At 48.5% G+C, this 69,137-nt stretch overlaps 7 protein-coding genes across 7 annotated transcripts; 3 read left to right on the forward strand and 4 right to left on the reverse strand.

The window, feature by feature from the left end:
- Positions 1-7,560: 7,560 nt before the first annotated feature.
- LOC123075164 (uncharacterized) lies at positions 7,561-9,371 on the forward strand. Its single transcript, XM_044497829.1, has 4 exons — positions 7,561-7,815; positions 8,273-8,339; positions 9,000-9,107; positions 9,229-9,371. The coding sequence occupies exons 1-4, from the start codon at positions 7,688-7,690 to the stop codon at positions 9,256-9,258; spliced, it is 333 nt and encodes a 110-aa protein (XP_044353764.1). The 5' UTR covers positions 7,561-7,687; the 3' UTR covers positions 9,259-9,371.
- Positions 9,372-15,653: 6,282 nt separating this feature from the next.
- Positions 15,654-17,940, reverse strand: LOC123080120 (pentatricopeptide repeat-containing protein At2g03880, mitochondrial). The gene has a single exon (XM_044503004.1). It carries the CDS (start codon positions 17,574-17,576, stop codon positions 16,035-16,037), a length of 1,542 nt encoding a protein of 513 aa, XP_044358939.1. The 5' UTR covers positions 17,577-17,940; the 3' UTR covers positions 15,654-16,034.
- A 135-nt stretch (positions 17,941-18,075) lies between these two features.
- Positions 18,076-20,995, reverse strand: LOC123080121 (DNA replication complex GINS protein SLD5). Its single transcript, XM_044503005.1, has 6 exons — positions 20,558-20,995; positions 20,327-20,449; positions 20,136-20,218; positions 19,933-20,042; positions 18,621-18,696; positions 18,076-18,541 (listed from the first exon to the last, which is right to left on the reverse strand). The coding sequence occupies exons 1-6, from the start codon at positions 20,717-20,719 to the stop codon at positions 18,442-18,444; spliced, it is 654 nt and encodes a 217-aa protein (XP_044358940.1). The 5' UTR covers positions 20,720-20,995; the 3' UTR covers positions 18,076-18,441.
- Positions 20,996-22,085: 1,090 nt separating this feature from the next.
- On the forward strand, positions 22,086-31,568 carry LOC123076426 (protein FAR1-RELATED SEQUENCE 5-like). Its single transcript, XM_044498686.1, has 8 exons — positions 22,086-22,352; positions 23,709-24,038; positions 27,424-27,518; positions 28,654-28,918; positions 29,009-29,699; positions 29,820-30,277; positions 30,364-30,651; positions 30,756-31,568. The coding sequence occupies exons 1-8, from the start codon at positions 22,086-22,088 to the stop codon at positions 31,002-31,004; spliced, it is 2,643 nt and encodes an 880-aa protein (XP_044354621.1). The 3' UTR covers positions 31,005-31,568.
- A 7,525-nt stretch (positions 31,569-39,093) lies between these two features.
- LOC123080122 (uncharacterized) lies at positions 39,094-43,247 on the reverse strand. Its single transcript, XM_044503006.1, has 11 exons — positions 42,988-43,247; positions 42,065-42,868; positions 41,786-41,941; positions 41,489-41,677; positions 41,073-41,364; positions 40,563-40,983; positions 40,267-40,462; positions 40,068-40,166; positions 39,733-39,989; positions 39,560-39,635; positions 39,094-39,482 (listed from the first exon to the last, which is right to left on the reverse strand). Exons 2-11 carry the CDS (start codon positions 42,818-42,820, stop codon positions 39,363-39,365), a joined length of 2,562 nt encoding a protein of 853 aa, XP_044358941.1. The 5' UTR covers positions 42,821-42,868; positions 42,988-43,247; the 3' UTR covers positions 39,094-39,362.
- A 2,569-nt stretch (positions 43,248-45,816) lies between these two features.
- On the reverse strand, positions 45,817-46,795 carry LOC123075165 (E3 ubiquitin-protein ligase Topors). Its single transcript, XM_044497831.1, has one exon. The coding sequence runs from the start codon at positions 46,742-46,744 to the stop codon at positions 45,899-45,901; it is 846 nt and encodes a 281-aa protein (XP_044353766.1). The 5' UTR covers positions 46,745-46,795; the 3' UTR covers positions 45,817-45,898.
- A 514-nt stretch (positions 46,796-47,309) lies between these two features.
- LOC123076428 (uncharacterized) lies at positions 47,310-48,295 on the forward strand. Its single transcript, XM_044498687.1, has 2 exons — positions 47,310-47,333; positions 47,427-48,295. The coding sequence occupies exons 1-2, from the start codon at positions 47,310-47,312 to the stop codon at positions 48,177-48,179; spliced, it is 777 nt and encodes a 258-aa protein (XP_044354622.1). The 3' UTR covers positions 48,180-48,295.
- The last annotated feature ends 20,842 nt before the right edge of the window (positions 48,296-69,137 follow it).

Here is a 69,137-nt window from a genome sequence, read left to right on the forward strand (position 1 = left end):
ACGACAATATGACCGGAGGAGTAACTGTGAAGGGGGGCACTGCACATGGCTAAGAGAACAATTGATGTACTTTGGGGTGCCCCCCAGCCCCCGTATATAAAGGAGGAGAGGGAGGATGCCGACCCTAGGGGGCGCGCCATGGGGGGAACGACTTGGACTCCTAGTCCTAGTCGGCCCCCTTCCTTCTTTCGGAGGGGGAAAGGGGGAAGGAGAGGGGGAGGGGGAAGGAAAGGGGGGCCACGCCCCCTCCCCTTGTCCAATTCGAACTGCCCATGGGGGGCGCCACCCCTTGTGGGCTGCCCTCTCTCTCCCCTATGGCCCATAGTGGCCCATTACTTTCCCTGGGGGGTTCCGGTAATCCCTCGGTACTCTGATAAATATCTGAAACGCTCCGAAACCATTCCGGTGTCCGAATACTATCGTCCAATATATCAATCTTTACCTGTCGGCTATTTCGAGACTACTCGTCATGTCCGTGATCTCATCCGGGACTCCGAACAATCTTCGGTCACCAAAACACATAACTCATAATACAAATCGCCATCGAACGTTAAGCGTGCGGACCCTACGGGTTTGAGAACTATGTAGACATGACCGAGACACATCTCCGATCAATAACCAACAGCGGAACCTGGATGCTCATATTGGTTCCTACATATTCTACGAAGATCTTTATCGGTCAAACCGCAATGACAACATACGTCATTCCCTTTGTCATCGGTATGTTACTTGCCCGAGACTCAATCGTCGGTATCCTCATACCTAGTTCAATCTCATTACTGGCAAGTCTCTTTACTCGTTCCGTAATGAACCACCGCGCAACTAACTCATTAGTCACATTTCTTGCAAGGCTTATCATGATGTGCATTACCGAGAGGGCCCAGAGATACCTCTCCGATACTCGGAGTGACAAATCCTAATCTCGATCTATGCCAACCCAACAAACACCTTCAGAGACATCTGTAGAGCATCTTAATAATCACCCAGTTACGTTGTGACGTTTGATAGCACACAAGGTGTTCCTCCGGTATTCGGGAGTTGCATAATCTCATAGTCAAAGGAATATGTATAAGTCATGAAGAAAGCAATACCAATAAAACTTAACGATCATTTATACTAAGCTAACAGATGGGTCTTGTCCATCACATCATTCTCCTAATGATGTGATCCCGTTCATCAAATGACAACACATGTCTATGGTCAGGAAACTTAAGCATCTTTGATTAACGAGCTAGTCAAGTAGAGGCATACTAGGGACACTTTGTTTTGTCTATGTATTCACACATATATCAAGTTTCCGGTTAATACAATTCTAGCATGAATAATAAACATTTATCATGATATAAGGAAATATAAATAACAACTTTATTATTGCCTCTAGGGCATATTTCCTTCATGCTACCAGACAAGTTTGTTGCTGGAGGTATAATCACTAAGCTTCCTCCTTCGTGGAGGAACTTTCCTACCTTACTGAAGCATAAGAGACAGGAGTTTTCCATTCCGGATCTCATTGGTACTCTTTATGTGGAAGAAAAGGCGAGAGCAAAGGACACACGTGCTCAAGGTATTGAGGGAGGATGCTCCTCCTCCGCCGCCCGCCTCGCCACACCACGCCTCTTCACAACGCGCCGCGGGTTGCGGGAATGAGCTGAGCCGATGTCTAAATTTTTGCCACGCACAACGAGTATACGAAAGGTCATGCGAAAGCTGAAACGTTTTCTGTAGTGGACACTGAATCTGAACGGAGTGCCACTTCGGCTAAAGTCTGTTCGCTTCGTCTCCCTCTTTTGCTTCACCTCCCGTCGCTGGCCTCTCGCCTCCTTCTCTTGCGCCTATAAAAGGGAGGTCGCTCCTCCCAGAGAGACGCACCAGAACAACACAACCTCTCTCGCCTCCAAGTTCCTGACCACTGAGCTACTGCTACGATCTTCCCCATCCCGGCTTGCGGCATGCACCGCAGGATGGGACAGTAGGCCTACGAAACTGCACCTCTTTGAGTCCTGTACGGGAGAAGGGTGATAAAGTTTTTGGGGAGCGCTCCGCGCGACTACTGACTTCTTCATCACGGACGCCTTGGACTCCGACGACTACTTCCCCGACGACGACTTCTTCCCGAACGTCAACAACCTCATCGACGACATGGCTGGCGAGGATGTCGACCCCAAGTCCAGTGCTGCTACTGCTGCTGCTGTCCTGTACGTGTTCTTGATCTTTCTCTTAGAAGTCCTGCCACAATTCTTTGTTCTACTGTCTGCCCTACATATGTTAGGTTCTACTTCATATATGCAACTTGCTCTACTGTCTGCTCTAGACATGTTTGGTTACAGTTCATATTTGCAGATGCTATTTACCTTCTCTCTGTCAGATCGCATGACTTGTTTTATATCTGCTATATTGGTCATGCTTTATCTAGTATTTCTGTTAATAAAATCATTCGGTAAATTGCTCACATTTCCAACATTGGAGACACTGACATGAAGGATGTTGGGTATGGTATATTTCCCACTATTCTTTCAGTATGTCATTCTCCTGATTGGTTGATTGACACGGGTGCTAATGTACATGTATGCGGTGATATTTCCATGTTTTCGTCTTATCAGACCGCAGGGACTTCCACCGTCCTGATGGGCAACGATTCAAGTGCTTCTGTTCATGGTGTTGGCACGGTCGATCTGAAGTTTACTTCGGGGAAGATCGTGCGGCTGAAGAACGTGCATTATGTCCCCTCTGTCAATAAAAATCTTGTTAGAGGATCTCTTCTGTGTAGAGATGGCTACAAGCTTGTCTTTGAGTCGAATAAATTTGTAATATCCAAGTATGGAACATTTGTTGGTAAAGGCTATGAGTCAGGAGGCATGTTTCGTATATCCTTATCATACGTTTGCAATAAAGTTGTTAATCATGTTTGCAACAATAGTGAACCAAATGTGTAGCATTCACGTCTTTGTCATGTTAACTTTGGTTGCATGTCGCAACTAGTGAAGTTGAACTTAATCCCTAGTTTCACCACTGTCAAGGGATCTAAGTGTCAAGTGTGTGTGCAAGCTAAGCAACCTCGTAAGTCTCATGTGGCGGCGGAAACGAGAAATCTTGCACCACTAGAGCTCATACATTCAGATCTATGTCAAATGAATGGTGTTTTGACAAAAGGTGGAAAGAAGTATTTTATGACGTTAATTGATGACTCCACTAGACTCTGTCATGTGTATCTTCTGAAATCTAAGGATGAGGCTCTGAACTATTTCAAGATCTACAAAGCTGATGTGGAAAACCAACTTGATCGAAAGATCAAGAGGCTTAGGTCCGATCGTGGTGGAGAGTATTTCTCAAATGAATTTGATTCCTTTTGTGCGGAACATGGTATAATCCATGAGAGGATGCCTCCCTATTCATCTCAGTTAAATGGGGGTGGCCGAAATAAAGAACCATACTCTAACTGATTTGGTTAACGCTATGTTAGACACATCGGGTCTCTCCAAGGCATGGGGGGGAAGCGATATTGACGGCATGTCATGTCCTAAACCGAGTTCCCACAAAGAACAAAGTGATAGCTCCATTCGGGGAATGGGAGAAGAAAAGGTTAAAGCTCTCTTATCTACGAACTTGGGGTTGTTTGGCGAAAGTCAACGTGCCAATTCCAAAGAAGCACAAGCTTGGACCAAAGACTGTGGATTGTGTTTTCTTGGGATATGCTTTTCATAGCATTGGTTATAGATTCTTGGTTGTAAAATTTGAGGTACCTGACATGCATGTCGGTACGATCATGGAGTCGAATGATGCGACTTTCTTTGAAGATATTTTTCCCATGAAGGATATGGCTACCTCGTCTAATCAGGAGATGCCTAGTTCATCGAATCTGGAACCAGTTACAATTACAGAACCTACCATTTTGATGGAACACTTTGAAAATCCTGTGGAGGAGAACAATGAAGTTCCTACTAGGAGCAAGAGACAGAGGACTACAAAGTCTTTTGGTGATGATTTTCTTGTGTATCTCATAGATGACATTCCCAGTTCTATTTCAGAGGCCTATGCATCTGAAGATGCTGACTACTGGAAGGAAGCGGTCCGTAGTGAGATGGATTCCATCTTGGCAAATGAAACTTGGGAGATCACTGATCGTCCTTATGGGTGCAAACCTATATGGTGCAAATGGGTATTCAAGAATAAACTTAGCCCTGATGGTACTATTGAGAAATACAAGGCACATCTCGTGGCCAAGGGTTATACCCAAAAGGAAGGTGAAGACTTCTTTGATACTTACTCACCTGTGGCTCGATTAACCACTATTCGAGTACTACTTTCTCTAGGGGGCTCACAGGGTCTTCTCGTTCATCAAATGGATGTTAAGACTGCTTTCCTAAATGGAGAGTTGGATGAGAAAATTTACATGGAACAACCAGATGGGTTTCTAGTAGATGGTCAGGAAGGAAAAGTGTGCAAGTTGCTGAAGTCTTTGTATGGACTTAAGCAAGCACCCAAGCAGTGGCATGAGAAGTTTGAAAGAACTTTAACAACTGCAGGCTTTGTTGTAAACGAAGCTGATAAATGTGTGTACTATCTCCATGGTGGGGGCGAGGGAGTTATCCTTTGCTTGTATGTTGATGACATACTGATTTTCCGAACAAATCTGAATGTTATTAAGGAGGTCAAGGATTTCCTATATCGTTGTTTTGAGATGAAGGATTTAGGAGTGGCTGATGTCATCCTGAACATCAAGTTGTTGAGAGACGATGATGGTGGGATTACATTGCTTCAATCTCACTATGTGGAAAAGATCTTGAGTCGCTTTGGTTATAGTGACTGCAAGCCCTCTCGAACACCATACGATGCCAGTGTGCTGCTTCGAAAGAATCAAAGAATTGCTAGAGATCAATTGAAATATTCTCAGATTATTGGATCGCTTATGTACTTAGCCAGTGCTACAAGACCTGACATCTCTTTTGTTGCTAGCAAACTGAGTCGGTTTGTCTCAAAACCAGGAGATGTGCATTGCAAAGCTCTAGAGAGAGTTTTGCGTTATTTGAAAGGCACTGCGAATTATGGAATTCACTACACTGGGCACCCAAAGGTGCTTGAAGGGTATAGTGACTCAAACTGGATCTCATATGCTGATGAGATAAAGGCCACGAGCGGATATGTATTCACTCATGGAGGTGGCGCTGTTTCTTGGAAGTCTTGCAAGCAGACCATCTTAACAAGGTCAACAATGGAAGCAGAACTCACAGCACTAGATACAGCTACGGTCGAAGCAGATTGGCTTCGTCGGCTCTTGAATGACTTGCCGGTTGTTGAGAAACCTGTACTGGGTATCCTTATGAACTGCGACAATCAAACTGTGATCACGAAAGTAAGCATCTCAAAGGATAACATGAAGTCATCAAGACACGTTCAGAGAAGGTTAAAGTCTGTCAGAAAAATGAAAAACTCCGGAGTTATTGCATTGGATTATATCCAAACGTCTAAAAATCTGGCAGATCCTTTTACTAAGGGTCTATCACGTAATGTGATAGATAATGCATCGAGGGAGATGGGTATGAGACCCACAATATGGGTTGTTCACAGTGGTAACCTAGTCTATGTGATCGGAGATCCCGTGAATTAGATGCGGAAGACAAGTTGTTGGTCAACTTAGAGGAGAGTATCCTTACTGTTAACAATACCACTCCATGAAGATGCAATACTCTCCTAAATTTGCATGGCAGGTTGATGTATATCTTAATGTGTTCTAAGTGGCTCATTGAAGCAGATATGTTGTCCTGCAGAACATCTTTTGAAGAACGCACCTATATAAGTATGATTGTTAAATGTCGCAATCTATGAGAGTAGGGTTCTCTCTAGTAAACTCATGAAAGGTCTCGGAGTATGACGCATAAGCTCCACCCGCGGGGAAGACCCACGGTAGCCACGTATCGGTTAAGGCTTTGTGTGAAGCTAGATTCGCAGAAAACTTGCAGTTCAAGGCCCAGTCCACTGTTCAAGTTGCTTACTAGTGTAGCATAGAGTTCTAGGTGGAAGTTCAACTTAACAGTCTCCACTACAGTACCGGTATATAAAACAGTGTTTTGGAACCAAAGGCAAATTTTGTGTGCCTCTCGGATCTGGTGGGGGATTGCTGAAATTTTGTCTATTTTGGGCCAGCCCAATAGCAATTTCAGAAATTCCTAATAAATCCTAGAGGCCCACGCAGCCCATTCGTGCAAGGCAAGAGGTGGAACTAAAGTTTAGTCCGACATTGCTAGTTTGGTGGGAGTTGGACCTCCTTATAAGGGAGGATGCTTCCCCACATGTATGAGCATGAGAACAAGAGGGACATTCACGCGCGCTCCTCCTCCGCTGCCCGCCTCGCCATGCCACGCCACACCTCGTCGCGGGTTGCGGGAATGAGCCGAGCCGATGTATAAATTTTTACCACGCACGACTGGTATACGAAAGGTCACACAGAAGTTGAAAAGATTTTTGCTATAGTGGAGACTGAATGCGAACGGCGCATCCCTTCAGCCGCTGGCTGTTCACTTCGCCTCCCTCTCTTCGTTTCACCTCCCGTTGCTGCCCTCTCGCCTCCTTCTCTTGCGCCTATAAAAGGGAGGTCGCTCCTTTCAGAGAGACGCACCAGAACTTCTTCTTCCTCTCGCCACCGGTTCCAATCTCTGAGCTGCTGATGTCTTCCTCATCCCGACTTGCGGCGTGCACCGTGAGTCGGGACAGTAGGCCTCCAAAACCGCACCTCTTTTAGTCATGTACGGGAGAAGAGTGATAAGGTTTTTGGGGAGCGCTCTGCGCGACTACTGACTTTTTGTCACGGACGCCCCGGACTCCAATGACTACTTCCCCTACGACGACTTCTTCCCCGACGTCTGCAACCTCCTTGACGACATGGCTAGCGAGGACACCAACCCCAAGACCGGTGCTTCTGCTCCCGTCCCGTACGTTCTCATACTCTTTCTGTTACAGGTTCTGCCACAACTTCTTGCTCTAGTGTATATTCTAGATGTGTTCGGTTCTAGTTCATATATGCATATGCTATTTACCTTCTCTCTGTCAGATTGCAAGCTATATTAGTCATGCTTTATCTAGTATTTCCGTTAGTAAAATTATTCGGTAAATTGCTCATTTTTCCAACAAAAACAATGTAACTTATGACTTGCATGCAGTACTTGCTCATGTGGCATAGTTACATTTCTAGAAAAAATAGCTAGTGGGTTGTACTCCCTCCGTAAACTAATATAAAAGCATTTAGATTATTATTTTAGTTATCTAAACACTCTTATATTAGTTTACAGAGGGAATACCTATTTAGGATAGTGGGTTGTACCTATTTAGGAATAGAAGATATCACTAGAGACCAGTTCAGCTGGTGCAGGATTTTTGAGCCCAGACCGGGGAAATGTGGGGGCATCTTTTTCAGTTCGATCACAGATTCCGCTGCACCAATCACAGACCACGCGCTCAGGTTTCGGAATCTCAGCAGCTCTGCTGGCTTTCGGCCACCACGGAACGGCAGAGAGCAGGGCAGCGACAGCGGGCCCGCGCCGCAGCCACCGCGCCCACAATCCACATGCCGCTCCGCGTTCACTCTCCAGCGCCTTCCTCCCTCCCCGTTCTCCCCCCCTCTCTCTCTCTTATCGCTTCCGAGCTCTCATGGCCGCACACCCCGCGCGCTAAGCAAGCCTGACAGCCCGACCCCATGAGGCAGCCGCACCTCCTCTCGCCGCAGCGGCTCTCCCCCTCGCCCGTCCTCTCCCCCCACTTCTCCCTTGGGAACTACCTGTACGGTTTGACTTCAGTCAAGTTCTTACCCTACGTGTTGGGCAGGTTAGTTTCTACTCCCACTTCCTTATTTTATTTTGGCATTCTCCGTGAATCTAACAGAAATAATGAAGTACATATTCCTGCACACAGAAAAATTAAGTACATAGCCTTAAACTTCTATTCCACAGAGCAAACTGCATTCATTGAGAAATTTAGCTGTTCTTAACGACCTGTTAACTTACAGTTTCATATGCATGATTCATGATGCAGTGTAGTAATGTTATTACGGACGCATGCGATTAACAAAATCAAAGGAGTAGCAAATACCATATACCTTATTAAGGGACTGACAACTTTTTGATCCAATACAAATTGAGCATTCCTTGGGACTGACAACTTTTTGATCCAATACAAATTGAGCATTCCTTTGTGAAGGAATATTACACTGAAATTTTTTCCATCAGTATATATTTTTCCTAAAGCAATTTTTACCTCAGATATTGCTTTTGTACGTATGCAGTTGGTTGGGTATGCTTCCAGGAACATGGGCTTATGTCAGTGCTGGTGCATTTGGGCGAGCTATAATCGTAAGTTCGTAAACCGTTGATCTTTTCTTAGTTCACCTTTTCTTTGCAAACTTGCTTTTGTTGCTACATCATGGATACTGCTCCACTATACAGTATATACTCTTTCAAGCCATAAAAAATGCTTTACAGACATATGTGTTCTCTACTCTTATATAGAATACTACCCCCTCTGTAAACTAATGTAGGACGTTTTAGAGACTTGACACAAGTCTCTAAAACGTCCTATATTAGTTTACAGAGGGAGTAGCTCATAAGAACCGTCTCCATCCCATGGATATGGGGGTGTCTTGCAGCATGTTGACGTATCTGCTTTCTAGTGAAGTGTCCAGAATGTAATAGCACTTGTATATATCAAAATGCGGACACCTTAATCCAACTCAAGGCACCCCTTAAGTCTATAGTGTGCTTTGCTGTCGCTGGTAGCAGCTCAAATATTTCAGCAAAGTATTAGAACATGGTGTTTCATTTGATACTTTGAAAATTCAGTTGTATCTGTAGTCAGGACGGTTGAACTATAGAGGTACCGTAGTTCATTCAAACCTAATAAAAATAAACTTTCTTGAGTGAAACAATGATGAACTCATAAGGTCGATGAGATCTTTTTTTTTAATCAAGTGGCTTGAATACTTGGAACCATGAGATGGCTCCCTCGTTTTGCAGCAAGATGAGACGGAGATCGGTTTGGGAGGAAACAACCAGCTATTGACACTGGGCATAGGCCTATTAGTTACAGCCGTTGCTGCTACTTATGTAACACGGCTTGCTAAGGTAATTAAGCTTTTGTAGTATATGTATATAGTAACAGTGGGAATCAACTACTGAGATGTGTTATTTCCTTTTTGTCAACCTCGGCTACTATTGCTAACTGCTTCTCCTCTTTGTTTTCCAGGATGCTGTAAAGGATATTGACGACGAATAGAATGGTAGGATTACATAGCAAAAGGGCCATTCAAATAGCAAAGTAGCACGAGAATGTACATCACTGGCATCTTTTGGTGCAATCTAATCTAGAAATACAAGCGATTGTCAGAGGAAAAAACAAAGGTCTCTTCTCAGTGTCCTCATCCAGCTCTCCCATACACATCCCTACGCTGGATCTGTCAAAAATAAAAAATGAGGCGATGGTTGTTCGTTGTTGTACCTGCTCTGCCAACGCCGAACTTACCAGCAGTTGGCGTCCCTCATATGATCTCCTTGCCGTACGCCTTGGTGACCATCTTGATCGCGGCGTGGCAGTCGCCGCACACCCGAAGGTTCTCCTGAGGCTTATAGCTTAAGCATCTTCCCTCAAGAATATTAGTATACCTACTTACATTCAAAAGATTTTGCAAAAATTCAACATGGATAAATCATATCCATCCAAAACACGTATAGTTGCCAGATCCCTGGATATGAATAAAGATCCTTTTAGACATCAGGATGATGACGAAGAGATATTAGGACCTGAGATTTGATGACGAAGAGATATTAGGACCTGAGTTTTCATATTTCAGTGGAGTGCTAATGTACCTTGCAATTCCACTAGGCTTGATATCGCATTTGTGGTAAATTTATTAGCTAGGCACAACGCTGCTCCAACAAAATGTCATTGGACGTGAGTGAAAAATATCTACAGATACATGCATGGCATAAAAGATTTTGGGATTATTTTATAAAAAAAACAAGACATGCTATGATAGATTATACAAATGCTGGCTATTTATCTGATCCATAATGCTTGGTCTGGTGACAGACAAGTTTTGTATTCCTATATGATGGAACTGCCTTTCCATGGAAGTCAACAAAACAGACTTTGGTAGTAACTTTCACTAATCATTCTGAAATAAATCGAATTATATGAAATATCACGAGAATGTGTTTGACTTCGTAGAGTGATTAACCACATTCAAACTTCACGTGGTGTTGGTGTTGGTTCATTAGGATCACCAACTATTATCTGTGAAGATAATGCCACTTGCATTGCTCAGATGAACAAGTGTTATATAAAAGTAATATCAGAAAACATATTGCTCCTAAATTGTTCTTTCTTCATGAATTACAAAAGAATGGAAAAATTGATACTTTGCAAACCAAATCGCGTGACAGTCTAGCATATTTTTTCACAAAGTATTCACCAACATCGAAATGCCTGAAATGTATTCATAGAATTGGTATGAGACGACTTTGACATTTGCATAGTTCAAGGGGGGAGAAATCTCCTGAAGTTAATTATAAACTATTAATTATCATCAGATAATGAATATTGTACTTTTTTTCTTTATTAGTAAGCGTGCACGTGCAACCCACGTCTAAACTAATGTACATTGTATCAACATCAAAAAATTTGAAATTCAGACAAAGTGCACAATACCTAAATTTCACAGACAAGTAATTTGATTTATTTTTTTGAAATATTATTCTTCACGAATCAATATGCCTTTTTTAGAGGTGAATCTGTATGCCTCTTTAATCCAAATATTAGACCTTCTTTCATATATGTTGCATCAATTTTCTTTTGTGGGGTCATCAATTATATATTCTGTTACAACAATACACACTTTTCCAATATATAGTTTCCCAGACACATATAATCTCCTGCAAGTGAATTCTGGTATATGAATGAATTGTGTTCAGGCTGGCTTCGGCCCATCGTATTTCACATATACAATCATTTGAAATTTGCAATTCATATTATTACAATATAATCCAATAGAAGCTCGTATCCCCTTGTTGGGCAATCAACAATTTAAAGGGTTCATTCTCCATTTTTTTTATAACGATTATACCTCGCATCCACACTTGAATTTTAGAGTTGTTGTTGGTGATATTGATTCCATGAATAGAGGTTTCAAGTGCCAAAGTCATATTCTGCTCCCGAGCTCAAATGCTCACTTATGAACAGTAAAAAAATCAATTTTTTATATATTTTTTGGGTCAACTTTGACAAATGTTTTGTGTGCATGCAAATTTTTAGCACGAAATGACATTCTTGGAAGTCGTGGAAAAAAACAAAATCGATGTTCCAAAAATGCTAGTTTCGAAAACATTTTGGAAGCTGATTTTGTTTTTTCTGCCACACCTTCCACGAATGTCATTTCATGCTAAATTTTTGCAAGCATGCAAAATATTTGTCGAAGTTTACCACAAAAAAAAATCAGAACTTTTTGAATATTTTTTTTTTGATTTTACTGCTCATAAGAGCGCATTTGAGCTCGGGAGTAGGTACTCCGCGTCCTTTCAAGTGCAGCCTTGTTGCCGTTCTCACTATTCTGCGGAATCAAAAGATTGGAATCATTTTCTAAGCATGGATTTAAGTGCAAACTTGGCCCTTGTCACTGTTCCACGGATCAAAATTTTGGAATGAAGAAAGATCTTGCAATAGAAATGGAGGGAGCTGGCACAATGAAGAAGTAGGCGCACCTGAATTTCGCCTTGGGCCTAGGGTCCATCTTAAATAAGGACCCGATACATTTACATATCTAAACAAATGGAAAATATGTGATTTGCACAACATTACGGCAACAAGTGTGTAGGGGCCATTTGGCCCCCCCCCCCCCCCCTTACTTTATTCAATAATTGTCTATGATTGAGTACGTGTATCTTATAATCGCATATCCATGATTTATTATGACTTTATTTACTAGTTAAAATTTCTTTTTTTTTGCTTTTATAAGAGCAACTCTAATGGAGAGACCCAAACGGACACGGATTTTGTCCGTTTTTCGTCCGTTTGGGTCGCCCGTCCGCACAGCGGACATGCCGCGGACACGCGCCGACGAGGATGTATCCAACGCGGGACACAAATGCGGACACACACGGACGGAGCCCCTGCTCGACCCGTCTCCTCCAACTAGCGGCGCCGGCGCCGCCATGCCCCTCCTCGCGCCGCCCCTTCATCACTCCCTCTCGCGCCGCCGTTCCTCTCCGCCGCCCACTCGCGAGATCCAGCCGCCGCACGGCGCGAGATCCAGCTGACGCACGACGTGAGATCCAGCCGCCACCGCACGACGCGAGATCCAGTCGCCGCTGGTGCAGGGCGCGAGCTCGAGCCGCGGCCGCACGGCGTGAGCTCTAGCCGCCGCCGCCGCACGACGCGAGCTCTAGCCGCCGCTGCACGATGCGAGATCCAGCCGCCGTTGTCGCACAACACGAGCTCTAGCCCCGCGGGCAACAGAATGACGGCGTGCAGGTGGCGCTGGTGAGCGTCCTGCGTCGGCGGCCTCACCGGTGAGCGCGGTGGTGGGCTGCGCCGGTGGCCTCGCTACTTGTTGCTGCGGTCGTGGAGTTGACCAGCTCATGCCCAGTCACTGGTACGTGGGACTAGGGCGAACACCAGGGCGGACACGAGCGGGCGGTAGCGAGCGACGAGTGCGTACGCTTATGTCCGCTTCATACCCGTTTGTTCTCAGATTTGGATCAGGTTTGGGTCGGGGACGGACAGCGGGCGGACATGCGCGTCCGTTTGGGTCGCCCCGTTGGGCCAAGTTTTATCTCTGGATGACCCAAACGGACAAAATGGGTCACCCCATTGGAGTTGCTCTAATGATTTTTCATGTTGTGATATATAGCGTTGTCCATTGTACCTCATTCGCACTAGGGCCTCGAGAATGCTAGGGTCGGCCCTGCCGGTGAGGCGTGCGGTCGTCCAGGCGGGGGAGCATCGGTGGCGCCCGGTCGTTGGTCTCGTTGTCGGACATGAGGAGTGTTAGACGGTGCGTGGATGGGAAGATAGGGCGTGTTTGGTTGCCCGCACCGAGCCCAACCAGGCCCGCGCGGGGAGGGAGAGGCCTGTTTGGTTGCCTGGTTTTCCTGTTGGGCCTGCATCGCACGCTTCTCAAAGCAGCCCAGAGCCTGGCTCGCTGGAAACCCTCGGATCGGCAGTTTCTCGCGAGCCAGGCTGAGTGCGGCGCGAGGTCACTGGGCGGGAGCGAGGCGCGGGCGAGGGGGGATGGCGGGAGATGGAAATCTGGCGCCATCCCGGCGCCAAATTAGCCTCACCCCCCTTTCACTCGCTCACCCATAGCCACTGCCCCCCTTTCTTCTCCACTGCCTCACCACCAGCGGCGGCCGCGATTTCAGATCTGCGCTATAGGCGGTGGCGGAAGAGGCGGCGACGGCGGCGGCTGCGATTTCAGATCTGCGCTATAGGCGGCGGCGGCGGCTGATCTGGTGCTCCCCTTGCTGCTGGCCACCGTCTGGTCGACCTACTCTGTGCCATGGCTCCCCCTACGCCGTCCTCGTCTCCGATGCCGGTAAGAAGCACCCCCTCCCCCTTTGTTAGCTCAGTGGTTAGGCCTTTAAGCTAGGTGTAGGATCGATTTCCCACTGAACGAACCGTCGATGTCGACTAGGTTATGGACGCACGGATGAGGTTGATAATCCAGGCAGCAGCACTGATTAGTGTGATTCAGGCATAGGTCATGTTCATGCACCAGAGAGCTGTTCGTCATGCTGGGAGACCGTTGATCCGCTATGGTCCATTGTTTCCCCGGGAACAGGAGAGGATCCAAAATCTGAACTACATCTACAACTGCAATGACGTCGAGGCTCTGTGGATGCTTAGAATGAAAAGAGCACCATTTGCCAGGCTTGTCGAGACCTTCAGGAGCAGGAGCCTGTTACAAGATAGCATCAACACCAGTTTCAAAGAGCAAGTGGCCATGTTCCTCCATGTTGTTGGCCATAACCAGAGGTTCAGGGTCATTCACAACACGTTCAGGAGGTCAATGGAGACCATCTCTAGATACTTCAAGCAGGTGCTTTTTGCTGTTGGGGAGCTTAGAGGAGAGATGATCAGGAGACCATCTGGCCAGACTCCACCAAAGATTCGCGGAAGCCCAAGATGGTATCCATACTTCAAGGTGAGCATTGACAATATACACTTTTCGTGGCTTGATATGCTTGTATTGTGCAAGTTCAGCACTAACACAGGCTAGTGATGCCATTTTCAGGACTGCATTGGGGCAATAGATGGTACTCATGTCACTGCCAGAGTTCCTAGGTCACAGTCTGCAGCATACAGGGGGAGGAAGCACTACACAAGTCAGAATGTGCTTGCTGCTGTTGACTTTGATTTGTGGTTCACATATGTGCTGGCTGGCTGGGAGGGGTCAACACATGATGCAAACATTCTCACTGACAGCATGAGTCGACCTGATGGGATCAACATCCCCGACGGCAAGTTCTACCTTGGAGATGCTGGCTATGCATGTCGGCCGGGTATTCTTTCACCCTTCAGGAAAACAAGGTACCATCTCAACGAGTTCTCTGGTAGGAACTTTCCTAGGACTGCACAGGAGCTGTTTAATCTCAGACACTCCAGCCTTAGAGTAACTGTTGAGAGGGCATTTGGAGCTCTAAAGAATAGGTTTAAGATCCTGGATCAGAAGCCATTCCACCCACACTCCACTCAAGTTAAGCTAGTTCTTGCTTGTTGCATTCTGCATAACTGGATCCTCCAGTGGGGCTTTGATGAACACGTGCCTGAGGAGGAAGAGGTCGAGCCTGACGATGTTGTTAGCTCTGGCCATGGTGTGGAGGCATTTGACAATGACGCTTGGAAGAACAAAAGGTTGGAGTGGGCAGAGGCAATGTGGCTTAACAGAGGTCAGTGCAGGATTTGAAGAAAAGGAAGAAGAAACAACAGCTGTAGAAGCACAGAAAAAGAGGAAGAAGAAGCAGCAGCAGCAGCAGAAGCAGAAGAGGAAGAGGAAGCAGCAACACCGATGAACTATCCCCTATTTAGCCAATGGCTCTTAATAATTTGATCTGTCATTTGATTGTAGTTAGGATGAACTGTCATTTGTTTAACTAGCTGGCACTGTGTTCAGATTGTGTGTGGTAAGGTCACCACTAGATAGAAGTGGTGACAACACCTTATGCAGGTTGCAACCAAACACCATGTCATATGTGCACCTAATGCAATGCGGGCAACCAAATGCTGGATCAAAAATGTTTGTCTCATGCAACTAGGAGCATGCAGGCAACCAAACTATGTGCATCTGGAGTTTTTTGGCCTGCATCCCCTCAAACCGGCTCAATAAAGCCAGACTCGCCGGGTCAGGCTGAATCGGCAATGTAACCAAACATGCCCATAGAGACTCGCGTGAGTGCGCACGTATATAGCGGCTGCACGAGGGGAGGAGAAGCCTGGGCACAGAGTGCTTGATGAGCAAAGCGAGCATCGTCCGGTTCTTTGCTTCGATGAATTTACAATCTCCAAAAGAAATTCGTTGGGAGAGTTTTTTTTTTTCTCTTTTATCTGATTATGTCGACCACGATCTAAACAGAAATGGCAATGCGTGTACGTGAGGGATGCAGTTGCATGTTGTTACAATACCCTGCTTTCGGGGCCTCTTTCTCGGGTCTTGATCATGATCGGTACTGTGCTGTTCTTGCCTTACCGGAGATATATTCCCTTCTGGAAACTCCGGTTGCAAGAGGATGGAGGATACACACATGCATGCAATATATATACTACTCCCTCTGTCCTAAAATATAAGAACGTTTTTAACACCGAGGGAGTACAAGCATGGAGTACTTGATTAGTTGCATGCTAAGTTTCATGCTTAGTTCATCATGATGTGTATGTGGTGTGGTGTGGTGTGGTGTGCTGTAAATAATGCAGGTGTCGACGAAAAAGTGGCCGCCACTGCTGCCCATGGCGCGCTAGCTCATGCTCGACTTGAAGCTCATCGGCGGACCGGCTGAACCTACCTACCAGTAGTCGCCGCACGAGCACGCGCCATCCTTCATGTGATGGAAGCAGTTGGCGTCCCTCAGTACGATCTCCCTGCCGTACGCCTGGGCGACCATCTTGATCGCGGCGTGGCAGTCGCCGCACACCCGGAGGTTCTTGAACACGCGGATGGGCGCGCCGGCCGGCACGGCGAGCAGCCCGAACGCCACGGCGAGCCTCTCGCTGTGGTGCGCCAGGCCCTTCTCCCTCCCCTCCGGCCCCTCGTCCTGCAGCGCCCAGGCGGTGTCCGCCACGTACCCTTGGCCGCGGATCCTCTCCGTCATCTCCTCCGCCTTCCGGTAGATCTCGGCGGCACGCGGGTGGCCTCGGTCCTCCACGTAGAACAGGTGCGTCACGCCGTTGGCCACGACCCAGCTGCACCCGGGCTCCTTGGTGATCCCTCTCGCCTTCATCGACGTCCGGACCCTCGCCACGTCGCCCCACCTCCCCGCCCGCGAGTACAGGTTCGACAGCATGACGTACGGCACGGCGTCCGTCGGGTCGAGCCTCCACACCATGCCCGCCGCGTGCTCGGCGAGCTCCGCGTTCCGGTGCGTCCGGCACGCGGCCAGCAGCGCCTTCCAGACCGTGGCGTCCAGCCTCGTCGTGCTCCGGTTCAGCAGGTCCATGGCCTCGTCGAGCCGCCCGGCGCGGCCGAGCAGGTCCACCATGCACGCGTAGTGGTCCGGCCCGGGCGCGATGCCGTGGTCGGCCTGCATGGACCGGAAGTGCGCCCGGCCGGCGTCGACCAGGCCGGCGTGGCTGCACGCGAAGAGCAGCCCGATGAAGGTGATGTAGTCCGGCCGGCACCCGGACCGGACCATCTCGCCGTAGATCTCCAGCGACTCCCTGCCACGGCCGTTCTGCGCGTACCCGACGATCAGCGCCGTCCACGTGATGGGGTCGCACCGGACCCGCATCGCGTCGAAGACCATCTTGGCCTCGCCGAGCGAACCGGTCTTGGCGTACATGGAGACCAGCGAGTTCCCGACGGAGAGGAACGGGTCGAGCGCGAGCCGGACCGCGGCGGCGTGCACCGACCGGCCCAGCTCGAGCGCCGTCGCCCCGGCGCACGAGCTCAGCGCGGCCGCGACGGCGAACTCGTCCGGGCCGACGCCCGCGGCGACCATGTCGCGGAAGACCTGCAGGGCCGAGTCGTGGGACCGGGAGCGCGCGAGCCCGGTGAGGAGGGAGGTCCAGCTGACCACGTCGCGGCGCGGCATTTCGTCGAACACGGCCCGCGCGGCGCCGTGGCGGGACAGCTTGGCGTAGGCGTCGACGAGCGCGTTGGCGACGTGGAGGTGCGCGGCGAGGCCCGCGCGGAGGAGGAGCGAGTGGAGCGCGTCGGCGGGGAGCCGGAGGAGCGCGGCGGAGTTGAGGGCGGACGGGAGGGTGTACTCGTCGGCGTGGAGGCCCCGGGCGCGCATCTCGTGGAGCAGGGCGAGCGCGCGCGGGTGCAGGCCGGCCCGGGAGCAGCGCGAGATGGCCGCGTTGTAGGCCACGCCGGGTGGCACGACCATCGTGCCCGGGGTGCACGATGGGCTGAGCTCGGCGCCGCCCGTTGGGGTGCCAGTGGAAACGCGTCTAGCGTGGCGACTGCCGCGTCATGCGTGCTGCTTATGATTTGCGATTGCTTGAGCCTTGACGGCGTCCGTGAGTTGCCACCCTTCGCCATGGCGATTCATTTCATGGTTATCAATGGCGGCGGGTCAGTCATTTGAGCGCGGTACATATTCAACGCAATTCTTTTGTACACGACCAGCTTTCTAAATCAGCAGCACTGTTCATCCTGTCGACCGTTGGGATCATCATTTTGTGGCGAAACAGCTGAAACCTTTGTCGAAGCAAACATTGAGCTTCAAAAGTTGAGTGGAATTGCACACAACATTGCCAGCAATGGATGGCCAACAAAGGCAGATACATGTTAAAGTACTTCTGTTTGTATGTAGATAGATCACTGCCGAAAGCAAATATTCTGCTGGTTGGTTGATGCTGAACTTAAGTTGATAAGACAATGCAAAAGCTTTTGATCACCACTGGTGATCTGAATGCTTCTTATCAACAACATAACAATCTTGATTCTTGAAGAACATGAGTTGGAGACAATTCAGACAAAGCAAAAAAATTACTGATACATACAAAGATAGTCCAGTCTCATAACTGGTCGTTCTAGAGTACACATATTAGAACCACTTCATTTCTACTCCCTCTGTCCCATAATATAAGACCGTTTTTGACACGACACTAGTGTAAAAAACGCTCCTATATTATGGGACGGAGGGAGTACCTTACAAGGAATTCAGAAGATTCTGGCACCTTTGTCTTCTGTTTAGAATCCAGAAGATTCTGGCACCTTTGTCTTCTGTTTAAGCCTTGTGGCTCACATCAAATAAGGTCAATTCGACCAGCCTCGACAAGGCCCTTGATGGACTTGTACCGAAGGACATACAAGTCATCAGCCACCAGATCCACAACTTCCTCCCCTCTTCATGGAAGCAAGCACCACAGGTTAGCACAGTTCAAGGAAGTGAAATGACAAAAACCATGTGAGCTTGGGCACTTACACGTCGTCTAGCTGGAATGCTCCTACGTCACTCTTGGTCTTGCAGAAGACAAATGTGTCAAGCTGAGGCTCTGGAACTGCACAAGGCATTCGAAAACCAAGTGAGATAGTGTCTCAAAGTTGATTACATGCTACAAACACATTTCTCTCACATCTTCAGCAAATCAGCAACAAAAAGGATAGATAAAAACACGTACATGAACAATAAAAAAGATGTCCCCACATCTGTTGTTAACATTGGACATCATAGCTATTCTATGAACTTTATTTTACCCATGGCACTTGTTGAAAAGTAAGGTTCAGGTTTTCTCGCTAATGCCTATATACAGTACTGAGTACTGACTACTGAATCAGCTCCATAACATCCATGTCAGTTGTTGGTTATTACTGACTGGTAGGTTAAAATGCTAAACTGAATATACAGCAGTAACTGGAGAACTAGGGTTACATTTTGCAACCATTGTACAAAATATAAAATTGTCAGCATGAATCTTTGGCTGACTGAGGGGACTCGTGAAAATCTGGTGACTAATCTTAGAAATGATAGAAAGACACACCATCACAGTCTAAGATTGACTCTCCTAACATGTCATGCTCTATTTGCATGTAATGTATTTTAGTGTCTTACGGCTCTGTAACTACTGCCCCAGACTTCCCTATCATGATGTGCAGTCATGCACTTGCTTTTTCACTTTCAAATTGCATCAGAATATTATTTAAGTACAAGATGAAGCCAAGAGTGATGATTCCAATAAATCAACATTGCATACAGGGATTTCAAGCTCAGGTAGGAGACAAGAAACGAATGGTAAAACCTTCAAGATAAGCTGCTTATAAAGCACATTGCTATGATCAAATGCTTTTATTAAACAAATAACAGTTACATTCCAGTGCGGCAAGCCATTTTATTCTTAGAAAACTGTTTTTACTGCTCCATTACTATTCACTAATGAGCATAGTTTTCAGGAAGGAATATTCCAGACCAACTGAACTATATATCACCAAATGAAACTCCAAGAGGCATGAGTGTACAAGTGAGGCTTTTTTATGAACCTGGTAACTTATTTATGTTACCCAAAATCAACTTGTAGGTGCCTCTTTGTCAGTTATGCCCTGACCAGGACCCAAAAAACCTATTTGTCACAGATTAATTGAATGAAATGTCAACATGTGATACATATCAAGCTGGCTTTAAATGGTGAAGTACTAACCATCATATTGAGTAGCTTATGTAATGGCTGAATCTATAAACAACTGATGTACTAGTAAAGTATGACAAAGAAACATGCTAATTTCAAGATCAAGTGGAATACCCATGTCATCCTCCGTGCTCGATAAGGATTGCCTCGTTACCGAGTCATAACCGTAGGGAAGCTTTGACAGCACCGACTGCTCAAGATGCTTCTCCATGATCTCCTTGCAGCTTCCGACATATCAAACCCAACAAGGGAGCATCACTTCAGCCACAAAACAAGCACAAACAACCACTAGACGGTCCAATTGAGTAGAGAGGTACCTCTTGGCGAATCGCTGCTCCTGCTGCGACAGCCGGCTCAAGAGGTCCTCAGAATTGGCGATGTGGGACATGTACTTCTCAATCTACAGACAGCAGCACGATGAGGTCAGGTAATTGCGAACAATGCAACATTTCGGTCAGCAACTGAACCACTGCGGGGCACAGACTACAGAGGCTGGATTCAGCCTGACCTTCTGCAGGCGGAGGCGTAGGTAGGAGCGGAGCAGGAAGAGCGTGCGGTCGAGGTCCATCTGGTACAGCGAGACCACCAGGTCGTCGACGCCGTTATCCGTGAAGTCGTCGAGCGTCTCCTCCTGGTTTCGCCGCACAGGTCGTCAAGAATCAGAAACATTCAGTGTTGTGAAGAACGGGGGGCAACCAATAGAGGCAGTGAAGCGAGAAGGGGGGGTGGGAGGGCTAACGAGGAGCTGGATCTGCTCGCGGGCGCGGGAGACGAGGGCGGAGTCGAAGTGGAGGATCTCCGGCGCGGCCTTCTCGTTGCGCCAGGCCCGCTTCAGCAGCTCCACGTCCGTGGTCGCCGCGGCCGACGCGGCGGCGGAGTCCTCGTCCTCCCACGAAGACATCGTCGCCACTCCCTTCCTCTGTCGCTAACTGGCGAAGCGAGCGCCGGCGCGGCGAGGAACGAGGCGGTTAGGAAGGGGCGGCACCGGCCTGGCGAGGACTAGCACGGACGGGGAGGGGGGCGGTGGCGCGGGGGCTCGGACTTGTACGGCGGTGGCGGTGGCTACGGCGACGGCGAGACCGGAGGAGGAGGCAAAATCGCAGGGGTTTGTGTTCGGGAGTGAGGCTAGTGCTGGACTGCTGGGCCGTGAGGTGTGAGCGCCCTTCCTCTGTGGGCCGAGAGCGAATAGACGAAATGTGTCCACTCAAAAATCAAGAGAAAAGAGGAGTGTGTGTGGCCGTGTGCTTCCCCTAGGTTTAGGGTTCCACCTCTCCTCTGGCGATTAAGCCAGAGTCCACGTAAAACCCTCGCTAGGGGCCGGATTTCTTCGGCTGCCGGTGAGATCAACCTATCTCTGCCATGCAGATCCGTTTGCATGGCGGAACCAACGCAGCAGGAGACAGGGGGAAAGGAGGAAGGCGGGACGGCGGGGTTAGCATCGGCGGCGGCGGCGGTAGCGCAGATTGGATCGGGAGGTGTGATGGGGGGCGATGAAGATCGGGATGTAGAGAGAATCGGGAGAGCGGGCGGAGTGAGAGGAAGCACAGCGGAGATGGGGGTACATGAGGATGAGATCGAGGATTTAGATGGGAATCTCCATGATTCCGATCTCGGTTTGGAGGACCAGTTGGCTGGGATGAAGCTCCATGGGAAGGAAGAAGAAGACTTAGATTTCTCGGCAGAGGTGGAAGACCTGATCAAGGACGTCCGCTGGTTGGCGCTGTTCCGTGTCCACACGACGAAGCCGTTCAGCCATGCGGCTCTACTGCAGTAGATGCACAATGCGTGGGCGGCGGCGCAAGGGGTTACTTTCAACATCAAGGTGCCAAACCTTTTTTTGGTTCAATACCACTGCTTGGGGGATTGGAGGAAGATCATGGAGGGAGGGCCTTGGCTGTTCAGAAGGGCACCGGTGGTGATCCAAGAGTATGATGGTTTCTTAGATGTGAAGGAGTTTAAACTTGACAAGATTCCGGTGTGGGCTAGGGTGAAGGGTCTGCCAGATGGCCTCACTAGGAAGAGAGAATTGGCAGAAAAAGTGGCAGCAAAAGTAGGTGACCCCCCGTTCAATGTGATCATGAATGAGGGGAGGATTAACCCGGCTAGCACTTTGCGGGCTATGGTTTATGTGGATGTCAACATCCCTCTGATTCGCTTTGTACACATCACTTTGAAGGAACGGAAGAAATATAGTGTGTACTATGAGAAGCTTCCTGATTTTTGCTATGCATGTGGACTGATGGGACACCTTGCTGATGAATGCGGTGATGGAGTTCATGATCCAAGTACCTTTGAGTGGGGCGATTGGCTGTTATGGGAGCCAGAGATGCCTGCTACTCGGCCCTTTGGGGGTGGAGGGAGAGGAGCGGGAGGGGGAAGGGGAAGAGGCCGGACGGCAGGTGGAGAAGATAGAGGAGCGTGGGGAGGTAGAGGACCGGTGGGAGGAAGAGGAAGGAATGAGGGAGGAGAAGGAGTTTTTCACGCCCCGCATCAGATGGATGTGGATGAACGGGGCGCTCTGGTCGAGAGGGGAGGTGAGAAGGGGGCGAGGAAGAGGCTGGTGACTGCGGACGGAACGCTTCACATTGGGGGGCAACAGTTGAAGAACCTGTCGGGCAAGGTTGCGGATACGGTGATGATGATCGAAGGAACTACTCCATCAGCTGGCCCATCTGCGGTGGTTACTACGCCAGAGAAAAATCACACCATAAAGAAGCGTCGTCAAGGAAGGGAAATAGGAGAAAGTTCGGAGCAAAACAGTGAGGCGGCCTCCCTTGAGGAGGGCCGCCGGTCAAGATGAGAACCCTATGCCGGAACTGTCGTGGGATTGGCGACCCCGCGACAGTACGTGAGCTCCGCGTTCTTGTGGAGGCTAGTGCGCCGTCGGTGCTTTGTATAGTGGAGACACAGATAGCAAAGAACCGAGTGGAGGGTTTGGCGGCTTCGTTAGGTTTTGATAGTAGCTTTGCAGTAGCAAGTAGTGGAAGGAGTGGAGGACTATGTATTTTCTGGAAATCAACTATTGATCTTGCAATAAAAAACTTTTCTCAATACCACATTGACTCATGGGTTTCTGAACCAGGCGCCGTGCAATGGCGTTTGACATGTTTCTATGGGGAGGCAAATAGGAGCCTGAGATATAAAACTTGGGACACGATGAGGAGATTGTGAGGAGAGAGTACCCTGCCTTGGGTTTGCATCGGCGACTTTAATGAGATTTTGCGCCAAGAAGAGCAGATGGGCCCAAACACCCGAGACAGCTCGCAGATCGCTGGGTTCCGGGAGGCTGTTGATGTTTTGGCTTGTCGGACCTGGGTTATAAGGGTTTGGATTGGACATTTGAGAAGCGGGTGACGGGTGGACAATATTGTAGGGTCAGGCTGGATAGAGCATTGGAAACATCTAGCTGGTCGAGCTTGTTTCCATTTGCTAGCGTGGAGCACCTGACAGCGGCGAAGATTGATCATAGTCCCATCCGATTGTTGAATGACTTGGAGGTTGGGAATCGGAGAATGAACATAAATAAACCATTTCGCTATGAGTGCGCGTGGGAGACAGATAGCCGCTTTGCAGCAACTGTGGAAGCTGCATGGAATGAAGATGGCCCTGCGGGTTCGGTGTCCGAGCTGGCAAACAAGCTGCATTATGTTTCTTCGGCCATGACGCGATGGAGGCCGCACACTTTTGGTTCTGTTCGTATGGAGCTGCGTTCTCTTCGCCGCCAACTAGCTTTGCTGCGAGAGGAACCGACACGCACGGGTCCCAGCCGGGAAGAGAAAGCTATCGAGGATCGAATGATAGAACTAGCCTATCGGAAGGAGATAATGGCGAGGCAGCGATCCCGCATCACCTGGCTTTCTGAAGGTGATCGGAATACATAATTTTTTCAGCGGAAAGCTAGCGCGAGAAGGTCTAAGAACAGAATAACACAGTTGAACCGGGAGGATGGCTCCGTTTGTACGGACAGGGATGAGCTGGCCAACATGGCAACGGAATTTTATGCAAACCTGTATACATCGGAGGGCACTATTGGCATGGAAGAGGTGCTATCACATATACCAGTGCGGGTGGATGGCACAATGAACTCAAGGTTGAATGAAACTTACAGCAAAGAGGAAGTAAAGGAAGCCCTCTTCCAAATGTTTTCGACCAAAGCACCGGGCCCGGACGGTTTCCCCGCCCACTTCTTTCAGAAGCATTGGGAACTTTGTGGGGATGAGGTAACAAGAATGATCATTCGAGTGCTCGATGGAGTAGATTCACCGGAGGAGATTAACAACACGTTCATTGTTTTAATTCCCAAGATAGCGAGTCCAAAAGTTTTAGGACAGTTTCGGCCGATAAGCCTTTGTAACGTGATCTACAAGATCGCCTCAAACGTCTTAGCAAACCGGCTGAAATCCATTCTCCCCGATATCATCTCTGAAGAGCAGTCGGCTTTCGTTCCTGGACGCCTTATAACGGATAACTTCATAACAGCCTACGAGTGCTTGCATTACATGAAAACCAGGAGGGTCAAAGGTAACAGATATTGTGCTCTAAAATTGGATATGATGAAGGCATACGATCGTTTGGAGTGGCCATATCTCGAGGCAGTGATGACCAAGATGGGATTCAGCCCTAGGTTCATTGCTACTGTGGTGAGGTGTGTGTCCTCGGTCTCTTTCTCTGTTCTCTTTAATGGAGGGAGCTTGGATGTTTTCAGGCCTTCCCGGGGCTTGCGGCAAGGAGACCCTATATCGCCTTACCTGTTCTTGCTAGCGGCCGAGGGTTTATCGTGTTTATTGAAGGCGCAAGGGGCAGTGTGTGGGATAGAGGTTGCTCCAAATGCTCCTATAGTTAACCACTTGCTTTTTGTCGACGACAGTTTGCTATTTTTTGAGGCCTCCGATGAGAGTGCTACAAGAGTCAGAGATATACTAACAACATATTGCAACGCCTCTGGCCAAAGGATAAATCAGGAAAAGTCTTCCATCTTCTTCAGTAAAGGAGTGCCTGTTTTGACAAAAGAGTCGATCAAGCAAACTTTGAATGTTCATAATGAATCTTTATCAGAGAAATACCTAGGCTTACCTTCGGATGTGGGTAGAGCAAAGGAAGGATCCTTTAGATATCTCAAGGACAGAATCTGGAAGCGAGTTCAAGGGTGGATGGAGAAGTGCTTATCAGCGGGGGGTAAAGAAGTGCTCATTAAATCCGTGGCGCAATCCATCCCTACATATTCGATGGCGTGTTTCAAATTACCACGGGGTCTCTGTGAGCATATCAATGGCATAATTCGGAAATTCTGGTGGGGAAGTAAGAATGGAGAGAGGAAAACAGCGTGGGTCTCATGGAGTACAATGACTAAACCGAAATACATGGGAGGTTTAGGCTTTCAAGACATCGAATTGTTCAACCTGGCATTGCTTGCTCGCCAAGCCTGGAGGCTATTACAGGAGCCTGAGACGTTGAGCGCAAGAGTTCTTCGAGCCCGCTATTACCCCAATGCAAATATCCTTGACGCTACCCTGGGTCTGGCCCCGTCTTAGGTTTGGCGATCGATTTTGGAAGGGAGGGATGTGCTGTCTTTAGGGCTGATCAAGAGAATAGGTGATGGTTCGACTACCCGGATTTGGTCTGACAACTGGATACCGAGGGACTATAAACTACGACCGATCTGCGCTTTAACAGCTAACCCACCAACTTCGGTGGTGGAGCTTATCAATCCCGTGACTCGCTCTTGGGATAGGCAAATGCTCTCGGATAATTTCATAGCACCAGACATTGAGGTGATTATCAATATACCCATCGGTAACCGCGTGCAAGATGACTTCTGGGCGTGGCACTATGATCGGCGTGGTGTTTTTTCAGTTCGTTCAGCGTACCGGATGATTACGGCTATCAAAGCTCAACGAGAAGATTGGCTAGAGCACCAATCTGGACACTCAAACGTTGCAGCTGACAGGAGCTCATGGACATAGTTATCGAAGGTGAAAGTGCCATCCAAAATTCGTGTTTTCGTGTGGCGACTCGCTCACACTTCGCTTCCCACGGGTCTGGTCCGGCACCAGAGGAAGATGGCAGACAATCCTATCTGCTCTATATGCAATGCAACGGAGGACTCATGGAGGCATTCACTTTTAAGCTGTACAATGGCCAGGTGCGTGTGGGCGCTGGGAGACGATGAGTTGCTCGAGCATGTGATATCGAACCAAAATGAGGATGCCAGGCTCTGGCTTTTCTGGCTCTTCGAGACCACAAACCAACATGACCTTGCTCGTGTTCTGGTGACCATGTGGGCGATATGGTGGGCTCGGAGAAAGGCTATCCATGACAATGAATTTCAGAGTCCGTTATCAACGATGTGCTTCATCAAGAGATATTTAGATGACCTTGAGATTGCAGATGTCAGGACATCAAGACCATTTTTAGGGAGGGCGGATCGGCCCCGTGCTAAAGCGTGGTTACCACCTACGGGAGAGGCGACAAAACTAAATTGTGACGGAGCTCTTTCCACCTTGGGAGAAAGGGGAGCTGCTGCAGCGGTATATAGGGACAAGGCAGGAATCTATCTGGGAGCATCAGCAGTGGTGTATGATGGCATGATTGACCCAGCGAGCCTGGGGGCGCTAGCTTGTAGCGAAGCCCTCGCCCTTGCTCGGGATTTAAACTTGCAAGACTTGGAGATAGCCTCAGACTGTCAGGAGGTGATATCGCACATCAGAGATGGAGGGGCGCCGATCTATGCTCCTATCCTTAGGGAAATTCAATTTAGTAGGAATGATTTTACTTCTGTTACTTTCCGTTTTGAATATAGGAAGAATGATTTTGAGGCCGACTCGCTAGCTAAAGGAGTTGCGTCTCTTGCGGTGGGTCGCCATGTGTGGCTAGGGGTTTTGCCCGACATTGCTTGTATTCCTCAGATTTTGAGTCCTGAATAAAGCCCCTAGTTTACTCTAAAAAAAGGAGTGTGTGTGGTGTTTTTTTAGCAATGATGTGTGCAAACCATCGAGTAACTAAAAGATAACCCACGCGTTGCAGCGGATGCTAAATTTGGTACGTACATGGATAAAGATGGCTTGAGTGTCCAGCAGCCGGTCGTTGCTCAGAAGGAAGCCCACCTTCCTGTGGGGGTTGTAGACGAGATAACTTACGTTAATCTCGGTGCAGAGGTGATCGAGTCCGCCGACGAATCAAACGTCGAGCGACACTTGGTGCGGCCACAACGCCGACTCCTTGGGCTGGTACACGTTGATAAATATGTGATTTGAGGTGTAATCGGAGAGTGAGGGCTTTTGGTGGCCGGGCTACAGGCAGGCCGCAATCTGGGTCGTTCGTTTGGGCTTTGGGATTGTGTATCAGTCATTTCACAACATGTGTGTGGCAGGCCTAGTCTGGGAAATACGGTCCGTGATACATGTAGGCTCGCATAGGCGTATGCTGTTCGGCCCATTAACCGTTCGTGTTCCCCGGCCCGTGGGGTGACTCCTCGGCCTGGACCGACAATTTGGTACAGGACCGAGATTCCGAAACAGCACATGTTTATGGGCCCAGTCAGGCATGTGGAGCAGGTAGATCCACACGTCTGTGTTTCCTCGTCATTACCCTCTCTTCTACACAAAGCTCGCGTCCAGGGCTGCTCTGTTCTTTCACACGGGCGCGCTGCGGCGGCGATTCCCCACCGGCGAGATGTCGACGGACGGTCTGGAGCTTAACGGGTAGGTTATTGTTCCTTCAAGTTATTTCTCATCCTAGCCAGCCCCGCCCCCCGGTAGGATTTCTCTTTTTTGCAAATCCATTCGCTGACGGCGCTAGGTTTGACTGCAGTAACTTTGGAGCCAACATCGCCGGATTGGAGATGTGTTCCCGGTGGAATCCCAGGATTCCATGAGTGCTCCACCCATAGAGCTCGAGAAGAACGAAGAATCAGGGCTGATCAAAGATGGGCAGAGATTCGAGGTGTGCTCTGAAGCTACAAGCGGCTGGACGAGGAGGTGCGTTCTTTTCCCCCCACAAATCATGCTCCATTTCGCATCTGTTTAGCTTGCCATAGCCTGTGTGTACACCCGGGTGATAGATTTGTTGGTAGTCCAAATGAAGTAGTTATTTTTCTGATTCGTCTTGTTTGATTCATCTCGGTCGTAGTGAGAGGCAAGGTGCAATGGTTTCAGATTGAACATTTATCTGGTTCGTTTGTTGGATTATAGGGATTACTGAGACGAACCTAGGATGCGCACACAATATATGTGCTGATTGGATTATAGGATGGTCTTGTGGGCCTGAGCAGCTATCATCGGATTCTAGGAAATGGGTGTTTTGTGGATTTAGGAGGCTGGAAAAATTGTAGAAAAGGTTATGCTGGACTTGAGCGTGGATTTTTTGAATTGCATATCATGCTTTCTGACGGTGTCGTATAGAATGCAGTTGGGTAGACAGAAGTCAACTATGTGCTTGGTGAGTTTAAACATGGCGTCCTATGATTAGGAAAAAGTGGGACAGGTAGCTATGCGTATGTGGGCAAAACAGTTTTGTTTTTCTTGTTCTATGATGTTCTGCTGAAAAACTATAGAGAAAAATGCTGAATGTGTATGTAAACATGTAAACACCTGCTAGAGCAGATAGGAACCACTTGGACTGATTGTGGTTGTGTGGTTTGGCTTGCGTACGTAGAGCTGGGTTTTGGTGGTGACAGCAAAATTGCTATTGCAGCAGGCAGACGGTGCCCTATTTTGTATGTCATTTCCATTGCGTGGCTTTGTCTCTATGCATGCAGCGGCCCTTGTCGATATATGTTTTTTTAAGTGTCTAATGCTAGTATGTATGCTGACTCTTGTGAATTTTACCGGGTCGCAGAGTGAGGCTAGGGAAGGTACCTGATGAGAGGGGCATGAACCCGGACAGGAAGACGGCACTTGAGCTGTCTATCCGTGCTTTTGCCGAAAAAGGTGAAGGGCATGTCGTGAGTCCAAAAATTGGCACGGAGTTTGACTCGCTGGACGAGGCGTATGAGTTCTACAACGTATATTCATGGGAAATAGGGTTCGGTATACGGCTGGCAAAGAGCAGGCTGAACGTGGAAAGAACAAGATGTATGCAAGAGATTGTCTGTGCGTGTGCGGTACGTCTATGAAAAAAAGCCATTCTTATTATGCATCCAAGTATCGATCATTTCATTGAGGTTGACAAACATCTTCTTTTCATTTTTCAGGGGTCCCCGTTGAAGGAGAACAGCCGTTCTTCGAGGTGTGGTTGCAGTGCAATGATAAGGCTGCTCCGATCAAAGGATGGCGGTTGGTACATATCAGAGCACAAAGCAGGGCACAACCATCCGCTTTCCATTACATGTGGACAGAAAATGCATTGGAAGTCGCATAGGCATATAGATAGATACACCAAGGATCTTGTGAAACAGCTCAGGGATAATAATGTTGGCCTCGGAAAGGTTTTCAGCATTATTGGTAGCTTATTTGGTGTCACGGAGAATGTGCCTTTTACAAAGAGGTCGTTGAAGACATTATGCAAGAAGCTCAACAAGGAGCAGTCGGATTTTGATGCTGTCAAGACTATGAACCTGCTTGGGGAGATGAAAGCTAACGATCCAGATTTCAACTACACCGTGCAGGTCGACGAGGAGAGCCGCATAAAGACACTTATGTGGGTGACTAGTAGGGGGTGCGATCAGTACAGGTGTTTCGGAGATGCAATAACATTTGACACAACCTACAGGACAAACTTGTATGATATGCCATTTGGTCTCTTTGTCGGCGTCAACAACCACTTCCAGAGCATAATTTTCGGGGGAGCGATGATGAGAGACAAGAAAGAGGAAACATTCAAGTGGATCTTCAGGGAGTTTGTCCGTATGGTGGGTGGGAAACACCCGCAGACAATACTTACAGGTTGGTGTGCCGGAAACTGAGTTTTGTTTCCATATCAGCATTAATCATGCCATTATTTCACTGCACAGTTATGATTGTCTGATCCTTTCCCCATTTTGGTTTGTTGGGTTACAAATGCAGATCAGGCACGCTCCATGGAGCTGGCAATCGAAGTAGAGCTGCCTAATACCGTCCACCGTTGGTGCAAATGGCACGTTTTGAAAAAAGCTAAGGAGTCCATGGGTGTTCTTTGGAGCAAGAACAACGAATTCAAACTGGAATTTCACAAGCTTGTCCATCACATGATCACGGAAGAAGAGTTTGAGGAGGGCTGGAGACAGATGTTGGAGAAATACTCTTTGAAGAAACATCCTTTCTTGACGCAGATATATGAGGTCAGGCATAAATGGGCGAAGGCGTACTTTAGAGGGGTGTTCTGTGCCAGGATGACAAGCACTCAACGGAGCGAGAGCGCCAACCATCTGTTGAAAGGTTACGTGCCGCCAGGGTGCCCAATGCATCTATTTCTTAAGCAGTTTCAGAAACTGCAATTTGACAGAGAGGCGGAGGAGAGTTTCCAGGAGAAGAGGACGTCCCTGGTGAGTGTGTTGCGCTTTTTTCAATAACAAAGTTTATCTTGCTTCCTCACCATGATAATCACCTCGGCTTGTGTTTCGGATCGCAGAGCGGTGTGTGCCTCCGGGTCAATCTTCCAATTGAGAGGCATGCTAGCAAAGTTTACACAAGAGCTATGTTCGAAAAGTTTGGTGAAGAATTGTATAAGTGTGGGGCGCATGTGTTGGATGAGGTGGTGCCTAGGAGGGTTTATAAGTCGACCCATGTAGAAGCGGAAAAAAGGGAGAAATGGAGCAAAGTTGAATTCAAGATAGAAGTGGATGAAGACGAGAGTTTTTTCAGTTGCGAGTGCGGTTATTTTGAACATGCTAGGATAGTGTGTTGCCATGCATTGCAGGTGTGTCTTGGTGATCAACGTACCAGTTTAATTATGTTCCATTTGCCTTGTTTGCTAGCCGAGATGCAAATCTTACAAACATCCTTTCTGTCCCCCTGTTACAGGTGATGGTGCACTTCCGATTGCAGAAAATACCACAGAAGCATATACTTAAACGATGGACGAGAGAGGCGCGTGACATTCTTCCTGATCATTTGGTGAGGTATCAGAGAGACAGAGGACCGCCAGCTAGTGACACATTCAGACACCACACAATGTACATGAAAGCGCTTGAATGTGTCGTGCTTGGAGACAGCAATATTAAGTGCTATGATGAAAGAGGTACATGCGACTATGCTTCCGCTAAGCATTGATAAAGATGGAATGGGGCTTGCAGAGAGAGAGAAACAGAAGCAGAATGCAGTGCAGAAGGGCCATGCACCAACGGAGGGCGATACTGTGATGCAAAAACTTACAGGAGACGGTGAATCCAGTTGCTCTGCTGTTGGCCTGAATGAGAAGAAGAGGCAGAGGGGGAGGCCGACAAACTGCAGGGACAAGGCTCCGTATGAGCAGCAAGTTAAGAGGTCGCGGTTTTGCACTATCTGCAGAGAGCAGGGGCACAAGTGTACAACTTGTCCCCAGCGAGGCAATTTGCCGAAAGCTCCAAGGAAGTCGCCGAAATGCACGAACTGTGGTGTCGTTGGACATCGGCGCAATACTTGCGGCACTAAGAAAACAGGCCCATTTGAGCCGAACTTCCTGTAGGCGGTCTGATTTGCCTTGCATCTGTTCTGTTGATTTATCATCTGTTTTTCCGATGTTTTTCAGACTCTATGTCATGTATGCTTGAAGTGAACTCTATGATATGTGACCAGCATTACTTATTGCTGAATGTATCGTTTAGTAAATCGGCTGGTGATGATGTATGTTCAAGAAAACAACATGCGCCGTCATGGTGACTTGATTTTTCCATCTGTGTTTGGTAGAACACAAGACTAACATGGGCACAGCTAATGCCATCTCTTGCTGGTGGAGGTGGTGAGAACATGATTGTGCAATTGGATATTGCACGTGATCAGTTGGTGATTTTTGAAGGCGGAGATGGAAACAGCCGAGTTATTCTCCAATTTGCTTTGCTTTAATATTGCTTGAGTCAACAAAATGTGCAAAGAAGGCGGCGCTGTTGTCATGTTTTGATGTGACAAAAAGGCTATAGTAGGTAGTTTGCGATAGGCTGCTCCATTGCACTCTGTCACCAGGCCACAATGGTGAGCACGCGGGCGCTGCCTTGCACATGTGTGCCCGACGTATCGAACAGGCATTCATAGCTTGCATCAGGGCGACGTGGGTGGGGGTGAGTTCAAGGCTCCATTACAAGGCATGGGCATAGAGCTGGCTTGCTTTCTTGTGGAGAAAAAAATGTTTGATGAACGGATTTAAGAGTTGAGATCTCTATTGTTGAGATAAAAAGGCAAGAAAAAAAGTGTTTATGCGATAAGAATAATCTTTTCATAATCTATGTGCGTAGTTGGACGTGGGTGATGAATTTTTGCCCAACACTTTGCCCACACCGTGTGGTGTCTCTTTCTAGCGTTGTGGGTAGTAGCGCGAGCACGCATGCATCGGCAGGCGCCTGATTTGACTGGTGATGGAAGCGCTGCCCCCGAAACCTTTTTCCCTTGAACTGATCTCGCTGGTTCATCACCGCGCCACCCGGGGCAGTGGTTGACAAGATCCATGGACAGGTGCACCACGCCGCCCATCTGTGCTGCACTTAATGGACGGGACATAACGTACTAGCTCTCGGTATCGGGGGTAGAGAACGTATGCGGGCTGCGTGGTTGATCCGGTGCCACCGAATTCAAACTCGCAACTATAGGTGATACGTAGACGATATTGTTCGAAATTTGAAATTCCTGTTTGGGAGGGAAACGAAAATTTTCGGTCCTCTATTTAAGGACGTGGCGCGGACACATGGGAAATCATTCAAGCAGCGAGGCAGGAGATGGTGCCCAACACTGACCACAACAGCGAGCACTCGCCAGCTTCCCAACTGACGGATGCAACGGGCTCAAGCTTGACAGTTGGGGGGGGGGGCAGGTTAGATCATTGATCTCACACTTGCACCATTTCCGTCCCTACGCATGCTTTTATCTTCTAACGTGTTCTTCCCATGCATGACCAGGTCCTTAGTGACGCTGTAGGGCTCGATGCTATCGTGTTCCATGATCCACCGTTGGACATAGAAGTAGCCAGTGTTGAGGTTATTGGTTCATGCACAAACTTTTCATAAAAAAATGGTAATTCCGTGCGTGTGAAAAATGGTTGTAAACTGAATCGTGATGCTTTTTTGCAGGCTAGCATTATGGGGCAGGGCCCTCCGATCTCGATGGGTCAGCAAATAAATGAAGAGCTCGTAGGAAATGTGAGTGGTGTTTTCGTTAGCAATTTGGTTCTACCATAAGAATTTTGCTTGTGCCCCCGCAATGCAAGAAAGTTAACTGGAAAATGGAACTGTTTTTTAGCAGGTTGATCTCACCATCGAGCTGCCGTTTTGCTTCTGGGAAGAGGAGTCAGCAGACTACGATCCTTGCATGGCACATGCAAAGCAAAGCGTTGCATGCGAGCTGGCTGATGGGGGCCACTTGTCAGCTACTGGCCCTGGCGATGATGGTGATGAAGATGATGACGCTGAGAGCCCTCCATGCAAACGTGCCAAGATGTAGATTAGTCTGAGAGTGAACATGTACCAGTTAGCCATTCTAAAAGTGATGTACGTGTGCGTTGTTAGTGTTTAGTTGATAATCATGTATTTATGGCATGATTTCATGTATCCAAGTTGTCAAGTGGTCCAGATTGAACACTTTTTTCTGGCTAGCTAAGTGTGCACTTGACATAAAAAAATTGCAATCTACCTTCCATCGTTGTGAGATTAGCTTACGATGATTAGTGGGGATGTTAATCACATGCGCTGCCGTGAGGTGTCTCTTTCTTATTTGTTGAGTGCATCTCGAGTGAATGAAAAAATCGGGCAACCCGCTTTGTGGCCGTGGATTGATGCAATCGTGGACACAATGGTGGCCACTTGGTTAGAAATCGTTTCGAGGCACATGGTGCTGTGAGACCGGGCAGGTCTATATATGTACTGCCAGGAGCGGGAATGCATTAAACAAAAGCATAGCACATCTCCCGGAGTTGGACAGAGGAGGAGGAACCCAAGGCTAGCACAGGTACTACTTGTTCGTCTTCCACCTCTTTCTCATTCCTCCATGGCTGCTTTCTGATGTTCTGCTTGTTCTTATGATTTTGGTGTTCTTGGAACAGGTTGGGTGTGGAGATGGGCCGGAGACCAAGGTACTACTCGCCTGCGCCACCGCCTGATGTGCCGTCTTCCTCGACCATGGTGCCTACGAAGAAGGTGCCCGTCCTCAACACAGCCTACCACAGTGGTATGCTCCAATCGATCGCGGGGGACTGGAATCCCAACATGAAGGGTGTGTTTAGGGGAGCGGGAATGTACGAGTTGTGCAAAATCAAGATGCTAGGAAATAATAACCGCATCTTCTCCATGTCTCTCCTAGCACGCATAGACCCCAAAACCATGAAGATGGACATGGGGGACGGTAACTTTGTAGAGATAAATGGTAGAGAGGTTTCCAAATGCCTCGGACTAGACCCTTGTGGTAGGAAGATAGATATCCCCGGTGGTGCTTGCTTGGCAGACCGGGGAGCATTGCTAGCAAGATTGCATGAAATCCTAGACACAAAAATGCACAAGGCGTGCAAGATCCCCATTGTGAAAGTTAAGAATATAGTGCAAAATGCAAGCAAGGTAGCAATAGTTGGCGCCGAGAAAGAGCAGATGATGGCGGCGTGTACTGTCATTGCCGCGTCAACTTTTCTTGTTCCTAGAGGAGCCCATCCCAAAATATCGAACGAGCTTCTGCCCGTGCTTGCTGATCCAAATCACATATCGGACTACGATTTCTGTGATTATGTGGTCGAGGGGTTGAGAGAGGCTGCAACCAAGCTGAGGGAGGATCTTCTCCATGACCCTTCTCAGCTAATCCTTCAGGGATATCTACTCATACCGCAGGTTGGTTTTAGTGGTTGTTGCTTTTTTTCATTTTTCATTTTGTGAGCATTTGTTGTGCCCCCGCTAGCAATGACACGTTTTTGCTTGTTGTTCTTTGCGAAAAATGAAAACACAGATGATTTTCTGCGACTACCACGAGCATGGGATGCAAGGGCGTGAGGGTCTACCGCTGCCTAGGCTGGCTCACTACTCGGACACGTTAATGAGGCTACTGATCAAGAAGCATGCAGCGAGGAACGGGGTGGACGCTGGATTTGAGGTGACAGAACCAAAAAAAATTATGTTCTTTGATTGCAAATTCTAACATTTAATGCAGTTGAAACTGCATGTTCATTAATTCACTACGATTGTTCGTCTGCAGGCTTCGGATGTGCCAAGATCTCCTGCATTTAATGTAGCTTCCGGGAGTGCAGCTCCAGCCCAAGCCTTGAACACACCAAGCCCTGGTGTGCATGCGCCGGCTGGTGGATTTGGCGTGGCCCATGTAAGGGTGGTGGATCCGCAGGTGTGTGCCAACTATCTTTTCTGCAACAGTTGTAAGGTCTAGCAGCTTTTGTCGAACCTTCCTTGAAAGTGTACTGACTTGTCTCCGGGTGTGCACGTGTAGATTCTAGCGGCGCTAAGGGAAGCAGTGGAGCACCAGTTCAGGAAACGTGAAGATGCATTTGTCAAGATGGTCGACGAGGTGAAAGAAAAGGTGCTGGAAGAAATACGAACAAAGATGGCTACCAAATGACAGAGAGATCTAGAAGAAACTCTTGATGATTTCATGGAAAGGGTTAAGAGGCAAGCTTCGGTGGCTGCGGCATTCCCTAATATCGGCCAGTCATCGACTGTTCCAAGAAGCATGACAGGTACGTGTCTAAGCAAGCGTATTCCATGATTAGTTGTAGTATTGGTCTGTTTTGTTTAGAGGGTGGGGGCTCTGTGAAAAGTGTGCCATGCACGGTTTAGTGTGCCATGCATGCAGCCTAGAGGAGGAGGGGGTGTCTGGGTGACCAGTTTGCATGGGTGTGGGCCAGGCATTTGCATGCACCAGAAAAACTAGTACGCCGGGAGCTCTGATTAGGCACTTGATGATAAATCGATTTGTTTTCTTTGGGACAGATATTGTGACGGATCTGGCGGCAACATCACGTGAGGCAGCACGGTCTCTCATGGCCGTTGTGGTCCGTAACGAGGGGGCGAGTGGACAATCTGGTGCGTTTGGTCCGGATTAAGGAAGCATGTTCTCCATTTTGTTTTACATACATTGAAAAAATCTAATTGTTAATTCTTGTTCCAGTGCCCGAAGCGGGCGCAGTTCCTGATCACGGCGCTAAAAAAGCAACGAACGTCTCTGCACGTGGCAAAGGTGGGTGCCGACAAAAGTGGCCCTTGCTAAACTAATTTTTTGTTTTGTATGCTTTGTGAATTGACTTGTTTCGCGGCGTGTTGTGCTTGCAGAACCTGTGGCCCCTCTTGAGCATGATGAGCCTATGGTGCCTGATGAAGAGCCGGAGGATAAGCCAATGATCGAGGATATAAAAGGCAAAGGGCCTGCCGTTCAATGTAAGTTATCCGTGTCGTTTAACTGCTAGTTGCACGCCAGGTGTGTTGCATGGGCTAACGTGTGCAAGTTTGCCACCATTCTGTAGTGCCGCCTCATAGATGCATGAGGCAGACCACCATGCATGAGGTCTTTGGTTGTGGTGCACGCGATCAAGTGGTGCCAGATACGACCATGGCGGAAGGTTTGTTTATAAAAAATGCAATCATCTGTTAAAAATGGTTGTTATTTACTGATAGAGTTAATGACTAACTGTGTGCACGTGTGCAGCTGCTGCGCCGGACCTGCCAGATCACCGTATTGCTACTGTCACGCCCATAGGGAACAAGAGGCTTGCCCTGCCTGGAGATGGCCAGCAGAGTAACCCACTTCCTCTAGGTGCGTTTCAAAAATCATCTGGGTGCACGCGTATTTGTTTTTTCGGTTGTGGTTGCCTGACATGGAACTCGTGTGTGCAGCGGTTGTTCCAGCGATGCCAGCCCCGCCACCTGCTCCACATAATTATGGGTTCTCGCCGTTTGAACTGGAGCTTCATCACTTCTTCTACCCGAACCACGTGTGCATGGATTTGTATGAGACTGTCGAAATGCTTAGCGAGCCATCTGAGCTTGGCAGGTTAGTTACCGTGTATTTGTTCCCCACATTTTCAAGCACCAGGGGTAAGCAAATGTCAAATTGGTAAACATGTGTGCCGTTTGTCGTGAGCAGGACTTGGTTCGAACACCTCTCCCCCACTGTGCTACGTATGGATGGTCACAAGATGAAGTACCAGTTCAGTTTGCATGGGGAAATGCTGTACACGGGATTCGATGCGTGGGTGCGCGGTTGGAACGAGAGGGAGAGTAGGATGATGGCAAGGGTCCACCTGCCTAATTGGAGGGGTTTGGTTCCTCCTGATGTCGTGGTTAGTTACTCTGTACGATAACGAAAATTGATCTGCTGAACATGTTGTTTATTATGGATCGTTATTCTGATGAGTCTTTAACTTTCTGTCTGTTTTTTTGGTTTGCAGCTCCACATGGACAACATCGATTCTGCTGAGACACGCGAGCTCTTGTTGGGGATGCTGGCTGCACCAAACCTAGGATTCCGTCTATCCCTGTGCCGTCTGGTACGTATACACGTGTACAACTCTATTACTAGCTGCAGGGCTGCATGGGTCAAGCTGACCAAGACTGTTTTGTGTGATTTGCAGATCATGATGCCTGCGTGGCTCAGCCATGAGTGGAGCTTGTACGTCTGTGACATGGAGCGCACTATGATCACTGTGCTTGACCCCATGTACACGGAAATGACACGTCATGTGTACGAGATAAAGCACGGGAATACCATACGCACGGTGCTTAGAGGTCTGAAGATTATTGGTATGATGATGGATGATGGCTGGGAGATGGACATTACAAAATGGACGGTGGTGTACAACGAGGGCATGCACGTTGCATGCCGTAGGTGAGCATCCGTGCTTGTTCATCGCTCGTGTTCCTTCATTTGCATAATAAGCATGCAGCTAATAGACTTTGCTCCGTGTAACAACAATGTTGACAGTGGTGAGTCGCCGGGGTACGTTGCATACTACGCTGACAACTACAACGGTTTCGGCCTTGAGGAGGATGTTCAAGTTGTGAGTACTCTACATTAATTATTTCATTTCCATGATTGTGTCTGTTGCCACTTGCATAACATCATTTGCCTGTCTTGCTTTTCATGTGGGAGAACAGCATGGACTTCCACAGCGGCGGAAGAGAATGCTGTACGAGACCCTTGCATGCCAAGGCAACGTTGCTCCTCGCCCAGGCATTATGGAGATAGTTGAGGAACAGGAAGAGTAGATTCCGAATGAAGGTGTGCCATTTTTTGTAGCTGGCTTGCAGCCGGTTAGTTCGTAGCAAGGTGTGCCATTTTTTGTAGCTGGCTTGCAGCCGGTTCTGTCATCCCATGAGTTGTACTGGACTTGGCACTTTGATTATCGCTGGAACTCCTTAGTTGTAATTCTGTATGGCGTGTGTTGCCCTGCACGTGGACAACTGTGTTTTGGAATCAACCTTGATCAGCTTAATCCCCCTACATGCCTATGTGTCCGTGTGCAATTTTTTGTCTGGAGAAAATGATCATTGTAGACGAGTAGCGGGCGTGGCGTGAAATGTCATGTCACCAACGGCTATGGCAATCAATTATGCGTTGGCAGCTTGAGTCGTTGGGCACCCATCCTCTCCAGGAAAAGTAGCCGTTGGGGATGACATGTGCTATATAATGCTCCACCCCTCCAAGCTGGCAACGGGCAGACCGGCGAGCCATGTCTTCTTCCAATTCTTCAAACTCAAGGGCGTCTTCTTCCTCAAGGCGTGCCCACGCTGCTAGCCTAAGGTCTCCGGTGAGGTACAGGGTTGGCCCGATGGACTACCAGCCACCTGTGCCTTGCAGGTGTAAGCTTAAGCCGAAAGCGGCCATGTGGATTTCCTGGAGCGACGACAATCCAGGGAGGAGGTACTACACGTGCGCCAGGGCAAGGGTTAGTATTTCGAAACCTCCATTTTCCTTTAGTATTGGTACTTGAGTTTTGGCCTGTAAGCTTGTCTCGTGGCAAATGTTCTTGCAGATGGGGGGTGCGAGTTCTTTGATTGGCACGATGATCCTATTGAAGATGAATACCTGAAACAACTGCTGATAGATCTGCGTGACAAGGTGCGTCTGCTGGAACGAATGAATGAAGAGCTCCGTTCGGAAGCGAGGGCGATGCAACATCTCGAAGAAAGCAGGCAGGAGGTTGCACAGCAAGTCCCAGAGCCAAACCTTGGCAGCCACCGCGGTGGATATGTGATGAATGTTGCTGTGTGCATTCTTCTGCTAGCACTTGTGTACAAGGTGTTCTGCATGTAGATGCAGATTAGTTGGAAGCAACTACGCAGCAAAACTCATCAGTTTGTGATGAGTTTTGTGATGGTTTATCTAGCTACGTGAGATGAAATAGTGTAATGCTCGAATTCTCATGCAGTACAAATGTGTCACAGAGGTGTCCTTGAGCAAAGAGGAAATGGTAACATGATTTGTTGCTCGTTTTAACATCTGCTCGTCCTCCGAACTGCCCTACAGAACAAGGAACGTTCCTTTGATTGCTTCGAGTGAATCGTGTGCCGCCTTTGTTTGGTTCCCTTGCATCTGCATCAGCTCGTAAATCATGAGGTTGCCGTGTGATTCCAATGTATCCTGGAAGGAGCAGAAATGTATTAGCACAGATAATTGAAAAGGAGTACATGGCTTCCGTGTCGTGGGCAAATATTTACTTTGGTCAATGGGATTTGTAGCCTGTCACCGTCGTAATTCCTTGCAAAGAACGTAGCGCCCAAGCCAGTTTCATCTCTGGGAATTGGGAAGATTGGCGAGGCGATCATTAGAAAAAATGGAGACATGAAAAACAAGATGGAAAAAAGCGGCCGTAGTGTAAAGTAAAACATACTTGTTTATTTTTTCCCGCATTATGATAGGAAATGTGCGACCCCAGTTAGTGGAGTCGCAATGCCAAGAGCTGAAGAAATTATGTAGACAGTTAAACATGGCAGCATGAAGTTTGTTGCTTACAAACTCATGCATGCTGACCCGCCGATTGCTATAACCAAAAGGTCCAACTGCTGGGTCTAACACGATGATGCGTTTCCGCATCATATCAAACAGGTAGACAGCCCATCCGTCTGGGAGTATAGCTGGGATAAACCACTGCACAATAAAAATTTGGTTACTTATGTTCAATCTTCAAAAAATGCCATGGCCAGCTGATGAAAATTTGTGTCGTACCATTCTGCACGAAGCCGGGTTGCAAACACCTGTTCCTTCTTGGAAACCCGTGCGGATAGATTGAACAGTCAATGGATCGGCGTTTGACAAAACAGTTGTCTGCGATCATGAGAACAAATGGGTCAATTTTATAGGATGAACTATGCAAATATGGAAAGGTAATATGCACGGTTAAGTGCAAGGCTGGTAGGGGTCTCACAGCAAAGTCAGGCTCTATGTACTTCCTCCAGATGTTACCGGGCGTGTCCTTGGAGCAAGACTGATCCAGTTGGGCAAGCCTCCGAAATATAGCAGTACACAACTCATGTGACATTGGTGCTCCAGATGCAAGTTGTCGCTGAATTTCAAACCCTTCGATTGATATTAACCTTGGTTTAAGATGTACAATCCAATTCCTATTGGAGCATTCAAAAAACGCATGTGGTTAGGATATACCAAGTAAAAATGTGGAGGGGCGATAGAATAGTTGATGTCTTGCGTTAATGTTTAACTTGCCTCTGCAAATTTGCCATGGAGGCTGCTGACATCCAGTCTCGTATAGCCCTAAGCGCGTTTTCTGGGGGTGGCGGGGGGACAGAACCGACAACCCATGGGTCCCTCCCAAAGTTGCTCTGTGCAAGGTCAATCTTCACAGGTGCCCCGTCTGTTGTTGCACCAAACAAAATCGCCGTGGGGTGTGGCCGCATCTCGGCATAATAAGTGACAAGGATCGCCGTTAGATCATCATACATTGACATGATGCTGCTGGCAATCTCCATAACCGTCGAATCCTGTGCTATTGGTTTCTGTTTTTGACCAAGGCCATCTTCTGCATTGGGGGAAGGTAAACAAAGCCTCTTCGACGGACCAGATTGTATACTTGATGATAAGCTTCCATCCCTTTTCCTCGAAATTGAACTACTGGCAGACAACGCACCTGTAAAAAATGTGTAAGAAAAGTTAGGGTTGTGCAGACGGAAAAATTGTTGCGGTGGTGATAAGGCACAGGGTGTGAAAAAAACACACCTTCATGCAGCCCTGGGGCTGGAAGGCGTGGTCCAATCTTGCTGACTAGTGGGGTGCTTAGCTGATCAGTTGATGGAGTGCGAGGCGCGGCGTGGATGGTTGTCTCTTCACTCTTCAGGATACACATTTTCCGTCCATGTGCCTTACAGCATGTACACATTTCTCCGAGGCACGCCATTAGCTTGTCAGTGAAGGTGAACATGTTCGATTGGAACGCTTGCCTCATTTCCGATATGTTTGCTAAGCCGCGTGCATTTTGTTCCCGTAGAAGTATGCCAAGCTTCTGAGGTGACTGTATTATTTAGTGCAAACATGAAAAACAAAAGTTATTGATCCGCGTACTTGAAGGGCGCTGGCTTCGTGTTAGAAAAAAAAATCTCACACAAGACACAAAAAATGTCTATCGGAATTCTTACTATGGTAGGGTACCGCGAGCGAATGTAATATGAAAATTCCTGCGGGCCATTTCTCGTGTAAGAAGATCGTAGCATTGGTGAGCATGGATTGTTTGCTCTTTTGGTGGCAATAGCAGGCCTAGCCATTTTTTCTGTAACGGTATGATTCCCAGCTGACTCGAGCCCCCCGACGGCCATACCACTCCTGACCTGTTTTTTGAAAAGAATGATGAGTATGACAGGGTGAAAAGGAATACACATTTGTTGTGTTGGGTGTGTATGCCGTTGCAAAAATGAAACCCATCTTCAACAAAATACCTTGCCGCCACTGAAAGTGACTTCTCCACCAGCGATGTTAACCGTGATTTGCTCAACCATCTTTTTCATTGACTCATAGTCGTACAGGCTTATCCTTGGTGTCACTCCTTCTGGCTTGTTCAGTACACTGAGCTCTAATCTGTCGAGGACAAAAACCTGGTTGCAGCAGAAAAATGTGGTCAGAAACAAAAACAAACATGAGAAAATGCATGATAAAAATGTTTACTCGTGACTCATGTATGAGAAAATGCATGAAACAAACAAAACAGATATACGTGCCTGCAAGAACAGATGGCATCCGACTATATGTATAGTTGGGTTCCTCTTTGAAACATCGTTTTTGAACTTCTTCACTGCTTGGAGCAAATTTTTCAGTACGTAAGCCCCCCAGTTCCAATCTTTGATCTTGCTGACATCGTTCAGTGCTGCCCAGAAATCTACTGATATGTAGTCATGTTTGGCGGTCGGGGCGAGCACATGTCCAATGATGAAAATCACAAATGCAATTTTGAAACAATCCTTCTCTGTTTCTGTTGATTCTTCTGATATGGGTCCAAGCAAGAATGATTCAGCGGCTTTGAGGCTGTGTGTGCCTTTCTCGCTAAATGATGCTGCTATCCGTGTGTACTCGATACAAGCTACAGATGGTTCAACGCCTTCACCTTCAATTGTTAGATTCCCACATGGGATGCCAAAAACATAGTTCAAATCCTTGTCAAACAAATCCAACACCCCCTGTGACTCCAGGTTCAAGGAGCAGGAATCTAAATCAACTCTATCCATCAAATAAGCACTGTATTTCAAGTTAATCTTATGCCATGACTTCAACTCTAGCATTCCTCCGAAACCGGTTTCCCTAACTAGCTCCTGCTTGAATTCACTAAACTGTGCTATTACTGAACCAGCCTTGAGCAGTGATAACCTAGAGGTGAAACATGGTGTGCCAGCTACTCCGGTTGAACAACCTGAACCATCACCATCGCTATTCCAATCTTCAGGAGATTGGGCGCTGTTTTCTACCCGATTGATAACCATCGTAGCTTATACTCCACTAAAAGGAATTGACATTTTATCCCTCCCCGCCTGCCCATGAGACATATACGGCGACTTAGATTGGGGACGAATACAAAGCAAAATAAGAGCAAAGAATGGCCATGCCGACGGCGAGAAAAATGAGATGTGGCAGGATTGGCGTTCGGTACCTCTTCCGTGTGGACCAGATCGCCGCCGACTGCCCTCGCGCAGCGCCGCCAGATGAGGGGGCTCGCCGTGGTAGGGCAACTCGGGTGCCGAGGAATAGGCTGCCGCACCTCGTTCAGTGGGAGCCAAGCTCCTTCCGGTGAGAAGAACAGAGGAACACAGAGCTGCGTTGGGTGGAGGGGGAGGTAGATGGCAACAGGGTGGCGTTGATGTGAGGGATAGTAATTTTCAAGACGTGACACGACTGTAAAGGTGGGACACATAGCACGGCTGGTAGCTGTACAGCGTCGAGAATCTCTGCTGCACTGGGAACTAATTAGAGACAACTTTACGTTTGCGTGCATGTGTACCGTGGTTAAGTGCGTGGTTACCTGATTGCTTATAAAAATTAACGAAATAACATGAAATTAAGTTCCGGTAATCTGCTACCTAATGCTATGGCACGTGTATAAAACGATCATTTCATTATGCAAGCATCTGATTAAACACCATCATCGACACGCATAAACCCAAAAGAGTCATTAGCGATGATTAATTATGGGCGCTTGAAACACTACTGCATGACTCCGCTGGTCATAGATGTGCCACGGTTACACTTCTGCATCCATTTGTTCTCATCTGGACACGACTCGGCCACGAGGGCCACAACCGCCTGGTACACATCTGCAAAAGTGTGGAGCATCAGTACTGCATCGGTCGAGACTTGTGCGTACATGTCAGAGCCCCTAGGTGCTTCGCATGTGGGGTGGCCAGCGCTGGACGAATACAAGCCAAAAATAAATGGAATACATCCACTATACACTGGCAGTGCGAATCTAGATGGTGGCGCGACGGCAGGGATAGCGGCCTGCCTGTAGCGCGGCCACCAAACGCATTTTTCGTTGTACAACCCCGCTATTTGAAAAAGTAACGAGACCAAAGACTAGTCCTTAGCGGTATATTCTTAGGGTAACGATTCTATTTCATCCGGCTGATAACTTTCAAGCATCCGTCGCCTCGTAAGTCGTATGATCCATTTGATCATGTGGATACATTATCGTTTCGGTCACATAGCCCCTTCCTGCCACATATCATCCGAACCATCCACACGCACTCAACTTTATCTCCTCCCATGCCCCAGCCATCTTCTTCCTCCCTCAATCCTTGTACGCACTTCATTCTCCCAAATCCAGTTTGCGAAGAGGGCCGAGGGCCAGGTGGAGCTTGCGGCATGCGCACGCTGCGGGGGCGCGACCGAGGCTGGGGCGCACACAAGTGGCAGAAAGGGGCCGGCCCTACCTTGGGCTTGTCCATGGCCATGGCCATGGCGGCTCGGCCCAGACGTGTGTTGTGGTATATGCAACAGTGACAATGTTGCAAACGGCGGCGGCAATCGACTGTGTTGCTCAACGTTGGCCCACAGCCGCGCTCGCCTCCCTCATCCATGGTCGCACTTGCCTCCCCATCCATGGTTGTATTCTTGTTCCCGCTGTAGGGAAATATTTTTTGCAACAGGACTCTTGTTGCAGTAATCTCTCTGCAACAGAGCTCATGTTATATAGATCAAACGGAAAAAGATGGTCCAAAAAAGGTCTGCAATATGGTCGTTGTTGCAAAAGGTTGAGCGCAACAAGGCTCGTGTTCCAGATATCGGAGGAAATATATGGTCTGAAAAAGTTTTGCAACAAGGTCCTTATTGCAGAAACATGAGCGCAACAAGGCTCATGCTGCAAATAAAATATCAGGGGGAAAATGGTCCAAAAAAGTTTTGCAACAAGGTCCTTGTTGCAGAAGCATGAGCGCAACAAGGCTCCTATTGCAGAAATCAAAGGGAAAAACGGCTTGGGGAAGATTGCAACAAGACCGTTGTTGCAGAGAGATCAACGGCTACTCGACACTCCATCCAACGGCTACTAAGGCGGCGGATCTTTTTAAATTATCGGCCCGACGCGTAGCACTGCCCATATTCTTATAGAAGAAAATCTCTAAACACTGGTGGCAGAGCCGAGACTCGAGACCCGCCCCGTTCGCTCCTGGAATCGCTCCAGAGAGGCGATATAGGAGGCGATTTCTCTTGCTTTCCTCAACACCGCCGGCGACGATGGGTCCTCGTCCGCCTCCGTCTGCCGCTTTAGCGGCTTGAGTGAGCGCCGCGTCGAAATAATTTGATTCCGCTCTTCCTCCATCTCGGTGGTGCTTTAATGTGTGGCGTCGAGGAGCAAGTGGCTCGGTCTTGTTGCCGGTCTTCAGATTCGGTAAGGTTTTGTGTCTGATGGTCAGCGCTCAACACTCTCTCGGGTAGCGTTGGTGTCGGCTGTTGCAGTTGTGTTTGGTGTCTTGCAGTGGTGTGCGTGGATGGCGGGATGTAGCGGCGTTCCTCTTCTTCGATCTCATCGAATGAAGTTGACGGCGCTGAGATCTAGCGGACACGGAGAAGAACCCCGCCGACGTGCCACAAAGTCTCGGTCTCGTCGCTTGCGGCGGTCCGTTTCATCGACTCGAAAAACATCCTTGTATGCAATGGTGCTCCTCTAGATCTTGGTATGAGGAAAGTTCCCCTCTTTCTTCGACGTTGCCTCAGCAGCGGAGGAGGACGATGGTGGGCGACGTTTTGGCGTGGCACAAGATTCTGCCAAAGTGAAATTCTAGTTTGACGCAATATTGCAAGACATCTATGTATGTCTCTTGCGATGACCACATGTGTACTCTTTGTAATATGTTTGTCTAATGAAACATATGTGTACTCGCCAAAAAAAATGAAATATATGTGGTTATTTAGAAGAAAAAAAAAACAGGGCTAACCAACAGAGCGACGTTTGTTCTCGACAGCCCCTTATTTCATTGCGCGGTATTTAGTTCCGTCGTACATAGAGTAACGGGTTCGGATGCCGCTGCGATCAGACACCGGCCGCAAAACCATGAAACAAACACGTCCTACATCTCACCGCCAACGTAATCTGCCTCGTCACTCAAAAAGTACAAGTAGAAGTAGTGATCCTCGAGAGGACGGTCCCGCGGCAGCGCACCCTGCTCCCTCGTCACATGCGAAGCGGACTCCCTGAACCTCCGGGCGCGCGCCCTGCCGTACGCGTCGATGTTCAGCTGCGAGGCCAGGAAGAGCTCCGCCTCCGCGACGAACCGCGCCGTCCGTCCATGGAGGAACGGCCTCGCGGCGTCGGAGAGCGAACGCACGAACTCCTCCCTCGCGCGCTCCGGCGAGGCCTCCTTGGAAGCGTGCGGTTTCAAGGCAAACTCGATGACGCCGTGGACGTGGTAGACCACGGCGTCGACGTCCTCGTCCCGCGTGAGGGCCTGGATCTCTCGCCTCAGCCATGGCTCGAGCCACACGTTCCTCCGGAGGTACTTCCGCTGCTTCCAGTATTTCTGCATGCTCGGCTCGTCGCCTGAGACCTCTCTCGTGTTGTAGATTTGTGATATGAGCGCGTGCGCGTCTGAGAGGTGTCTCGTCTTCTTCTTCCCCGGGCGGTGCTGCTCCTGCTCGATGTGATGCTGCTGGAACGACTCGCCGTCGAAGGCGTGGATGATGGACGCGCTCTCGGTCTTGCAGAGGGGGCACCTCGCCGTGGACAAGGGTTCTTCCCGCTTGCTCGCCACGATGCTCACCCACTGCGTTATGCACCTGTAGCAGAACGAGTGCAGGCAGGCGTCGAGGTAGGCCTCGTCTTCGATGGCTTCGAGGCAGATGGGGCAAGCGCCCGCTCCCGCCGCCGGGTTGCGGCGGCCGCTGCCGGAGGGCGAGGTGGATGCGGCGGCCGCCATGCTTGGAACTGGAAGTCGAGACGGGTCGGCGCCGCCTTACGGTTTTGGGGCTTGTCTCGTCCCGGTTCTATGGATTTGTAGATAGTGCAGTCATATATAGGCGTGCACAACGCGAGAAAAAACAGAAGGCCGGACACGGATTGCGATACGACCACGACAAGGGAACTGATCGGCCAGTTTTAATCCTTGCCGCTGATAATTCACCCTAGGCCGATCCAGTGAATTCGCAGGCGCCGCCTTCCCCTGCGGCAAGGCAACCCGTCCCGTCTCCCAGCCTCTCCCGGTCTCCGCCGCCGGCCACCACAGTACCCCGCCTCCATCCCTTCTGTAACACCCCACCACACGCCAGCCGTCCGCTGCGGCCAACACTAACCTCGGTTGCCGTCGTCCCCTGCGACTTCCCCCGCCCGCACCCTCCCTAGCCGTCCGCTCCGGCCACCACCACTCTCCTCCGCCGCCGGCCACCATGACCATCGCTCTCCTTCGTTGCCACTACCTCTGCTTCGGCTATTATGCCTGACTGCGTTCGGGGCGAAATTAGGTCAGTTTGTTGATCCGATCAGCCATGAAGGACAAAAACGGCCTCAATGTAAGTGTTGTTCCTTTTGTGCCTGACTGATTGATGTTTGTCCTACACGTCAGGTTCATCCTCAAAATGATGATTATTTGTTGTTCGTTCCAGCTAAATCCGACGCAAGAAGAAACTCGCAACGCTGACAATGGAGACGGAGACAGGCTTAGCAAGCTGCCCAATGACCTTCTGCTCAACATTCTGGAGAGGGTGGACACGCTCGACGCTATAAGGGCCTGCGTCCTATCCAGGCAAATGCTCAAGCTCCCCGCTATGCTCTCACAGCTCTTCCTAAGTGCTGGTTCCATTCCAGGCCGCCATGATAAAGCTCGTGTTTTCAGTCTTCGTGAATTCCTCCAAATCAACCGAGCGGTGGCTCATGTGACTGATAACATCTTGAGCACAAGGTGCCCGGATATCACCATCACCAAACTCAAAATTAGATTTGTCTTGACGCAGCACGACTCTCCCACCATTTGCAGATCTGTTGCCCGTGCCATGTCAGCCCAAAAAGTTGCCGCGGCTGAATTTCAGATCACAACAGAGAAGGCTCGTAAGATCTGCTCTTTTGCAGATTTTCTCCGCTTTGGTAAGCAGTTCAATGATCTTATCGGTGCTTGTCCAGATGCATTTGTTGGCCTTAGGCACCTGTGGCTGCGCAATATGAGGTTTGGTGAACACGACATCCCCAGCATCCTCAGCACTTGCAAGCTTTTGGAGTCCTTCTGTTTAACCGATTGCGACTCAGCGATCTATTTTGTGCTGCAAGTAGAACATGCTCAACTTGTTGAGTTCGTGGTCGACCGGGGGAAATTTGAGAGAATTGAACTGACATATCTACCAAAACTTCAAAGGGTATACTGACCGGGGGAATTGAACTGCTATAATAGTTGGTACTCTTATGAAGATTTCCTGTATTTTCTTTTTGTACCACAGCTTTCGAAGCTCACACTTATGAAATCTGCCGGCCGTTTGCAAAAGACCCTTGAGTTAAGTCAGCTCCTTGCTAATGTTCCTTCCGTAAGTGATCTGCATCTGGATTTTGCAAGTGAAAAGGTACGAATTAGTCATTTGAATCATATATGCCCATTCTCGCTCTATATATTATATGCAGCAATAATAACTTGGGTGGGTCTTCTCCGCCAATTGAGCATGTAATTTATATGCAACTTGCATCGAGTTTGTTAATTGTTTTTTGTCTATCCCAGATTTGGGTTCTACCAAAATCCCCGAAGCTGCTTACTCCTGTGCTCAGCAAATTACAGCGTGTGAATCTGGGTCATCTTTCTGAAGGAAGTGATTTAGCTTGGACAATGTTTATTCTTGAAGCTGCATCGTCCCTAAAAGAGCTGTGCATTAGAGTATGGGATCATTGGTGCAAAAAGGTGACAGACAAAGAGTTACGGAAGAAATATGGTTTGTGCGAAAAGGCAGAGGTGAAGTGGAAGCCATATGCCCCTGATTTCAAGCACAAGAATTTGGCTAAGCTCACTGTCGGTGTCAAAACCGGCAGATCTCGGTAGGGGTCCCGAACTGCGTGTTTGAGGATCGAAGGTAACCGGAGACAGGGACACGATGTTTTACCCAGGTTCGAGCCCTCTTGATGGAGGTAATACCCTACTTCCTGCTTGATTATCTTGGATGAATATGGGGTTTACAAGAGTTGATCTAGCTCGAGATCGTAATGACTAAACCCTAGATGTCTAAGCCTGTATGATTATGATTGCCTCTACTGACTAAACCCACCGGTTTATATAGACACCGGAGGGACCTAGGGTTGTACAGAGTCGGTTTACAGAGGAAGAAATCTTCATATCCGAATGCGAAGCTTGCCTTCCACGCAAAGGAGAGTCCCATCCGGACACGGGAGGAAGTCTTCTGTCTTGTATCTTCATGGCCCATTAGTCCGGCCCACGTTATATAGCCCGGACGCCCGAGGACCCCTTAATCCAGGACTCCCTCAGTAGCCCCAGAACCAGGCTTCAATGACGATGTGTCCGGCGCGCAAATTGTCTTCGGCATTGCAAGGCGGGTTCCTCCTCTGAATACTTCAAAGTAGTCCTCGAACACAGAAAACGTGTCCGGCTCTGCAAAACAGGCACCACACACAGCCGCAAAGATTATAATATTTAACAAGTCCCATCTACTGACAACTTTTGCAGTGAGACGCTACGTCCCTGCCCGGTCATTATTTCGAAGCGTTTTTAGCCTCCCGCTCCATGTTTCGAGATGCGGTTTTCATTGGCACGTCATATCGAAGCAGAGATCGTGTCCCCCTATCACGAGATTCTCATCAATACGGGTGTGGGTAATTCAACCGCACCGTCCGCACGACCCTTGGGGAATAGGCGAGTTTTAAGGCGAGTGGGGAGGCGCTTGATATTCGCTGCCTTTATAAGAGGATAAGGATCCACTCTTTCACCCACGCCTTCTTCCTCTCTGCCCATTCGCTCTCGAGCTCCAGCGCCCAAGCTTCCATCCTTTCCGCCCCCAAAAAGCACTCCGACCATGTCCGGATCTGGAGCGCAGGGCAAGTGGATGGCCTCCTCTCTCACGGAGGAGAACATCACGGAGCTCCGGGACGCGGGGTACTTGGCCCAGGAAATCGCACACCGGCTTCCGGCCGAGGGGCAGATCGTCCCCACCTCGGAGCCCAACGAGAGGGTGGTATTCATCCCCCACTACATCCGCGGGTTAGGATTTCCTCTCCACCCCTTCGTCCGTGGACTCATGTTTTACTACGGGCTAGATTTCCACGATCTAGCCCCAAATTCTTTGCTCAACATCTTGGCATTCATTGTCGTGTGCGAGGCCTTCCTCCGCATCCCACACCACTTCGGATTATGGTTAAAGATCTTCAATGTGAAGCCGAAAGTGGTGGATGGTCAACATGCAGAGTGCGGAGGCGCCATGGTGAGCAAATTGTCTAACGTCACATGGCCCACAGGCACCTTTGTGGAGACCGCCAAAGGGTGGCAATAGCAGTGGTTCTACGTCACAGAACCCCGCGACACCACCTGGGCCGCGGCTCCCGAATTCAAGTCCGGGCCCCCAATGCGGCTTACCTCCTGGCTAAACAAGGGCCTGGACTGGGCGTCATCGGACGAGGTGTCAGCGCTGCAGACGCGCATTAAGAGCATGGTGGACAAGAACATCAAGCTCGTCAATGTGATCCAGGTGATGCTTTTTCGCCGGATCCTTCCTTGCCAAAGCCGGACTTGCCATTTGTGGGAGTTCGATCCGGCCAAGCACCAGACCTTGCAACAGTTCTTCGGTGTCATGCACGAAGGTATCTGGAAGGTGCTTTTCAAGGCCAATCAGTCATGGCCGAAGACGACCGAGGACCGCGGCTATGACCTGACTCATCCAGCTAGTCCAGTAAGTTCTTCATATTTCAAGGTGTATCCTCTACCTGTGCATTCAATGAAGATGTCCAAGCTTCTCCATTTGTCTTTTCAGGGCTGGATAAAGAAGGTGGAGCGGATCCAGTGTCCGGCTCCGCTGCCTGAAAACCCAGCTATCCCACTTCTGACGAAGATGCTGGTTCCGGCGCCCTACAAGGCGCCGCAGAAGAAGGGCCAGGAGGCAAGAAGCGGCCTCTGCCGTAAAGGCACTTCGGACGCACCGTCTGAAGATGTCGAAACCCACTCCTCCCCCGCCGAGAACGACGAGGAGGAGGAAGAAAGCAATCCCCCCCCCCCCCCCGAGGGGGGAAGGAAGAAAAGGCGGCCTCCACAGATCTGGAGGCAGAGGCGGAGGCGTCCAAGAAAGGGAAGGTCTCCCTTGCGGATAATTCTGCATTGAACACCGATAGGAGCTCTGAGTGGCGTCCCAGGAAGAAGCCCCTGGCCGAATCGTAAGTACTCAAAGGCACTTATGCACATATATATCCAACTCCTTTACTTCGTGGTTTTAACATGTTGAATCATGCGATATAGTCCGGCTCACGCCCACCCCCAACGATCATCATCTTCGGGGAATTCGCTGGATCCAAATGTGATGGACAGCGAGTGGCCTCCGCCCCCAAGACTGCGGACGACGCTGAAGTGTGGTCCCGAAGGACCCTCCCAAGCCAGGGAGAGGTACAGGAGGCCGTCACGGTGGCGCCAGAGGGTGATACCTCGGCCGTCGGACACATGGGGGAGCAGACCCCCCTAGAAACTAGCAATGGGGGCCATACCCAATTCGGCCCCCAACCGAATACTATTTCGGAGGCCCATACGGCTCCGGAATCAGGTAAGCAGCCTCCTTCGAAAGAAGGAGGTGCACCTATTTCGCCAGTGACCTCTGTCCACCTAGAGGCACCGGATACTCTACTGGAAGCGCTTCAAGGTGCTTCCATTGTGGAAGAACACCGTATCCTTATGGGTACGGTGGTTGAGAGGGTTCAGTCCACTAAGAGCGGACTGAACGAAGCCCGCGTCAGCCTTCTAACAGGCTTTGAGGTATGTGACGTAATTATGCAAAAAGAATGCCATAGTATAGACAGTAGCCCCTGAGACTTTGTCCGGCGTTCGAAAAGAAAGGTCGGACAAAGGATCGAATAATTTTCGCAGGAGACTAATCATACGTGTCTATGTGAATAAGCAGGCGTCGATGCTGGCTGCGACCTCCCATTCTGCCAAAGTATCCAAACTGAAGCAGAGGCTGGAGCAGGCCGATGAAGAGCTCGGTCGTGTCAAAAAACAACTTGAGGACAAGCAAGGTATGCAATGGCCTATTCAGATCTAAAATGATATGAATTGTTTGTGTTGATCGTGTTATTATGATGTTTCATAGGAGCTGCGGCCGAGGTGGAGTCCCTCAAGAAAGCGCTGACCGAAGCCCGGAAGAAAGCGGAGAAGGAACAAGCCGCCCGCAAAAAACATGCGTCAAGGGTCGGGGAGGTTCAGCGCTACCTCTTGAGCACTACGTTGGTTTTCCCTTGAAGAGGAAAGGGTGATGCAGCAAAGTAGCGTAAGTATTTCCCTCAGTTTTTGAGAACCAAGGTATCAATCCAGTAGGAGGCTACACGCAAATCCCTCGTACATGCAAAAACAAATAAGAACCTTGCAACCAACGCGATAAAGGGTTGTCAATCCCTTCACGGCCACTTGCAAAAGTGAGATCTGATAGAGATAATAAGATAAATATTTTTGGTATTTTTGTTGTATAGATTGAAAAGTAAAGATTGCAAAATAAACGGCGCCAGAAATCGCTAGTTGTTGGGAGATTAATATGATGGAAAATAGACCCGGGGGCCATAGGTTTCACTAGTGGCTTCTCTCAAGATAGCATAAGTATTACGGTGGGTGAACAAATTACTGTCGAGCAATTGATAGAAAAGCGCATAGTTATGAGAATATCTAGGCATGATCATGTGTATAGGCATCACGTCCGCGACAAGTAGATCGAAACGATTCTGCATCTACTACTATTACTCCACACATCGACCGCTATCCAGCAAGCATCTAGAGTATTAAGTTCATAAAAACAGAGTAACGCATTAGGCAAGATGACATGATGCAGAGGGATAAACTCAAGCAATATGATATAAACCCCATCTTTCTATCCTCGATGGCAACAATACAATACGTGTCGGTTCCTTTTCTGTCACTGGGATCGAACACCGCAAGATTGAACCCAAAGCTAAACACTTCTCCCATTGCAAGAAAGATCAATCTGGTAGGCCAAACCAAACTGATAATTCGAAGAGACTTGCAAAGATAACAAATCATACATAAAAGAATTCAGAGGAGATTCAAATATTGTTCATAGATAATCTTGATCATAAACCCACAATTCATCGGATCTCGACAAACACACCACAAAAAGAATTACATCAAATAGATCTCCAAGAAGGTCAAGGAGAACTTTGTATTGAGATCCAAAGAGAGAGAAGAATCCATCTAGCTAATAACTATGGACCCGAAGGTCTGAGGTTGGCTACTCACACATCATCGGAGAGGCTATGGTGTTGATGTAGAAGCCCTCCGTGATCGATTCCCCATCCGGCGGAGCGCCGGAAAAGGCCCCAAGATGGGATCTCACGGGTACAGAAGGTTGCGGCGGTGGAAATAGGGTTCCGTGGTGCTCTCGGATGTTCACGGGGTATATGAGTATATATAGGCGAAAGAAGTCGGTTGGGGAGCCACGAGGGGCCCACGAGGGTGGGGGCGCGCCTACCCCCCTGGGCGTGCCTCCCTACCTCATGGCCGCCTCGTTGCTTCCTTGACATCCACTCCAAGTCTCCTGGATTGCGTTTGTTCCAAAAATCACTCCCCCAAAGGTTTCATTCCGTTTGATATTCCTTTTCTGTGAAACACTGAAATAGGCAAAAAAAAACAGCAATTTGGACTGGTCCTCCGGTTAGTAGGTTAGTCCCAAAAATAATATAAAAGTGTATAATAAAGCCCATTAAACATCCAAAACAGATAATATAATAGCATGGAACAATCAAAAATTATAGATACGTTGGACACGTATCAAGCATCCCCAAGCTTAATTCATGCTCGTCCTCGAGTAGGTAAATGATAAAAACAGAATTTTTGATGTGGAATGCTACCTAGCATAATTCTCAATGTAATTTTCTTTATTGTGGCATGAATATTCAGATCCGAAAGATTCAAGATAAAAGTTTAATATTGGCATAAATAATAATAATACTTCAAGCATACTAATAAAGCAATCATGTCTTCTCAAAATAACATGGCCAAAGAAAGTTATCTCTACAAAATCATATAGTCTGGCTATGCTCTATCTTCATCACACAAAATATTTAAATCATGCACAACCCGGTTTCAGCCAAGCAATTGTTTCATACTTTAGTATTCTCAAACTTTTTCAACTTTCACGCAATACATGAGCGTGAGCCATGGACATAACACTATATGTGGAATAGAATATGGTGGTTGTGGAGAAGACAAAAAGGAGGAAGATAGTCTCACATCAACTAGGCGTATCAATGGGCTATGGAGATGCCCATCAATAGATATCAACGTGAGTGAGTAGGGATTGCCATGCAACGGATGCACTAGAGCTATAAGTTTATGAAAGCTCAACAAAAACTAAGTGGGTGTGCATCCAACTTGCTCGCTCACGAAGACCTAGGGCAATTTGAGGAAGCCCATCATTGGAATATGCAAGCCAAGTTCTATATGTAAAATTCCCACTAATATATGAAAGTGATAACATAGGAGACTCTCTATCATGAAGATCATGGTGCTACTTTGAAGCATTGGTAAAAGGATAGTAACATTGTCCCTTCTCTCTTTTTCTCTCATTTTTTTGGCCCTTTTTTTTGGCCTCTTTTCTTTTTATTTATTTATTTATTTATTTTTTAGTCCGGAGTCTCATCCCGACTTGTGGGGGAATCATAGTCTCCATCATCCTTTCCTCACTTGGGACAATGCTCTAATAATGATGATCATCACACTTTTATTTACTTACAACTCAAAAATTACAACTCAATACTTAGAATAAAATATGACTCTATGTGAATGCCTCCGGCGGTGTACCGGGATATGCAATGAATCAAGAGTGATATGTATGAAAGAATTATAAAGGTGGCTTTGCCACAAATACGATGTTAACTACATGATCTTGCAAAGCAATATGACAATGATGGAGCGTGTCATCATAAACTGAACGGTGGAAAGTTGCATGGCAATATATCTCGGAATGGCTATGGAAATGCCATAATAGGTAGGTATGGTGGCTGTTTTGAGGAAGGTATATGATGGGTGTATGATACCGGCGAAAGTTTTGCGGTATTAGAGTGGCTAGCAATGGTGGAAGGGTGAGAGTGCGTATAATCCATGGACTCAACATTAGTCATAAAGAACTCACATACTTATTGCAAAAATCTACAAGTCATCAAAACAAAGTATTACACGCATGCTCCTAGGGGAAGGGTTGGTAGGAGTTAACCATCGCGCGATCCCGACCTCCACACATACGGAAGACAATCAATAAATAAATCATGCTCCAACTTCATCACATAACGGTTCACCATACGTGCATGCTACGGGAATCACAAACTTAACACAAGTATTTCTCAAATTCACAACTACTCAACTAGCATGACTCTAATATCACCATCTTCATATCTCAAAACAATCATAAAGAATCAAACTTCTCATAGTATTCAATGCACTTTATATGATAGTTTTTGTTATACCTATCTTGGATGCTTATCACTTTAGGACTAAAATTTTAACCAAAGCAAATTACCATGTTGTTCTAAAATACTCTCAAAATAATATAAGTGAAGCATGAGAGATCAATAATTTCTATAAAATAAAACCACCACCGTGCTCTAAAAAGATATAAGTGAAGCACTAGAGCAAAATTATCTAGCTCAAAAGATATAAGTGAAGCACATAGAGTATTCTAATAAATTTTAATTCATGTGTGTCTCTCCCAAAAGGTGTGTACAGAAAGGATGATTGTGACAAACTAAAAAACAAAGACTCAAATCATACAATACGCTCCAAGCAAAACACATATAATGTGGTGAATAAAAATATAGCATCAAGTAAAGTTACCGATGGACAAAGACGAAAGAGGGGTTGCTTTCCGGGGCATCCCGAAGCTTAGACTTTTGGTTGTCCTTGAATTTTACCTTGGGGTGCCTTGGGCATCCCCAAGCTTAGGCTCTTGCCACTCCTTATTTCATAATCCATCAAATCTTTACCCAAAACATGAAAACTTCACAACACAAAACTCAACAGAAAATCTCATGAGCTCCGTTAGCGAGATAAAACAAACCACCACTTTAAGGTACTGTAATGAACTCATTCTTTATTTATATTGGTGTTAAACCTACTGTATTCTAACTTCTCTATGGTTCATACCCCCCGATACTAGCCATAGATTCATCAAAATAAGCAAACAACACACGAAAAAAGAATTTGTCAAAAACAAAAGAGTCTGTTTTAATCTGTATCTAACGCAAACTTCCTGTAACTCAAAATTCTACCAAAATAGGACGACCTAGATAATTTGATTATTAATCTACTGCAATTGGAATCAGTATTTTATCACGTTCTGGTGATTTTTAACAATTATTTTCGTGAGCAGAAAGTTTCTGTTTTTTTCAGCAAGATCAAATATTATCACCCAAGAAGATTCTATAGGTTTTACTTGGCACAAACACTAATTAAAACACAAAACCACACCTAACCAGAGGCTAGATGAAATATTTATTACTAAACAGGAACAAAAAGCAAGGAACAAAAATAAAATTTGGTTGCCTCTCAACAAGCGCTATTGTTTAACAAAAAGCAAGAATAGATCTAAGTATCATAATAATAATGGTAAGGCAAATCGCGAAAACTCCTCTCATATTCCCTACGTTCAACAGCAAGTTTTCTTTGCGGTAGGCAAAAATAATCAAAAGGGCCAAATTTAATGGGACAAGAGTCCCCAAGATCAAGCTCGGGAGGTATGGATTTCTCCTTTGGCCCCTTATATTGCACAACCAATTCATCATTATAAGCATTCTTTTGGCAAAAAGTCACAAGCCTTTGTTCAAGAGAAAAACCTAACCCGTTATTATGAATAGCAAAATCATCATTGAGTCAGAAATTCTATCAACTAGAACATCGGTAGGAACCTTCTTTCTAAGGTTTTCATTGTAAGCAACATGATCTAAAGATCGTAAGCGCATTAAGTCTTCTTGATTAAAAAGGATAGCTTCTATGGGAGGACGACCAGCGTCCACCCTATAATGCGCAAAAATTTCATTGGCTTCTATTATTATAAATCTAAACTCATGTGCCAAAAAGATAGTAGTTGCTCGCTTAACAGAAGAGTGCTCAATATTGGAAAATTCTAGTTTGTATGCAAGTATGCATATGAATAAACTGTCTTTCAAGTTCAACTACGAGCAAAGAAATAGCATCCGCAAGACTACTTGTTTTAAGAAGAATAGATCCACCCATAGTGCGCAAAGCACCGGCACAAGTAAAGAAATCTTGAATAACTCCTTTTCCAATAATATTACCACTACTGATTCGAAACTTTTTAGTATGTAAGATAGTGGGTTCTTCAGAAGGATCATCAAAAACTTCAAAGTTTCCCATGTTATTACTATTGTCCTTATCAACGATAACCTCCCCAGTTTTAGACATAAAGGCAGCAAAAACCACAAGGAGCAAGTGAAGAAGAGGCAAACGGAAAAGAGGGCGAATAAAACGGCAAAGGTGAAGTGGGGGCGAGGAAAACGAGAGGCAAATGGCAAACAATGTAATGCGAGGGATAAGAGTTTGTGATGGGTACTTGGTATGTCTTGACTTGTGCGTAGACTCCCCGGCAACGGCGCCAGAAATCCTTCTTGCTACCTCTTGAGCACTGCGTTGGTTTTCACTTGAAAAGGAAAGGGTGATGCAGCAAAGTAGCGTAAGTATTTCCCTCAGTTTTTGAAAACCAAGGTATCAATCCAGTAGGAGGCTACACGCAAATCCCTCGTACCTGCACAAACAAATAAGAACCTTGCAACCAACGCAATAAAGGGGTTGTCAATCCCTTCACGGCCACTTGCAAAAGTGAGATCTGATAGAGATAATAAGATAAATATTTTTGGTATTTTTGTTGTATAGATTGAAAAGTAAAGATTGCAAAATAAACGGCGCCAGAAATCGCTAGTTGTTGGGAGATTAATATGATGGAAAATAGACCCGGGGGCCATAGGTTTCACTAGTGGCTTCTCTCAAGATAGCATAAATATTACGGTGGGTGAACAAATTACTGTCGAGCAATTGATAGAAAAGCGCATAGTTATGAGATCTAGGCATGACCATGTATATAGGCATCACGTCCGCGACAAGTAGATCGAAACGATTCTGCATCTACTACTATTACTCCACACATCGACCGCTATCCAGCATGCATCTAGAGTATTAAGTTCATAAGAACAAAGTAACGCATTAGGCAAGATGACATGATGTAGAGGGATAAACTCAAGCAATATGATATAAACCCCATCTTTTAATCCTCGATGGCAACAATACAATACGTGTCGTTTCCCCTACTGTCACTGGGATCGAGCATCGCATGATTGAACCCATAGCTAAACACTTCTCCCATTGCAAGAAAGATCAATCTAGTAGGCCAAACCAAACTGATAATTCGAAGAGACTTGCAAAGATAACCAATCATACATAAAAGAATTCAGAGGAGATTCAAATATTGTTCATAGATAATCTTGATCATAAACCCATAATTCATCGGATCTCGACAAACACACCGCAAAAAGAGTTACATCGAATAGATCTCCAAGAAGATTGAGGAGAACTTTGTATTGAGATCCAAATAGAGAGAAGAAGCCATCTAGCTAATAACTATGGACCCGAAGGTCTGAGGTTGGCTACTCACACATCATCGGAAAGGCTATGGTGTTGATGTAGAAGCCCTCCGTGATCGATTCCCCCTCCGGTGGAGCGCCGGAAAAGGCCCCAAGATGGGATCTCACGGGTACAGAAGGTTGCAGCAGTGGAAATAGCATTTCATGGTGCTCTCGGATGTTCACGGGGTATATGAGTACATATAGGCGAAAGAAGTCGGTTGGGGGAGCCACGAGGGGCCCACAAGGGTGGGGGCGCGCCTCCCTACCTCGTGGCCGCCTCGTTGCTTCCTTGACGTCCACTCCAAGTCTCCTGGATTGTGTTTGTTCCAAAAATCACTCTCCCAAAGGTTTCATTCCGTTTGGATTCCGTTTGATATTTCTTTTCTGCGAAGCACTGAAATAGGCAAAAAACAGCAATTTGGACTGGGCCTCCGGTTAGTAGGTTAGTCCCAAAAGTAATATAAAAGTGTATAATAAAGCCCATTAAACATCCAAAATAGATAATATAATAGCATGGAACAATCAAAAATTATATATACGTTGGAGACGTATCATTCAGCAGGAGCTCGAGGACGCCGTAAAGAAATGCGAGTCCTTGGAGCGCAAGATTGCTGACCAGGAGTCCGTTTCGATGTCAAAACCGGCGAATCTCAGGTAGGGGGTCCCGAACTGTGCGTCTAAGGCGGAAGGTAACAGGAGGCGGGGGACACGATGTTTACCCAGGTTCGGGCCCTCTCGATGGAGGTAATACCCTACTTCCTGCTTGATTGATCTTGATGATATGAGTATTACAAGAGTTGATATACCACGAGATCATAGAGGCTAAACCCTAGAAGCTAGCCTGTGATTATGATTGTTGTTGTCCTACGGACTAAACCCTCCGGTTTACATAGACACCGGAGGGGGCTAGGGTTACACAGAGTCAGTTACAAGGGAGGAGATCTACATATCTGAATTGCCAAGCTTGCCTTCCACGCAAAGGAGAGTCCCATCCAGACACGGGACGAAGTCTTCAATCTTGTATCTTCATAGTCCAACAGTCCGGCCAAAACATATAGTCCGGCTGTCAGAGGACCCCCTAATCCAGGACTCCCTCAGTAGCCCCTGAACCAGGCTTCAATGACGATGAGTCCGGCGCGCATATTGTCTTCGGCATTGCAAGGCGGGTTCATCCTCCGAATACTCCATAGAAGATTTTGAACACAAGGATAGTGTCTGGCTCTGCAAAACAAGTTCCACATACCACCGTAGAGAGTATAATATTCCACAAATCTAATCTGCTGACAACTTTTCATAACGTGACATCACGCCATGGCCCGGTCATTATTCGAACCATTTTTCTCAACCAGCTACTGCACATATTGCGAGGCGGTTTTCTTGGCACGTCTTGTCGAAGCAGAGATCGTGTCCCCTTATCACGGGATTCTCATCAATACGGGTGTGGGTAACCCAACCGCGCAATCAATTACGGCGCTTGGGGAATAAGCGAGTTTACCAGGTAGGTGGGGAGGCACACAGTTTCCTCCGCCCTTATAAAGGGATAAGGATTCCTCTTTTTTACCCACGCCTTCTTCTTCCCTGCCCATCCATTCTCGCGCACTCGAGCCCCAGCGCCCAAGTTCCTATCCTCTCCGCAAAGCCATTCCAAACATGTCCGGAGCGGGGGGCAAGTGGATGGTCTCCTCCATTATGGAGGAGAACATTACAAAGCTCCGGGAGGCCGGATACCTGGCCGCAGACATCGCGCACCGGCTCCCAGACGCGGGGCAGATCGTTCCTACCCCCGAACCCCACGAAAGGGTTGTATTTCTTACCCATTTCATCCGCGGGCTGGGATTTCCCCTTCACCCATTTGTTCGCGGGCTCATGTTCTACTACGGGCTGGATTTTCATGATCTGGCCCCTAATTTCATCCTCAACATCTCGGCGTTTATCGTCGTGTGCGAGGCCTTCCTCCGCATCAAGCCCCACTTCGGCCTATGGCTGAAGACCTTCAACGTTAAACCGAAGGTGGTGGTCGGCTAGCAAGCGGAGTGCGGAGGCGCCATGGTGGGCAAAATGCCCAACGTCACCTGGCTCGAACGCTCCTATGTGGAGACCGTGAAGGGGTGGCAATCGGGGTGGTTCTACATCACCGAGCCGCGTGACACCAACTGGGTGGCGGCCCCCGGATTTCGATCCAGAATCCCCATGCGGCTCACCTCCTGGAAAGAGAAGGGCCTATCCTGGGGCTCATCGGTGGAGCTGACCGGACTCCAGAAATGTGTTAAAAACATGATAAGCAAGAAAATCAAGCTTGTCAACGTGGTCCAGGTCATGCTCTTCCGCCGGATCCTCCCGTGTCAAAGACGGGCATTCAATATGTGGGAGTTCGACCCGGCCGAGCACCAGACGCTGCGAGAGCTTTTCGGCACAACGCACAAAGACGTCTAGAAGGTGCTGTTCAAGGCCGCCGAGGTACCTCCTCCCCTTACCGAGGATCGCGGACTCAGCGCAAAGCGCCCTGCCAATCCGGTAAGCTCCTTATATCTCACAAAATGTTCCTTTCCCAAGTATAATTGTGTGAGGGATCTGAGTCTCCACGCCGTTTTAATAGGACTGGGTAGCGACAGCGGAGCGGATCGATTGTCCGACTCCACTGCCGGAAGATCCAGCACAGACTCTCTTAACGGAGATGCTGGTTCCGGCGCCCTATGAGGCGCCGGAGAAGAAGGCCAAGGAGAATGCCGCAGGGACCAGGAAAGGTCTCCGGCGCAAGGTTGTATCGGAATCATCGTCCGATAACTCCAAGGCGCCCTCCTCCCACGAGAACGAGGAGGAGGAAGGTCCCCCCCAGCCGGGGGAGACAAGAAAAGGAAGGCCGCCCCATATGGGGAGGCCGAAGGGTCCAAGAAGGGAAGGACCCTCCTTCCGGACTACTCCACAACAGCCGCTTACAGCGACGAGGAGTGGTTGCCCAGGGACAAGCCCCTGGCGAAGTCGTAAGTATCTAGATACCATAATAGTTCTTGGTATGTTTTATTTTATTGCTTCTTATCATGCCGAACATGATCATGCAGCCCCTCCAAAGCCCATATCGACGTATCCTCTTCGGAGGAGTCTTTGGGCCCGTCGGAGATGAACAACGATTCACTCCCGACCGCCTCCTCCCCCCACCCTACGGACGACATCGAGGTGTTGTCTCAAAGGGCACTTAACCAAGGGGAGACAGTTCCGGAGGCGCCCCAAGGCGACATTCCAGGCGCTGGGCGCATGAGGAGCAAGATTCCCATGGGCTCCAATGACGGGGGCAGCAAGTTTGGCCCCCCGCCGAATACTGTGCCGGAACCTCAAGTGGTTCCGGACTCTGTCAGGCAACCCCTCGCTAAGAGGGGCAAGCCGTCCGTGCTGATGGCCTCTGTCCATCCAGAGGCATCGGACAATTTGCTGGAAGCGCTTCGCGGCGCTTCCATCGACGAAGAGCACCGCACTATCATGAGTGCAGTGGTCGAGAAGGTTCAGTCCACCAAAAGTGGGCTGACTGAAGCCTGTGCCAGGCTTCTAACAGACTTTGAGGTAAGTAATCAAATTATAAGAAAATGTTACAGCATAGACAGTAGCCCCTGATGCTCTGTTTGGCGTTCGCAAAGAAAGGCCGAACAGAGGATCAATAAAAATCACAGGAGTCTAATCAGAGTATGTCTATGTGCATGAGCAGGCTTCGCCGCTGGCCGCTGCCGCACGTACTGCGGAGGTCTCCGTACTGAAGCATGACCTTGAGTGGTCCAAGAGCTCGGCCTTGCCAAGAGGCAGCTCGAGGAGAACAAAGGTAAGTGATACCCCGTCTGTGTATCGATAAAAAAAGAAGATGGTTATTAAATCATAGGATCGTCATGAATTTTGCTAGGGGCCACGACCGAAGTGGCGGCCCTGAAGAAGGCGTTGTCCGAGGCCGAAGACAAAGCGGCCAAGGAGTGCACTGAGCGCGAGAAGCATGAGGCCCGAGTCGGCGAGGTTCAGCAAGAGCTCCAGGATTTCGTCAAAACATATGAGTCCTTGGAGCGTGACTCTAAGACGCAAGGGTTCGAGCTTGCGAAGGCCCTCGAGAACGCACAAAATGCCAAGGCCGAAGCCCAAAAGGCCCTTCAGGATATTGAGGCAGTCAAGAAGATAGCGGCGGGTAAGGCATTCATTATGCAAAGCAAGCATGTGAAGGAAACTTTCCTTTTACTTACCCGAATTCGGAGCTCTCCAGGAGCGTTTGTAGATCTGCCCAGCAGTGTGTCGGATGCCGCGGAGTTCTACCGGGTCGAGGAAGGGAGCTCGACGGAGAAGTTGTTCTGGTCTCAATATGCTAGGACCGAACATCCGATGCCCTTGAGCGACCAAGGCGGCCGAACTGGCCATGAGGGGCCTCATAGTCCGGATGTGGCCTGGCGAGCCCCTGCCTGGCAGCTATTTCGGCCTGGTAAGGCGACTTGTGAACGCCTGCCCACGGCTTGAAGTCATAAAGTGGTCCGTCTGCATTGAGGGTGCGCGCAGGGCTTTTGCCCGGGCGAAATTGCACTGGGCTAAGATGGACGCCAAAAAGCTGGTGAAGGAGGGGCCGCCGGAGGGCAAGGAGCATCGCCATCCCAAAAAGTGTTATGACAGTGTTCTGAAGGGTGCTCGCCTTGTGGCGGAGGAATGCACTAAGGATGTAATATTTGAATGAATGTACTCATGTGATCCTGTAATATGAAACTAGTTCATGTGCGCTATATAACGCTTGCTAATTTAAAATATTACCTTCTGTGCAGCCGTTTATAAAATTTGAGAGTTGGCGAGTCGTCGGCTTCTGCCCCCATGTAACTAGTACTGAGGTGTTCGGGATAAACCTGATCACTCTTTATCCCAGTTTTGGGTCCTTCGAAGGAGGTGTTCAGCACAATGAACCAGGCAATCGGACTATAAAGCTTTATCACTCTCACTTAGCCATAGAAGTCTACAATTTTAAATTTTGGTGAAGCCCCTAGTACTCGCAAGGCCGAACTTGGGGCGCTATGTACGCCTAAATCGGACAAGGCCGACTCCTCGCCCGAAGCGGAAAAAATCTTTAAGGATTTGAGACCTCTCGAACAGCGACCAGCTCTCGCCTCATCATGACAGTCAGTTTTCGGCTTTCTCTACTGAGGTGTTCGTCCGGAAGAACCGGGACACAATCGCAGTAGTTCTCCCAGCGCTACCTTAGCCGATATAGTGGAACGTAAAGTACCAAAACATGGGAGCCGGGAAAACCCAACTATTGACCCAAGACATGATTCGGAGCTGATGCATATAATGCTATAAGTTCGGGGTGCCGCACTGTCGAAAGTGTTCGGACTTTTCTTGCTGTGTTATGGGGTACATTGAAGCCCCTGGCGCACTGGACGTATCAGAATGTACGGGTGCAATTTGTCGTAAATAAGCAGACAGGGAAAAAATATGAAGTAGTGCAATAATGAGCTAATGTTGTACATTGTTATTTAAATGATACGTCAAAGCGTATGCATACATGTAGTGCAATAAGTAAAAAAATAGGACTATTTGACATGTCCTATCCAAGGGCAAACTGTGTGTGGGTATGCAAAACAGGTATATCGATCGTTATCAGAGACCACCTGTGGATTCCCTTGTATGTCAAAGCTTCTAGCTTCCTTGGTGTTTCCTTCCCGTGACGGGTCCGATGATCAGACGATCGGAGAGGGCCTTCAGAGAATAGGGGCCTGAAAGGAAGAAAATGTTAAAGGTATACAGGTCCTGAAACGGTTGAGCCGCATTGTGGGCCGTGCCATGTCCGTGCCTCCGCCTATGCCCATGGTATCTTGAGTGTGTAATTATGTACGCGCGGCGCAAATTTCGCCGCTTGACTGGGACTAGGACGGAGGCCGAATTGCTAGGCGAGCTCTAAACGTGCCTGGCGATCCTCTTGCAGGGTGCTCCGGACTCGCTTGAAGGTGTCCGGGGTCTTTTTCGCCGAATTGGCGGTTTGCCTCATAAGGCTGCTTTGCGCTTCTGCTGCGAGGGCCGCAGTGTGCTCCTCTGTTCGGAGCGAGCGTTCTGTGTTTCCATTAACTGTTATAACCCCGCGAGGTCCTGGCATTTTGAGCTTGATGTATGCGTAATGCGGTACCGCATTGAATCTGGTAAATGCGGTTCGTCCGAGCAGTGCGTGATAGCCACTGCGGAAGGGGACGATATCGAAGATTAACTCCTCGCTTCGGAAGTTGTCCGGAGATCCGAAGACCACTTCCAGTGTGATTGAGCCCGTGCAACAGGCCTCTACACCTGGGATGACACCTTTAAAGGTGGTTTTGGTGGGTTTGATCCTCGAGGGGTCTATACCCATTTTGCGCACTGTATCCTGATAGAGCAAGTTCAGGCTGCTGCCGCCGTCCATAAGGACTCGAGTGAGGTGAAATCCGTCAATGATAGGGTCAAGGACCAATGCGGCAGAACCGCCATGACGGATACTGGTCGGGTGGTCCCTGCGATCGAAGGTGATCGGACAAGAAGACCATGGGTTGAACTTTGGGGCGACTGGCTCCATCGCATAGACGTCCCTTAGTGCGCGCTTCCATTCCCATTTGGTAATATGGGTTGCGTATATCATGTTTACCGTTTTCACTTGGGGAGGAAATTTCTTCTGTCCTCCTGTGTTCGGTGGCCCGGGCTCCTCCTCGTTGTCGTTGTGCAGCCCCTTTTCCTTGTTTTCGGCGTCCAACTTGCCGGCCTGTTTGAACACCCAGCATTCTCTGTTGTTGTGGTTGGCTGGTTTATCGGGGGTGCCGTGAATTTGACACGAGCGATCGAGTATGCGGTCCAAACTGGATGGGCCCGGATTGCTTCTTTTGAACGGCTTTTTCCGCTGACCAGATTTAGAGCCACTGAATCCGGCATTAACTGTCGTTTCTTTGGCGTTGTTGCCGTTGTTGCGGCACTTGTGTCTGTTGCGATGCGGCCTGCCGTTGCTATCTTTGGCATCTGAATTGCCAAGGTTTCTTGATGTGTTGTTGCTGCGAGCCAGCCAGCTGTCCTCGCCCGCACAAAAGCGGGTCATGAGTGTCGTGAGGGCTGCCATCGATTTCGGCTTCTCTTGGCCGAGGTGTCGGGCGAGCCACTCGTCGCGGATGTTATGCTTAAATGCCGCTAAGGCCTCGGCATCCGGACAATCGACAATTTGGTTCTTTTTAGTTAGGAACCGAGTCCAGAATTTCCTGGCTAATTCCCCTGGCTGTTGGGTTATGTGACTCAAGTCATCGGCATCCGGTGGTCGCACATAAGTGCCTTGGAAGTTGTCAAGGAACGCGTCCTCCAAATTCTCCCAACTGCCAATGGAGTTTGCCGGCAGGCTATTGAGCCAATGCCGAGCAGGTCCTTTGAGTTTTAACGGGAGGTACTTGATGGCATGTTGATCGTCACCGCGGGCCATGTGGATGTGGAGGAGAAAATCTTCAATCCATACCGCGGGGTCTGTTATACCATCATATGATTCAATGTTCACGAGTTTAAAACCCTCCGGGAATTCGTGATCCATTACTTCATCAGTGAAGCATAAGGGGTGTGCGGCGCCTTTGTGCCGGGCTATATCATGACGCAGTTCATACGAGTCTTGTCTGATGTATTCGGCCCGGCCGGATTTGCTTTTAGTATATCCGGCGTGACGGTCGTCGTCACGCGTTGTTGTGGCGCGCCCCCGTGATCCGTAGATCGATCTTGCATGTCCTGCTTTGTTTTCCAATACGTCTCGCAGGTCCTGCGTGTTACCCCGGGCCTTGGTATTTTTGTTTAACTGGCGATGGGGTGTGGGCTGGACTTCGGCCTGATATGCCGCTTTGTCTCGGCCACGAGGTGGCCGGTCAGCCGCATCATACGCTGGGAGCGTAGGTTTTAATGCTTCCTCCTCGAGCTGGGGTAGCAACCAGCGCTTTGGGTAACTTTTGTTGGGCGCTCGAGTTCGTATTCCTCGGCCGACAGGACCTTGGTCCATCTATCCGCTAGCAGATCTTGGTCAGCTTGAAGCTGTTGTTGCTTTTTCTTCAGGCTTTTTGTTGTGGCTATAAGCCGGCGCTTGAAGCGCTCCTGCTCGACGGGATCCTCAGGCACGATAAATTCTTCGTCGCCGAGGCTCACCTCGTCTTCGGAGAGAGGCATGTAATTGTCGTCCTCTGATTCTCCGTTTGCTGCCTGTTCCTTAGGGCTAGCTGGCCCATCCTCCCGCTCGGAGCCTGGCTGGAGGGGATTGTCTTCGTCTTCGGCACTATCTGCAGCGTTATTGTCTCTTGTGTCGGTATCACCGCTTTTGCTATGGCGGGGCTTAGAGCGGTGCCGTTGACGCCGGCGCTTAGATTGCTTCTCGAGGGGATTATCCTCTATTGCCTTATTGCCATCGCTTTCTTTGGGGGTGTCCACCATGTATATATCATATGATGAGGTGGCAGTCCAGCGTCCTGTGGGCAGTGGTTCCTGTTCGTCTCCTACATCATCGTCCATACCGTCGATGTCTTCGAAGCCGAAATCGAGCATGTCGGTTAAGTCGTCGACAGTGGCTATTAAGTGGGTGGTGGGTGGGGGATGAATTTCTTCGCTGTCCGTTTCCCACTCGAGCCGGACATAGTTCGGCCGAGGGCCTTCTGACAAGGAGAGAGACCTTAATGAATTTAGCACATCGCCCAGGGGCGAGTGCTGAGAGATATCCACGGAGGAAAACTCCATAATCGACGCCCAATCAGATTCGATAGGCACGGACGCAGGCGGTTCGGAGCCCGTGGCCGGGGACGAATCCAAGTGTCCGGCAACACAGGTCCCATAGGAGGTGAAATCAGTATTCGGCTCTATCACCACTGAGTGGGCGGCCTCCGTGGCGGGGTCCATCCACCCGTCCTCGGACGGCGCACTCTGCTCCGGATTTAGGGCCGGAGTAGCCACAGGTGTGATCTCCTGAACACCGTCCGACGGCAGAGTTAGGTCATGCTCGTCGTGACTATGCGGCGCACCTGACATAGGCTCGAATCCATCAAAGATCAAGTCTCCGCGGATGTCGGCCGTATAGTTTAAATTTCCAAACCTGATCTAACGGCCAGGGGCGTAACTCTCGATCTGCTCCAGATGGCCAAGCGAGTTGGCCCGCGGTGCGAAGCCGCCGAATACAAAGATCTGTCCGGGGAGAAAAACCTCACCCTGGATCACATCGTTGCCGATGATCGAAGGAGCCATCAAGCCTTATGGTGACGACACAGTGGAACTCTCAATGAAAGCACCAATGTCGGTGTCAAAACCGGCGGATCTCGGGTAGGGGGTCCCGAACTGTGCGTCTAAGGTGGATGGTAACAGGAGGCGGGGGACACGATGTTTACCCAGGTTCGGGCCCTCTCGATGGAGGTAATACCCTACTTCCTGCTTGATGGATCTTGATGATATGAGTATTACAAGAGTTGATCTACCACGAGATCGTAGAGGCTAAACCCTAGAAGCTAGCCTATGATTATGATTGTTGTTGTCCTACGGACTAAACCCTCCGGTTTATATAGACACCGGAGGGGGCTAGGGTTACACAGAGTCGGTTACAAGGGAGGAGATCTACATATCCGAATTTCCAAGCTTGCCTTCCACGCAAAGGAGAGTCCCATCCGGACACGGGACGAAGTCTTCAATCTTGTATCTTCATAGTCCAACAGTCCGGCCAAAGCATATAGTCCGGTTGTCCGAGGACCCCCTAATCCAGGACTCCCTCAGTCCGAACTTGCTAAGGCCCGCCAAAGCGCACAAGAGGCCCGGGTTGAAGCCCAGGGCGCCCTCCGGGAAATCCAGGAGGCCAAGCAAATTACGGCGGGTAAGGCCTTTATCATGCAGAGCAAATTTGTGAAGAAAAGGTACCTCTTACTGACCCGGATTTGGAGTTCTCCAGGAGCGTTTGCGGATCTGCCTCGCAGTGTTGCTGACGCTGCGGAGTTCTTCTGAGCCGAAGAGGGGAGCTCAATGGAGAAGCTATTCTGGTCGCAATACCTTGCGCCAGAGCATCTGGTGCCCCTTAGCGATCAGCTGAAACAGCTGACCGAACTGCATAGGGTGGCCGGATTGGCCATGAAGGATTTGATAATCCGTCTATGGCCTGCCGAAGCCATGCCCAGCAGCTACTTCGGGCTCATGAAGCGGCTGGTCGATGCCTGCCCTCGGCTTGATGCCATAAAGCGGTCGATCTGCATCGAAGGTGCACGGATGGCCTTCGCTCGTGTCAAGGTGCAGTGGGCGAAGATGAACGTCGTCAAGCTCGCGACCGAGGGACCGACTGCGGGCAAAGAGCACCGCACGCCCGACCGGTATTTTGATGCTGTCCTGGAAGGATCCCGCGTAGGGCCAGTGTGCGAAGGACATTATTTTTGAATGAATGTATTCATGTTATCCAGCCCTGTATTATGGAACAAAGCCTATATGTAATATATTGCTTGTTGTTGTGTGAAAATATTCCCTCCTGTGCGGCCGTTTATTAAATCTGAGAG

Source organism: Triticum aestivum, chromosome 3D (genome assembly GCF_018294505.1).
Source record: "Triticum aestivum cultivar Chinese Spring chromosome 3D, IWGSC CS RefSeq v2.1, whole genome shotgun sequence".
NCBI classification, from domain to species: domain Eukaryota; kingdom Viridiplantae; phylum Streptophyta; class Magnoliopsida; order Poales; family Poaceae; genus Triticum; species Triticum aestivum.

What these genes read in the sequence shown, in the direction of transcription:
- LOC123080122 (XM_044503006.1), bottom strand. Translation starts at nt 42,820, where the DNA reads ATGGTTATCAATCGGGTAGAAAACAGCGCCCAATCTCCTGAAGATTGG. An exon ending in TCACTTTCAGTGGCGGCAAG is followed by an intron (nt 41,678 to 41,785) that starts GTATTTTGTTGA and finishes TTCAAAAAACAG; the next exon opens with GTCAGGAGTGGTATGGCCGT. An exon ending in GCTCGCGGTACCCTACCATA is followed by an intron (nt 41,365 to 41,488) that starts GTAAGAATTCCG and finishes TAAATAATACAG; the next exon opens with TCACCTCAGAAGCTTGGCAT.
- LOC123076426 (XM_044498686.1), top strand. Translation starts at nt 22,086, where the DNA reads ATGGAGTTCATGATCCAAGTACCTTTGAGTGGGGCGATTGGCTGTTAT. An exon ending in GGGAACTTTGTGGGGATGAG is followed by an intron (nt 24,039 to 27,423) that starts GTAACAAGAATG and finishes TTCTACACAAAG; the next exon opens with CTCGCGTCCAGGGCTGCTCT. An exon ending in AGGAGAAGAGGACGTCCCTG is followed by an intron (nt 30,278 to 30,363) that starts GTGAGTGTGTTG and finishes TTCGGATCGCAG; the next exon opens with AGCGGTGTGTGCCTCCGGGT.
- LOC123076428 (XM_044498687.1), top strand. Translation starts at nt 47,310, where the DNA reads ATGAAGGACAAAAACGGCCTCAAT. An exon ending in AGGACAAAAACGGCCTCAAT is followed by an intron (nt 47,334 to 47,426) that starts GTAAGTGTTGTT and finishes TGTTCGTTCCAG; the next exon opens with CTAAATCCGACGCAAGAAGA.
- LOC123080121 (XM_044503005.1), bottom strand. Translation starts at nt 20,719, where the DNA reads ATGTCTTCGTGGGAGGACGAGGACTCCGCCGCCGCGTCGGCCGCGGCG. An exon ending in GAGCAGCGATTCGCCAAGAG is followed by an intron (nt 20,043 to 20,135) that starts GTACCTCTCTAC and finishes ATATGTCGGAAG; the next exon opens with CTGCAAGGAGATCATGGAGA. An exon ending in GCATTCCAGCTAGACGACGT is followed by an intron (nt 18,542 to 18,620) that starts GTAAGTGCCCAA and finishes GCTTCCATGAAG; the next exon opens with AGGGGAGGAAGTTGTGGATC.
- LOC123080120 (XM_044503004.1), bottom strand. Translation starts at nt 17,576, where the DNA reads ATGGTCGTGCCACCCGGCGTGGCCTACAACGCGGCCATCTCGCGCTGC.
- LOC123075165 (XM_044497831.1), bottom strand. Translation starts at nt 46,744, where the DNA reads ATGGCGGCCGCCGCATCCACCTCGCCCTCCGGCAGCGGCCGCCGCAAC.
- LOC123075164 (XM_044497829.1), top strand. Translation starts at nt 7,688, where the DNA reads ATGAGGCAGCCGCACCTCCTCTCGCCGCAGCGGCTCTCCCCCTCGCCC. An exon ending in TTACCCTACGTGTTGGGCAG is followed by an intron (nt 7,816 to 8,272) that starts GTTAGTTTCTAC and finishes GTACGTATGCAG; the next exon opens with TTGGTTGGGTATGCTTCCAG. An exon ending in ATGTAACACGGCTTGCTAAG is followed by an intron (nt 9,108 to 9,228) that starts GTAATTAAGCTT and finishes TTTGTTTTCCAG; the next exon opens with GATGCTGTAAAGGATATTGA.